Below are 70000 nucleotides of genomic sequence, written 5' to 3' on the forward strand. Positions count from 1 at the left end.
TCGCATATCACGACGCTTTGTGAACTTGTAGATCTGCTATTTTCAAATGACCCGAAATATATAGGGTTGAAGTGCTTAGTGCATGTTTTCAAATCAAAATCAAAATCTACAAAGTAACTAGTATCTAAAGTTTTCAAATAATTGTAATGGAGTAAAGAATAATTTCTGCCTCCATGAGATGTAGTGGAGTAGAACTAAAAGTACATATACGTATATTTTTATTATATATATTTTGCTCATGACTATGAAAAATATACGATTTAAAAACAGGACCATAAAAATATCACAGCATGCTGCTTAGTTCTTAAATATTGCACTTCAAGGATGTTTGCTGAGTTGCAGTGACCTGTATGTACTATGTACTGTAAGTGACAGGAATAAACTATAGTCAGGCACATGTCTGACGATGGTGCATTATCTATCAGGTTTCGTCAATGTGTCCATATACACAAACAAATGGCAAAGACTTGCTGTTGTCCGTGGCCATCGACTCCCAGGCTCTGCAAAAAAGGTCATCCCTTTCGTAAGGGCTGTTGTCATAGAAATCATGTCCCTGCATTGCTATATCAGCCAATCACAGCGGGGCCATACTTCCACACCATGGGAACTTTAGAGTCTACCACGTTTCCATGGAAACGGATGGAACAAGAGGCTGCAGGAGGTCAGGTGGGTCCCACGCAGAATGGTGTTGCAACATTTTGATTGGATGTTTGGTGTTAACTGAATACATTTTTAAATGCTTGCTAGGTTCCTTGGTTTACCTATAATCCTAGTTCACTGAGGTACTATACTGTCTCTGCATTTGATGTATAGGGCATACAGTATCCGACATACATGGCCGATTAAGGCTCCTGACATGTGTTGTTGGTTAAAACACATGCGTGGCCGGTTAAGACTCACCCATGGCTTCCGTGTGGGGATAGGGTTATCTTAGGGTTTAGGGTAGGGTGTCGGACTATTGCATGTCGGGCTGTTAGTACGTCGGACCAAAGATATGCACCCATTTATTCAGGTGTGAATATTCAGCAGCACCTTCAGTAGACATAAACAAACACAGTACACATACTACAGGTATTGAGAACATAGATATCATTTACAATGTATAGGTATTTACTATTTAGCAGATGCTCTTAATCCAGAGTGATTTACAGTAAGCAAGAACAACAGTGGCAGTGGTAATACATCAAATATGCATATAGAAATAGTCATCTAGAAACTAGAAAGATGCAATCCTGCGGAATTGCGAGTGTGGTTGCCTATCTCTATAGGAATATTGTTCAATTGGAAGAGTTGAGTTGGGTGTGTCACGGTATATCAGATGAGGGCAAAGTGCCACAAATGCCTTGGGAAGAGTTCAGAATCGCTGGCCAATCGGAGGGGAGAATGGAGAGTTGTTGCACGATTTAAACGTTAAGTATGGATACATATCTATGATTAGTTTGATTACTAATGAGGAATATCCAATATAGCAACCTCCGGTGAAAAATAGCCGATCTACAAGCTCACAGCGCTTGAATATCAGCTGTTTTTTGATTGGCTGTTTAGATTGTGAAAACAGGAGCAGGCCTAGTAAAAAGCCCTGGGGGATTCCGGCCTATGATTTACAGCCCTGTAGGTTTTAAGAGGTCATCAAAGAGAGAACACGACCGAACAGAACAGAACGGTCTGTGGTCTTTGTCATGTAACTTAATGTCTGCTGACACACAAAGGACCGACTGGACCACTTTGATACAGGCAGAATGCCTAATCATATATATCTGTATGTGTTCTCATCCAATCTGTGTGAAGGAATACACACACACACACATGTGCGCCATGTGTGTCTGGGAGCGTGTGCACGATAGGCTACGACAGACACACACGTGCGCACGCACGCACGCATGCTCGCAGGCACGCACACGCAGGCACACACACACACACACACACACACACACACACACGCACACACACACATATCCATATATCTATATAAGTGCAAATGTGCTCTCAGCATGACTGCATTGTCTCTGGTGTCTCCTGCTAGCTTTATAACCTCCACCCCCCCCCCCCCCCCCCTCTCTCTCTCTCTCTCTGCATCTCCCACCATCTCTGTCTCTCTGTCTTTCCCTCTTTCCCTGTCTCTCTCTCTATCTCCAGCCCCTTGTTTTCCCTTGACCAGATGACCGACCCCCCTCCTCTCCTCTCTCACATGCATCCATTCACATGATCCCTTTCTCTCTCTCTCTCTCTCTCTCTCTCTCTCTCTCTCTCTCTCTCTCTCTCTCTCTGCCCCCCCTGTATCTCCCATCAGGCCATCTGTCATCCCGGTGGACTGTGCAACACAGCTGGGACCGTGAGGATGTGGATGTGTGTGTGTGTGTGTGTGTGTGTGTGTGTGTGTGTGTGTGTGTGTGTGTGTGTGTGTGTGTGTGTGTGTGTGTGTGTGTGTGTGTGTCCATTAGCCAGTATTAATGGAAAGTGGAATTACTCAAGTACTTTACTTGAGGTGTTTTCTATTTGTTTTTTCCAGAGTATTTCCATTTTGTTTGTGGATATACTTCATGCTTCTACACCACTGCATCTCAGTGGAAATTATTGCAATGTATAATCCACTGCAATTATTCCACAGATGTAGAGTTTACTAAACCAAAAACCACTAAAGCCCATATGTGTTGTAGTTCGAAAATAGCCGATCTACATTCTCACAACGTCACGCTCTCACACGTTGTGTGAGCTTGTAGAATCAGATCATGCAGCTATTTTTGAAAAAGTTTGACTCAAACATTTTCACGAAAAGTGTATACTTTTACATCAATACTGGAAGGATATTTGAATGCAAATACTTTATTATTGTTATATTGTGGTATTGCTTTTAAGCAGTTTTTCTTAGTTTTCTCATGCCCCCCAATGCCCATCCGTGCTGAGTGCTTCTTCCATAAACTGCACTTGAACGACACAGCAGTAGCAGACTAGCAGCATGCAGCATCAGCAGCAGTGTGTCCATTAGTGCCGGCGGCTAACACCACCATCAGTAGACCTTTAAGAGAAGATTATAATGATAACATTATACCCCCCCCCCCTCCTCCTCCTCCTCCTCCAGGCTGGGTTATTATTGCATGATTGCCTGCTCTGTTTAAGTGCCCTACATTTCTGGAATACTGTGCTACAGTGTGTGTTTATATTGTTTAATCATAGGGCCTAAACAAGACCACAAGGACTTTTTGTTGGTGCTATCCCGAGTGTTTGACTGTACTGTAGCACTTTATAGTATATATATATGTATAGTATATACTGTATGTATAGTTTATATGTATAGTGTATTGTATAGTTTATATGTATAGTAATATGTATAGTTTCATTATATAGATATTCCACTGTTACATTCTTAGCTTATGCATGTTTCATGATAACTACTTTTTATGTATGTGATGTATTGCCATGCTTTTGTTCTTGCTTAAAATCGCTCTGGATTAAGAGCGTCTGCTAAATGCCTGAATTATAAATTGTAATCAATCCTATGTGTTTAAGTGCCCTACATTTCTAGGATACTGTGCTATGTATGTGTTTAAGTGCACTATACATTTCTGATTTCTAGGATACTGTGCTTTGTGCTCTTTCTCTGAGAACAGTTTTGGACATATGAGGTTTCCAAACCCAACAGAGTTGATAAGTTACTGACAAAGTCCACAAAACCCTTCTTGATTCGTATTTCTGTTGAAACGAGTTCCTGGAACGTTGCTGGAACATTGCTGGAAATACCCGTAGGTGATCCCTTTCCCTTCCAGTCAGTCCAGCTATTTGTAGACGACTCACAGAGTGAAATGAACCCTATAGAAAGCATGTTACCGTCCAGCTGTTGACAGACAGCTGGACGCGTTAGGAGGACGTGGGATGTCACGGCGTGTCCACATGCACAGGACGCGTGACAGGAAGCATGGCAGGAAGTCCCACAGTGATCCCGCCTGGGGAACGACGAGGAGATGAGGAGAGGAAGAGGGGGGGGGGGGTGTGTGGGGGGGGGGGGGGGGGGGGGGGGAGCGTGAGAACCAGTGATGTCACCACTATATCCTCCAGTGACCACTGAGAGAGAGAGAGAGCAGGGGGGAGGGAGTGAGGAGGGAGAGCGAAGAGCGAGCGAGCGAGCGTGCGAGCGAGCGTGCGAGAGAGGAAGAGAAAGATGGGGAGAGAGGGGGTGAAAGACTTGAGAACATAAAAGATTGTGGCTAAGTGAAAAAAAGTAAAGAGATCTTGATTAATTGAACACATGCAGGACCACAATGGAAACAAGCCTGCATGGCTTTTTAAGGTATCCTTTTAGCATTAATGTATAACTGTACCTCTGTACCTTTTTGCAGACTTTTAATAAAATATTAAATCAAACTAATTAAGAGATACCATTACTAGGTAATTGGTTCTGTATACTTAGTTGACTGTGTTGTACGGCAAAAATGACATATTTTAACAGTATAGAAAAATACACTTTTGTAATTTCACATCAGTGGATGATGAAGGGATGATATAAGGTATAAATGCAAAAGCAAGCAGACAAACCAACATCCTTTTGGCACATGAAGGCAATTTATGCTTCGTCCCACGGCACGCCATGAAAACAGCAGATCTACAAGCTCACGTGTCATCAGCACTCACTGTCAAATTAATTTTCATTCGACACATACAGTATGATGTCATCACGATGACATCACGCTCAAAGCATGTGGGTCAGTGAGGACCGTGCTAATGAGCATGAATATTCACGCTCATTAGGCAGAGGGAGGGACATCTTTTGTTTTCACCTGCATGCTCCTCTTCTCTCCTCCGCTCAACTCTCCTCTCCATACTCTCCTCTCCTCTTTTACCCTCTCCTCCTCTCTTCCCCTCTCCCCTCCCATCCTCTCCACTCCTCTCCTCCTCTCTTCCCCTCTCCTCTCTTCCCCTCTCCCCTCCTCTCCTCTCCTCTCCTCCTCTCTTCCCTCCCATCCTCTTCTCTCTTCCCCTCTCCTCTCTTCCCCTCTCCTCTCTTCCTCTCCTCTCCTCCCCTCCCCTTTGATTAGGAGAAAATGCTTGGATTCAGGCAGCATGGGCCCCTGATGGCCCGTCCGTGTGTCACTACTCACTATAGAAACTAATATTTATTTCAATAACTACATATCGTTGCTTTTTTCCCTAAATTAACGTGCTAGCTACTTGATCATACTACAGCGTTACACAAAAAGCATCAATAGTAGCAGATCCATCCGCAAGTTGTAAAGGTATTTTGAGCTTGCAGATCTGCAACTTTTTGTGAATGTGAATGTGAATCCTGAAAAGTAACAGTTTTGGACAACCTAACAGGGTTTCCACCAGACTGACCATAGATATTTAAAAAAATAGATCTATGCCACCTTGGCCGCTGCAGTTCGTTGGAGATATATATACTTTAGAGCTTATTTTTGTATTTCCTTTTCTGTAAGCAACAAGCTATATAGTATGCTTAGATGATTTCTATTTATATTAGGATAAATGTGCGTGACTGTAAAGACGAAACGGAAGTGGCGAGGAAGGTCCACTTCCACTTTATAGTTTACTCATGACAGCACTTCCGTTGCTCCAGACTGTATGATGAAAGCATTTGGAAATTGCGAGAGGCAACAGTCTGATAACGCAAGACTAGTCCTCCTTTATAACTCTATGAACTCTACGCCACGCTGCCACTCAAGTGACTTCTTGTCAATCACACCGCATCCTTTCCGGGACTTGTCTAGGACTTGTCAGACCTGAACATCCGCACTGTGGCAAGGGAGTTTAGAGAAGGAAAGGTCATGGTCACGTGACTGTGCTGCGCCATGACACTTTCATGGGAGCCAAATCTCACACCGGAAGTTACATGAATACAAAGCAGTGCATGGAGCAAGCTGGACCAGCTCATAACAAACATCATTTATGAACCATTGAGACCTGTGTCATATAACCGGTTCAGGAAGTGCACAGTACATCATTTATTTGAGCAATTTAGAGCAGCAGGTATCGTTTCTGTTCCGGGGGTATCGCTACAAAATTACAATGTATACACATCGAAAAGCAACACAGCAGACAATAATGTCTTCTGTTATTTTCCAGAAGCGATTACTTTACAAAAGATGTCAGTCATTCAGAAATATAGTGTTTGTTCATGAGCTGGTCACTGAGCTCTCATTAACTCCAGTGCATTCTGCCGAACTTTCGGGTGTAGTTTGGCTCCCATGGTGCGACAAATCTGCCGTGGGGAATCGGTGACCGTACCTCCATTTCATATATCTTGTCTGTGTCTGTGGTTCACAAGCTTCCTCTCATGCTTCCGCTCATGCTTCAGCTATGCTGGGCAAGGAATCTCGGCTAAGCTTTGTCCCCTCTCGAGAACACATGCCCCAGAGCCGGAATGTCTATGTGTCCAACAGCCCATAACCCTTGGGGTCTTACTCATTTCTTTTTGCTTTTGGACAGACAAGAAAAAAATACAATATTGTGACACGTGATGAATACAAAGCAAGTTAAAAATGTATTAGGTGTGTACAAACAAAGCATAGTTAAAATAAATCACACCCGTGTGAAGTGAGGGGTGCTCTTATTATACATCATCATACATCATCTCACGAACAACTGAATTTATGTGATTGTTTAGTCGATTTGCTCGTCTACATATGACGTAGAATCGTAGATTGTCAATGGCATTTAATGTTTGTGTTGCCACAAATTTACGTCATATTTGGCGGACATTTGACCTAATTTCTCATTTCATTGTCAATGGCAAATTGATTCCACGTGTGTGGACAAAAGCTGTAGATAGGAGGGGCTGGCGCCCCTCAAAAATAGACAATACAAGACAGACAATAACCAACCAAAATCACATTCATACCACATGGGTGCAAAGTAACACAAACACAGGGTGTCCTGAATCGCCCAGCAAGGGTGGACTCACTGCACTGCATACCATATGGGTGCAATGCCCTCATTAGCGAGTGCCTGGTTTGACTCAAAGTCAAAGTCGTACGATTTGTCACACACGTTACCGCAGTGGAATTTGTTCTCTGCATTTGACCCATCTCTTGGAGCGGCAAGCCACAGCCAAGGAGCGGTGAGCTGCAGCTGTGCCACGCGCGGGAATCATTTGATTAGTTGATTTGACCCCCCCAATGTAACCCCTTGATGCTGAGTGCCACACAGGGAGGCATTGGGTCCTGTTTTTACAGTCTTTGGTATGACGCGGCCAGGGATTGAACCCCGACCTCCCAGTTTCAGGGCAGACACTCTAATCACAAGGACACTCACTCCCATTTGCTGAATGTTTCCTGTCTCTCCATTCTTCCACTCTTGCTATCAAATAATTGCCCCCAAGAATAACTTAAGAAAGTGACAAAAGACATAGCTAAAAATGTTAACAGTTCTCAAAATGGCTGCACCCAGCAGCACGTGCAGTGACCTATTAACAACTTCCTCCTCCCAGTGTCAGGAAACCCTAACAGGACTACTTTAACTTTTCACTCAGCGGGGCATGCATCCCATGCTCAAGGCAACACAGATGTTGCTCAAATTCTGATTTGGCTGAACAGGAGTGTAGGATTTGATTAAATGTCTCATTACATCTTCATTTAAAAAACAAATGACCTCAATTACACCCCAAAACTGTATTATATAACTTTGAACATTCAGAGGATTTGGCTCACAAAAGTGCTGTGATTGTCCTGTACTTTGATGTAAAGTCCACTAATCCTGCCCCCTTTCCTCCCATTTGGGCATTCAAATCTAACTCCACTTGTACTGTAGTTTCATGGTAGGCTACTGTAGATGCTTTTTCGGGCAAGCTTTGAAAGAAACCAGGGATTCACATCCTTTTATGGCAGAGAGTAGAATACGAATTTTCCCATGTTTGAGTTTCACATTTTGGAGCTATCAGATTGTGATGAGGATAATCTGCAGAAGTGCAGACATGTGACTGTATTTAAAACTTAAATTACAATATCAGACACCAGAAGCAGAGACGTGTTTTCAATGAGTCTAGCATTCATTAGAAGGTCAATATCAGTCACCAGAAGCAGAGACGTGTTTTCAATGAGTCTAGCATTCATTAGAAGGTCAATATCAGTCACCAGAAGCAGAGACGTGTTTTCAATGAGTCTAGCGTTCATTAGAAGGACAATATCAGTCACCAGAAGCAGATATGTGCGTTTTCAATAAGTCTATCACTATCATTCAGAAGGACAATATCAGTCACCAGAAGCAGAGATGTGTGTTTTCAATGAGTCTAACATTCATTAGAAGGACAATATCAGTCACCAGAAGCAGAGACGTGTGTTTTCAATGAGTCTAACATTCATTAGGACAATATCAGTCACCAGAAGCAAGGACATGCATGTGGGTTCAAAGAGTTTGAAATTGAAAGTGCTTGTAGGAATAGCAGGGGACCGTGTCTGATTAAATGAATATCAAATATCTAAATATTGAATCATGCAACTTAATAACGGCATGGGGTGCTCACAAAAGCCAGCGTAGACCTTCCAATGAACTCAGAAGTGTTTAAAAATGTCCATGTATTCATCTCTAGTGTATAGATAGGGCCTAATGAATGGGCATTGCGGGTTGCAGTGTGGTAAGTGGTGAATGGGGCATTTATATAGCGATTTTATCCATGCTTTACATAAATTGTGCATTACATTCACCCATTCACACACACATTCATACACCGATGGCGGAGGAAACCATGCAAGGCACCAACCTGCCCATCGGAGGGAACAATTAGAGGTTCAGAGTCTTGCTCAAGGACACTTCGACACCAACTCTGAGCGGTGGATATACTGTAAGTGAATGGACGGTTCAGGGACTGAAGGCAGTGACAGATGGACTGAGAGACACACAGGGTCAGCCCCAGACAGGAACTCAGTGACCAGGGGACTTTTTAAAAATAGACACTAAAGGGGGTGCCCTGACCCCTATAATCACAGTGACCACCAGGGAATGAATGAATGCCACCACACAACACGTCTCACTGTGCATGTCACCCATTCCACACAAGCCTCCGTCTCTCTCACCATTGTACTAACTAAAATGATAATCCCAAACGACACAGCCGGGGGATGAAGTTAGGCTACTGCAATGTCGAAATACTTAAGAGTAAAAGCTCTCCGTTCACAATTAAAGTACAAATGTACAGTGGCGTCGACATGTACTCACAGTAGCAAACTCTACTCAGTCAGAATTACTAATTTCACAATCATATTATTGGTTGGATTTAAAAATTATCATGAGTTGTCGCTGTTTTTCCTTCTTCTCCTTTGTACATAATAGTGTTTGTATTTGTTGACGACATGTATTGTTATGCTACTGTATGTTGATGAATTGAATACATGATAGGACCACAATGGAAACAAGTTCCTAGGACTTCCTAGGACCCCCCCCCCTCTCTTCTTCCCTTTCCTTGTTTTCTTGTAAAACAGTGATGTGCCAATAAAGATGATTCTTATTCTTCTGATTCTGTGGGTAGCTTAATCTATAATAATTCATCGTAATGTTTCACTTAATGTGTAGGCCTATGTCTTGTAGTCTAGCTGCACATATACTAGAGCTAAATAGTAAAAAGATAGGCCTATCATATGTTCATGATTAGTTACAACTGTAGTCAGTGGATCAAAAGGTACAATATTTGCCTCTGAGATGGAGTGGAATACAAGTATAAAGTATAAAGAAATCACACCGTGTGAAGTGAGGGTCGCTCTTATCATACATACATCATCTCATTCCGGCAAATCAGAATTTGCATCCTCACCTTCGTCTTCAATGTTTGTGTTTACACAAACACTCAAAGCTGGCCATTAATTGTCAATGGCATTCAATGTCTGTGTTAGGACAATGTTTGTGTTTACAAAAACCCTCAAAACTGGACATAGGAGCCCCTCAAAAATATAAATACAGTACTTTGAATTGTACCAGTGAAAGAGAGAGTGAGTGAGTGAATGCGTGAGAATGGCTGGTATGTGATCTCCAGTCCGACCAGCCCTCCCTTCAGCAGCTGTGATGTAGTGAGAGAGTGACTGAAGTAAGTGACTCTCTCTCACGGCGTGCATGCTTAAGTTAAGCCCCGTTTATAGTTAGCCCGTACTACGGTATGACTGACTCGCACACCGAAAATAGCCGATCTACAAGCTCACAACATGTCGTGGACGTGACGCATTGTGCGCTTGTGGATCAGCAATTTTCTGCACACGACACTGTCGTGTGTGGAGGAGTAAAAATGAAGCATTACTATCCATTCATTCTTATTATCACATGTCAGGCGAATGGTTATAGTGTCGTTATAATGGTTATAGTGTGTAAACTAGTTTATGATGTTGTGGCATGTAACGATATATCGTATGTCGATATATAGCCTATATATATATATATATATATATATATAGATATAAACTGGTGACAATTTAAATCGATTCAATAAAAACATGTATCACAATCCAAGGATTTGAGATTTGTGTAAAAGGTTTCTTGCTTGCTAGTTGCTACTATTGAAAAGACGATAGTAGCCTAATAGTTGGCTTATCTACCTCAGGAATTGAAAAGAGGGTTTGAAAAATGTATTGCCCATTGAATTTGACATAAAATGGAAATGTGTCTTTGGCACACATGGTCGTTGACTATACCTGGCGATTGGCGAGCTTGTTTTTTAATCTCTGACTGAGAGATTTCCATACCAGGACTGTTAAAAGTGAGAACACTCTCAGTGAGTGACTTACAGACTATGGTCAGGGTGTATTGTAAAAGAAAAAGAAGAAAATACCACCTAGCACCTCGATCTGTCCCCGAATGAACTTAACGAGACAACGAGTCCTAGACAGGACAGGAAGCTAAATACTTCCCTGTTATGCTGCCTGGAGTATTTTAACATCCTCCATCATCACGGTTTAATCACAGTCATGTACATAGTACCAAAGTTGCAAGCTTGCGGGCTCAGAGATAATTTCCCCCACAGGTATAGCACAAATACAAAAACTGTTAACTGTGGGCGACACCATAAAGCATTACACTTGTTTACAATTGTTTTCTATCTATCTATCTATCTATCTATCTATCTATCTATATCCATCCTGCTCAGGTCAGGTGGTCATATTGAGTGCACGGGGGTAAGCAGTTAAGGGGTTAAGTGTCTTGCTCATGGATACCTCATACCTCAACACACAGCATGGGACTTGAACCTACAACCTAGGACATTCAGTTTCCCAGGTGATCTCGGTCATACCTCTAATAATACATAAAGCACATCTCCAGACAAATACTATACTATTACTACTACTACTACTACTACTAATAGCTGCAAAGTATTTTACATAAAACTGAAGACAGATCAAATCAAACAACAGCGGAACAAAAACATGACACAGTGTGCAAAAAGTACAGTGTGAAATAACAGTCTCCACAATGGACAGCAGGGCCCTTTTTTAACATAATGTTGGGATGAATGTTCACCAATTAAGTTTGTATTATTGCCAAATCAAATCCTAATTTTTTGCCCAGTCAGTCTTGCCTGGCTCCAGCCCTGAATCGCTAGCCACGTTCCCATTAAAAATATGTTCTGGGGATGAAGTGAAACGAAATGAAAATTCAGGCTGAGTGCATGGTCAAGCTAGTCAGTCAGGTCTCAAACTGCTGGGTGGAATCTGAAACAGAACCACACTGCCATCTAGAGGAGGTAAATAGGAAATGCCCGAATTGAGTGCAGCAACATTTTGCTCATTTTGAGACTTGAGGGAGGCCTACCGTATCAGAGGTGCGTATCTGCCGATCGAGTGCCGAGATGAGATACACTCTTGTATTTTGAAATCCCAGAGGACTTCGCTAAGTCCCTCGACACCCTTCCCACCCCGTCCTTGTCCGGCACGTTACTAGCAAGAGAGGAGACGTGGCATGATGGCAAGCCCAATTGGTGTCCTAAATTCTTATCCAGATGCATGGTAAATGACGGGGTTTCTCCATTTTAAAAAATCGATCGTTTCAGTAAAGAGCTTGCTCAAAATGTCTTAATGTCGAAATGTTAAACACTATGCAATAATGCAACTGCAACTTACTACCGTCCGACAGGACTTTTCATATAGTGATTACGACCGAGCCACCCATGCAAGTGATGGCAATAATACTAATGTAAATCATTGATTAGTATTATTGCCATCACCTGCGTATCAGTCGTCTAACTTTCAACACAGCCATGCAAAATAACACTGAGCCATCAGCAAGTTATAGCAACGGTTTAACTATTTGGCAACAGTCGCTTTTTAGGGTGGTAGTGTGTGTAGAATGTGTCAAACTGACATATTGAGCCAATAATAATAATAATAATAATAGTAAATAATAAAATAAGAAATCGCTATAAGATTTTGTAAATAAATACATAGGCTATTTAGCCCCCTGTCAAAAACAACTAAAATCCCTAAAACTTTGTCAAAAAACAACCTAAAACATATGAACCTTGGTTGAAAAAAACTAGAGTTGTCCTTTAATGTCCGATTTTCATAATATAAGTGTTGTTTTATAGGTTTTTAAATATTCTGAGTTGATTTCTTACACTTTGAATGTAGCCAGAATAATCTTTTCTGACTTTTGGTCATGGGGTCTTTCTTCACCCGGGGCCCCCGGACTCATCTCAGTACTCTACATTCCTCGCTCTGCTCCTGTTCCAGATCAATGTCAAATTAGATAATAATTGAAGCATTAAAAGCTTTTGGGCACTGATTACAAAAATGAGTAGTAGCTAATACCAGGGGTCTTCCACAGGGGGTCCGGGACTAGTTTCGCACCTATTCTTGCACCCATTTATGTGATTTGCAATTATTTGTGTATGTTTATACAAGTATCTTGCATTTATTGTACTTTGAAACACACACTAAACAACACAACACAACACACACACACACACACACACACACACACACACACACACACACACACACACACACACACACACACACACACACACACACACCTATCCTCTTAAAGAGCCCATGGTCAATTATGCCTACATGATGACGAAGATGAATAGATCCTGCAAAAAATGTATTATTTGCAGGATCTATTCATCTTCGTCATCATCATCTTGAATGTCCTCCCTAATAGTGTTGACACAGTCTCCACCATAGCATTTGCAGAGAGGAGTGCAAGGCCGGTTATTGTTTGAGCAGCTGCACCGTCCCTTGCAACCTGCTTTGCAAAATTGCAACCACATTTGATGAGCTGCCTTTGGAGCAGGGAGGGCAAGACACCTGACTGGAACATACCCTCCACTCTCTGAATTCCATCCAATTTGTTTGATTGGTGGAAGCTCAGGGCAATTTGTCAGGTATGACTTATCCCGCATTGTGACGTAGTTGGCACGGAGGATATGTGGTAGCAGTGCAGCACGTACGAGTTGAAGGTAGCAGTATGGGTTTAGCAAAGGCTAATTGTCCACCCAAGTCTCCTGTCCACATTTTAACTGAAGACACATAACATCACGTAACATGTCTACAAAATGCAGAGAAATATATTTGTAAAACTCAGCTTAAAATGTGTTTCCTGTCAAATTCATAAGTTCATTGTGTAAAACAACAACCTATACTTTGGTTTATTAAGCTCACATCCAGCTGGTGTAGAAAGGACCCATATTATATAGGCCTATACCCAGAGAGTTATTTTTACATGAATTGAATATTTCCAACTTCCCATACTTTTACTACTACTGTACAGTCAGTAACTAAAAATACATCGCATGGATGCACCTGGGATGGATCCTTAGGGTCGATTCATACTCCTATTTTAGAGCCGAATAAAAGTCGGTTCGGCGCTGTAGAGCCTACAATGTGACGTCATTTGAGGTTCGGGGGGGGGGGGGGGGGGGGGTACCGTCCTAAAGTCGTCTCTTCGGTGCTACTGAAAATGTTTTAAAAAATCAAGTCCTGATTTACGTCCTAGTCCCAGTAGCTACCCTCGATCAGTCCCATTAGGGCAAGACCAAGGCCACACAATCCGTTGCTCCCGAACTACTCTACCGGGACTGGGAGGATCAGCAATCTGGCGCATGGAGTAGCCTCGGTCCCCTAGGCTTACTTATCTGCGAAAAGAAAAGCCTGGTCACAACGTAAGGCAGAGAAGCTATCGGCGGATGTATCCTCCGGAACATCCGTCAAATGTATTTCCCCCGGATACGATATTTTCCCGACCAATCACAACACTTGTTTCATTCGCGGAGAATGTAAACTGATTTGTAAAGCATCAACGTCATTTCCTTGGGCAATACTTCCGCTGAAATCACGCAACTTCAGCTGATATAGTCTTTTCAGCGTAGGTCTTGCCCAGGGTGCGCATGGAGGGACTAGGCCCTGTGGGTTGACTCCTGTCCGGGCTCCTCCTACGTCTCACCAGGTCCACCAGCTCTCAGCTCTCAGGACCTGTGCGTTGCACGAGGCACTTCACTCAGGAGTGGTGGATTACAATGGCTCTCACCAAGGGTTGTTGGGCTTCCTCCTCACGGAGGACACAGGCTGGGGCGCTAACCCATACTGCTCACCCGGGTGCTGTCTACATTCCCGGCTGTCACTCATCTCTCCGGTGGTCACCAGACTATACCCGGTTGTCACATATTCCTATGAGTCACTATAAACTAATAACTATAACTTTGAATACATCGCATGGATGCACCTGGGACGTATCCTTAGTGATGTACCCCAAGGTCATCGGGGTTTCGGGTCTCTTGAACATCATACCCCTCACTCAGGTGACCTAGCCGGTGTGATCAAGTCCTGACTTACGTCCCAGTATAGCTACCCTCGATCTGTACTACATCTCAGAGGCAAATATTGTACTTTTACTCCCTTGAAATTATACTTTACGAAGATCGATTTAAGTGGGTGGACGGAACAACGTAGTACATTAAAGTACTCTCTCTCTCTCTCTCTCTCTCTCTCTCTCTCTTGTTTTTTTAGTTTGTCTAGTTATTTATTAGCTCAGCTGAGCTCAGCAGCACTCCTGCTGGCCTCAGCGGGTAAAACAGATGTTTCATCAGCAGGGGGTTGAGGGTAATTAGATCTTTCCGTTGCAGAAGGCATTTCAAGCCATGAACTTTTAATTAAATTGCACCACACCCCTGCTGTTCAACCAGCTCTGTTCAACAAACTCCGTTTTAATAACACCAAATCAATCCTTAATTTTCTTTTACTGATGTTAATACCTTCTTAACGTCTTTTTTCTTATTTTATATTTTTGAGGGGCGCCAGTTCAAAAACGCCATTGACAATGAAGGGAAAATCTTGTCCCTAACACAAACATTAAATGACAATAAAGAGAATTTAATGTTTGTTTTGACACCGTTTGTTTTACATCACCATTACGTCACCTAATCGACATGAGTTATACTTTAATATATTAGCGCCCCTCACTTCACACAGGTGTGATTTTTTAATACTACTTTCTATAAAAAAGTAGGCCTACTCAAATGATGAATTAAGTAAAAGCATCATATCGATACTGCAATGTAGAAATGCTCTGTTACAAGCAAAAGTCCGGAACTGGAAATTTATACTTGAGTAGAAATGCAAAGAAATATAATTTGCATCAAAATGTAGTACGAGTTTACTGAGGTTACGTTTAGGACCAGACCAGACCGTTCTATGCATGCCCGAGGCGACTATGTTTTGAAGCGAGCGTTCTGGTACTTCACTTCACTTCAGCTTCAACTTTTAGTTAAGCTTCAACTTTAACAGTTGCACAAAGATTTATCTCACTCAATCTCTCATTTTCTTTGCATCTCTTTGTCATAAACGTGTGGAAGCAGCATTTAGTTTTTATGCCCCACAAGGCCCACATAATATTATCTGGAAAACCAACTCCCAGAAAACTGCAGGTCTGCTGCCTCTTATTTCTGTTAAAACACAACTAGACTTTTCAGTTTGCTGCTGCCTTTGATTGAGATACTTTTCTTTTTCCTCTCTACTGTAACTGTATCTGTTATTGTCTCCACCAGGCCGAAGGCATGGGGAGTGAGTATGTTTTGCACTCCCCCCCCCCCCGTGTGTGTCCGTGCGTCCGTTCGTGTGTCCGTCCGTCCGTCTGTCTGTGTGCCACCAGGAGGCCGCTTTGTTCAAATCGGCGTCATGGTGGCGCTACAACAGGCCAAGTTGTGTCTCACACACACACACACACACACACACACACACACACACACACACAAAACATGTTTATATTACTAAACATTTTGCCAAACATCACACACACTCCTATCCTCCTAGTGGAGACCTGTTAGCCTGACTTGGCCAGCCTCATAGCGGTGTTTATGCAAGTATCTAGGGGTGGAGACAAGTATCTATTGTCACACCCATTCCTGGGCTCAGAGATGCTAAATACTATGAAATCTTAAAATGGCAAATTCTGTACTTTGGTGTTTCCAGTTAAACAAGTTTCAAATGGTGCCATGAACAATTTTTCTAATCAATAATATTGAACTATCAATTTACAGTACTTGCACTTCCGCCGTGTATAGGCTCTCTTTGCCTATAATAATGCACACCCTCGGACCAATGGCACTTAATTGGTCTGATGGTCTGATGGACTGATGAAAACATGAGCGGATAAAAGATTGAATCAAGTGCATGCAGGGTCTACGAGGAAGTTGAAAGATTATTGCTAGGCCCGGACCAGTCGGTGTAAGGATGTTATGGTATCATACAGGAATGTTGTGTTTTCTCGTCATTCATTCCACGCACGCACGCACGCACACACACACACACAGCTTTTATATAGTTGCTATCTTGTTTTTTTAAGGGTCTGTTAAGTAAACATTCCAGGGCCATTGGATTGTTAGACAATGGCATCTACTGGGGAATAAATAATGCTAAGCCGGCGCTAAGCTACTTCCAGGAAAACCACACACCGTGCAGTGGTGAAATGTAAGTACGTTTACTTAAGTACTGTACAATTTTGAGGTATTTGTACTTTACTTGAGTACAGTATTTCCAATTTCCAATACTTTTACTCCACTACATCTCAGGTCCAAATGTTGTACTTTTACTCCAATATTTGAAAACTTTAGTTACTAGTTGCTTTGTAGATTGTGATTATTATTACAAAACATTACAAACCACACAAACCACTTCAGCGCTATATACATTTTGGGGGTTTGAAAATAGCAGATCTACAAGCTCACAATGTGTCACATCGTCACGCTTGTGGGTCAGCTATTTTCAAAAGATTTTATACATTTTGAAACTTAAACTTAAAACTTAAAATACTTTCTACCTTTGGTAGGCTACTTTAAGTATCAATACTGCAGTATTGATACTTAAAACCACTAAAGCCACTAAACCACTAAGCCACTAAAACCCACGTACCAGCTACGTAGAGTCCGCTATGCGCTATCACTGCTGACCAACCCTGCTTAAGCTCACTACTGTATATGACCCAGGGCTGGACAAAATACTCAACTACTTGACTCAATAGAACATATGTACTCCCAGAGGTACATGGCAGGTCAAGTTCAGTGATTATTGATTATCAAACTGGACAAAACACGACATACTACATACATGGACAAAACACACCATACATAAACTGGCAAGGGACCACTGAACACAGATTTAAATACACAAAGGCTAACTAGACACAGATGCAACAACTACTAGTATCAACACACGATTGGCTGAGCCTGAAGCAAGCAAGCATTAGAGCAGACAGGAAACACTAGGAACATAACTACACAATTAAAGTACACAGTTCATGACAGGTGGTCCGTGGCTAATAAATCATGGGCCTTGATATGAAAAGGGTTGAAGACTTTACACACTCGAAGGAAAGAGTAGTGCTAAGGGGTGAGAGGTGAGTTTTGAGACTTGGAGAATGTGCTTCACCAGAACTGACAGCCATGGTAACCTGGAGAGGGAAGTGGGCACATTGGACATCTGCGCACCTCGATGCAAAATTGGCTAATCATGATGTGAACATGCACGGTACATCATTATCAGACTTAGTTCAGACTTAATTTTATCCTTCAACTTATCATTTATGCCCCCAAAATGACTGGATATACAGGGTGTGTAGCAATATGTAGAAATTGTAGAAATGTCAGAACTTAATGTACTTTATTTTATTTAAGACCATTTTTCTAAATATATATATATATATATATTTTTTTATAGCCAATATTTATATTACATATATATATTATTACAATAATAATATTATTATTAATATATATATTACATTGAGGTGTCCAGATGTCCAAGGTTTCTTAATGTCATGTGGGTGTGTCTGGCACACAAATAGTTAAAACATTTGGATTGGTTTTAAATAGAAATACCTTCCTCGAGTCAAGTCAAGTCTTTATACTGCCGTTTCGTTTTCTGCTGTGATTGAATTCATGCCCCGGGGATCAATTAAAAAGGTTTTATTTTATCATTTACCAAAGTCAAGTCAGGTTACGTGTTTGCGAGAGCAAAGGGCTGTAGGCCTACACTGTACACAGGCCCACATTTGACAAAGGAAAATTACACCCCGGCCTTTGTCCTTAGACCAAGGAAAGGCCAGGGAAACCGGAGAAGATGAAAAGGGAGAACCCTTGGGAAGGATGCGCCCCATCCAGGGAGGACAGGTGTGTACATCCAAACACAAAACAAACTGAGTTGAGAGCATACGTCCCACTACCAGAATCAGAATAGGGTCGACGTGGTGTCTGGTTGCTAGCGCCGAGCTTACCAGCACTCCACCTGCCTACACACTTCCACAGACAGTACTCTGTCAATGTTCTAGGCTTTGTCCCGCCCTCAATGTCTTCACATATTGTACAGTTAATATAAAACGCATTATTCAGGCACATTTTAGCCACCTCTTTTGCCCATTAGGACCACTCTATGCAATGTCCTCAAACTATAGACCTATAGACGCCTCTTCCGGCTCTGGGCGGATGCTCTCAAGAGAGGGCAAGCTTCCGCGTTGGTGCTAAGGAATGTAATGAAAGGAAGGGACTTGAGTCACGTGACTGGAGGCCGCTATGACACTCATGTCCATATATACTGTATCTATGGGCGCACTTTCGCCTCTGTGCGAGACAGGTCGCTCCAATGAACTGCAACGTCCAATGAGGCATCTATTTTTGAGGGGCGTTATACAGCTTTTGTCCCCACACGTCTCATATTTGCCATTGACAATGAAGGGAACATTTATGTCATACAGTATGTAGACGAGCAAATCGGCTAACCAATCATAAAATGTATGTGTACGTTCCGTAATGCAATTCCAAATGGTGAAAGCTGCATTTACTGGATTTACACCACGTGTCTGCTTTGAAAGGTTTAATATTTTATCATGTGAGGACTTAGCAACAACAGATATTGCCAGAGGACAATCCTAAAGCATGTCACTGCATGCAACACTATATAAATCAACTCAAAGCCCCAGGGATCCAATAACAAAAGCATTAGTTTTTAGATTTAGATCAGCGGTTCCCAAACCTTTTGAAGGGAGCAGTGTGAGTCAGTCCATTGCTCTCCCCAGGTTGGCAGAGGGAGTGTAGTCGTGCCCAGGATTACATTAGATAATTGACACTGGGTGAAAAAATGGGTTGCAAAAATGTAAGTAAAACAATGAAAATAGCCAACAGTATAATGGTATTATAGCTATAGGGCTAAAGTGGTTAAACCGATTTCAATTGATGATGCTACCCCCCTGGGGGTCCCCGGGCCTCCCTTTGAGAACCACTGCTTTAGATTATCCGAGCACTGTTTCACAAACACTGATGTTTGGGTCGCGACCCAATTTTCATCCTATAATGATATCTAGACTATCTTATTGAAAATGTTTGAACATGTTTAAACAAAATAAATAATCTCAATTTTTCATCAATTAAAAACAAAAGATCAAATAATTTGCATGAATTAATTTCTAAAAATGTTTAAGAAGTAGTGAAAATAGCAGATCAACAGATTGTGTCCCGGGAAAACGTCAAATTTTTGGGTCTCTTGAGCTAAAAAGCTTTGGAACCACATTATAGTCAGAGTGATCTAGAGTAGAGACTCAGTGTAACAATGTAACATTAAAACACCATTGATTTATTAGTCGATGTCTGTTTAACAACTTCATTTCTGAACCAGTCAAGACATGCGCTTCACTCTGGCATTCTCTCTCTCTCTGATGATATCTCTCTCTCTCTCTCTCTCTCTCTCTCTCTCTCTCTCTCTCTCTCTCTCTCTCTCTCTCCCTCTCTCTCTCTCTCTCTCATACTGTGTCATGTACTTAGAATATCTTTCTAAGCTAAGGTCATCTATAATATTGACACAGTATACAGGTAACCCCACCCCCCAGTGTCACATGACACATTATACAGCCTCTGCCGTTTAGGGTTAAGTGGTATGTATTGTAAAACCAAAATCTACAAAAAAGTAGTGGAGTAAAAGTTGGAAATTGGAAATACTCCAGTAAAGTAGGCTCTACAAATGCCTCAAAATTGCACTCAAGTACAGTACTTGAGTAAATGTACTTAGTTACTTTCCACCACTGCATACAACGCCTGAGCCCAGATGGTGCCGTGACCTTTTTGACCTGTTGGCTGTTGTTATTTCTATCCTCATCAATAATAATGAATCACCAGGACATTATTGATACCATCACCCTCATCAATAATAATGAATCACCATGTAGGACAGGTCTCCATTACAGCTTTAGAGATGTCCAACACTTAAACTTGTGTGTGTGTGTGTGTGTGTGTGTGTGTGTGTGTGTGTGTGTGTGTGTGTGTGTGTGTGTGTGTGTGTGTGTGTGTGTGTGTGAGAGAGAGATTATTTTATTTTACATTGGGCCTAGATAGATTATATGTTGATTGTTGAATTTAATTCACTTTCACCTTTGTACACAGACACACTAAAGCAAGTAGCCTACAAAAAGCAGAACAAAAAGTAGCACGAAAGTAGTGTCGTCATCACTGGCTGAACACACTGAAACACTATGCAAATGACCTGGAATGGTCCGTGCGTGAGTCCTCTGAACAAGTGCCTTTAGAGAGAGAGAGAGAGAGAGAGAGAGAGAGAGAGAGAGAGAGAGTGAGAGAGAGAGAGAGAGAGACACCGAGAGAGAGAGAGAGAGAGAGAGAGAGAGAGAGATGCGGTGAGTGAGTGCAGCAACACTGAGGAACGATTACTTAAGGGGGACGCGGAGCACTACGTAAAGAGCATGTTAAGCAGCATGCAGGTATAACGGGAATGTATGAATGAACGAATTAATGAATGAATGAATGAATGGCTGAAGCAGCAGCGGCTTCATAACAACGGGACCGTTGGAGGTGGTGGAGGTAGAGCGGTCTGCGTGTGTCCTGTCTGCCCGGCACACGGTCACTGACACACGGATCATCCACTCCAGTCTGAGGGCTACAGCTATCTACTTCCCGAATCGCACCGCCGGGACGACTCACTGACCGGAGCCCCGGACGGAGCATCGACTCCTCATGTCGGCGAGCAGAGAGGCGGAGGACCGGATCGATCGGCTGGTGAGGAGTAGCGGAGGTTTGAGCATTAAGAGACATGCCGGCCGGTTTTTGGCGTCACATCCATCGGGCAGGAGATGGAAGCAGAGCCGCTGATAATACGTCACGTCACGTAACGTTCCTCCACCGCGGTGGGACCGGTGGGACAGCCACTGCACCGGACTGTTATAAAAGCGTCGCTTAAGGACGTGACCTTGTTTTAAGTATAGTCAGGCTACGTAGGCCTACACACAACACTGTCACTGCAGACAGTGCAGAGGACTGCAGCCAGCCTGTCAGGTACGACTGGCTACATGCTGTTTAGAGATAATTTTATTATTTATAATAGGCGATTATTCTATCAATTACTTTGTTGGTTAAACTCGAGAGAGAGAAAACTGTTTTGTTCTTGTAATGTCCAGTAGTCACTGCCACTGGACATATATTGTTGTTATATTTTTGCATGCTTGTGTTGACATGGGACTCCTGTAAAAAAGAGTAAATTATAGGCTAGCAAAAAAACATAGCACCTATATATTTGTTTGTTTATTTTTTTATTGTTTTGAAATAATTAATATAAACTTAGCCTATATTATTCTACTTTAATTATTTTTGCCATTTATATATTTTTTTACCAAAAAATTATAATACATACATTTATGATTGTTTTAATTGATTCATATTTTGTTCTTTAAAATAATCAATTAAATCGATTAGTTGTATTTGTATTAACTGTTTTGCACTCCTATGCTCACAGGGAAGTGGGCTAAGCTGCATTGAAGACTATACAGGACAACTATACTGTAACTGCAGCCTACAAGACAACTACCAACAGTATACTGTACCACCGCAGCCTCAAGCATTCCTCTGAGGCAAATGCATAACCTACATAAACGGGGGCTTGATGGATTATAATGCAAAGTAGGACATGAACTCTTCAGTGGATTAAACAGCGTGAATAATTGAAGGTTGCCGTCCGTCCACGTCTCTCTCACATGATGACCCAGTTCTGACTGTATAACTGGATCACACCAAGGAGACACCTTTCAGTTGTACAGTTATTCTGTCTAACTGGATCATAGGAAACACCTTTCAGTTGTACAGTTATTTTGTCAAACGGGATCGTATCTCATGAGGAACACCTTTCAGTTGTACAGTTAACTTTCTGTAATCTGTGGAAACACCTTTCATTTGTACAGTTAACTGTTACGCACAGCGTCACACAAGAAAGTATAGTAGTAGATCTTGCAAGCTCGCTATCTTAAAAAAAAATTGAATCCTGAAAAGTATCAACAGTTTTGAACATATGAGGTTATGATGATATGTGAAGTGGCCTTTTTATGTTTTTTGCCTAAATAGGCAAATGATGCATCATTTTAAACCTTTAAGTCTGACATGCATTAGAATATAGGAGTCTCTTTCAAGATAACACGAGGGAATATATCCACATGCACAGTGAGTCCGTAAAGAGACAACGGGCGTGTCATGTGACAAGAACCACGGAATATTGACCTTTTGGAGTTTGCACACAGGGTCAAGAGATCAACAACATCCTCAACATCATACAAGTGAGACGACACTGCTCGCTCCTACATGCATTTCACCTCCCTGCTGGCTGCTGCGTGTCACTGCACCCACCAGTGCACTACATTTCATCTGACTCAGGGGATTACAGGGTCATAAATGACTCTACAGCCGTCAGCTTGTCAGTGCTCTGTGTGGTCTATAGCTGACTGCTTATGACAGGAGGCCTACGGAGGAATATTGGGCTCAAAGGTCGAAGGGAAAAGAAGCCGTCTCGCCCCGTTGTTGACATTTAATTTGACTCAGCAGAGCTGCCTATAACAGTCGATGATGCCTTATGTCCGTCCATTATATTCAGGAAGCTTAGTCTGTGACGTCTGTGACCTCTGAGCCAATAACCGCTGTGGTCGTCAGCCAAGTGCTTGTGCAAGCAATAAAACAAGAAGCACTGACTGAGTGCAGTGCGTTGCAATAACAACGACCTCATTAATAGGGGTGTTCTTGTTATAGCTGAAGGACAAGCAGCTATCTAAATACTAAGGCCTAAATACTGTACCCAATGTGCAGTGTTCATTTTGACAGCAAATTCAGACTTTAGTCTTTTGAATAACACACCGTTTAGTTAGTCCTATTTTAGTCATCTGAAATCGTTTAGTCTTAGTCTAGTCTCAGTCGACTAAATATCAAATTCTTATATTTAGTCTTAGTCATGCCAGTGTTAATCTGACAGCAAATTCAGACTTAACACCAATTAGTTCCAGTCCTATTTTAGTAATTTGAAATTGTTTAGTCTAAGTGGAGTCAAAATCCCTTTAGGCTTCCATCCATCTTCAGCCGCTTATCCGTAGTCGGGTCGCTGGGGGAACAGCTCCAGAGAGCTCCAGACTTCCCTCTCCAGAGCAACATTAGTAACATTTAGTCTTAGTCGACAAAACCAACACCACCCCCCACAATGTCCCTGTGCTGCGGCGGTCGCTCGCCGTCCCGGCCCCGGCCTCTCCTCCGCCACACTGACGTCCCGCCCCGCGTGACGGAGAGCTACATCCTGTCGGGCTACCGCTACCCGGACTACAGCCTGGCGGAGTGCCTGTGGTCGGCGTTCCGGCCCACCAACGAGACGGGCAACTTCTGGACGCACTTCCTGCCCGTGTTCGTGTTCGCGTACCACTTCGCCGAGGCGTTCACGTGGGAGGGCGCGCCGGCCGCCAGCGACCCGTTCTTCTACCCGCTGTGGAGCTACTTGGTGGGCGTGTTGATGCTGCTGATGGCGAGCAGCATGGCCCACCTGCTCAACTCCATGTCCCTGGTGGTCCGCGAGGTGTGCTTCTTCGTGGACTACGGCACCATCAGTGCCTACACCGTGGGCTCCTCGCTGGCCTACTACTACTACATCCACCCGAGGGCCGGGATAGCGGAGACGACGATCACTGCCGGCTCCAACCTGGACGAGGAGGGCCTGGGGGGGGACCCTGAGGAACCCCTCCTCCTGCAGTCGCCTTGGCCGGACTTCAGGGCGTTCTTTGATGACTTCTACATTCCGAGGTTATTATTGTTTTTTCATTTTACATTCGTTTTTAGTTTTAGTTTAGTTTAGTTTTAGTTTTGATTCGTTTTTGTTATGCAGGTTTGCTAGTATTTATTTTTTACTTATTTGTGAGAAGTGCCCCCCCTAGCTTTGTGTATACCCCATAGTGATGATTTGATTAATAATAATAATAATAATAATAATACATTTTATTTATAAGGCGCCTTTCAGGGCACTCAAGGTCGCCGTACAGATTAAAAGCAGTACAAGAACACAGTTAAAAGCAGGAAAAAAAATAAAACTAGGGCACAGCCTGCAGCAGAAGACACTAGAGGTCACACAGAGTTATAGGCCTGCCTAAACAGGTGGGTTTTGAGGTGAGTTTGGAATATAGTGATAGAGTCCATGTTTCTGATGTCAGGGGGGAGGGAGTTCCAGAGGTGAGGGGCAGAGCGGCTGAAGGCTCTTGAGCCCATGGTGGAGAGACGGGCTGGGAGGACTTTCAGGGTGAGGGAGGAGGCAGACCTGAGAGACCGGGTGGGGATGTTGACGTGGACAAGGTCAGACAGGTATGGGGGTGCGAGGTTATGGATGGCCTTGAATGTGTGGAGAAGGATTTTGAAGTCGATACGGTATTTGATGGGGAGCCAGTGGAGTTGGTGTAAAACAGGGGTGATGTGACTGATGACAGGGGTTCTGGTGACGATACGGGCAGCAGCATTCTGGACTAGTTGGAGTTTATGGAGGAGTTTGTGGGGGAGACCAAAGAGAAGGGAATTACAGTAGTCCAGGCGGGAAGTGACAAGAGACTGAACCAGGATAGCGGCACTGTGGGGAGTGAGTGAGGGGCGGAGGCGGTTGATGTTTCTGAGGTGGAAGTAGGCGGATCGGATGGTGGTGTTGATGTGGGTGTGGAATGAAAGGGTACTGTCGAGGACGACACCCAGACTCTTAAGCTGAGGGGAGGGGGAAACCGAGGAGTTGTCAATGGTGAGAGTGAAACTGGGTTGCTTGGTGAGTGTGGATTTAGAACCAATGAGGACTACCTCGGTTTTATCACTGTTGAGTTTGAGGAAATTGGAGGTGAACCAGGACTTGATTTCCTGCAAACGGGTACAGAGGGAGGAGGGTGGGAAGGTGGAAGAAGGTTTGGAGGAGACGTAGAGCTGGGCAAAGTACGCATTGAGGATAAAAAGTGTGGATAGAAAAGTGAAGACGGAAAAGTTAGGATGCAAATAGTGATTGGCCGGAATGAGATGATGTATGATCCTATATCCATCTTTTAGTGTATGTTCACAAACTTTGTCCTACACAAACATTAAATTCCCATTGACTGAATGGAACATTTTACATCATAGCAAATAGAAGTGTCCATTTTATGTCATGATGATGTACGATGATAAGAGCGCCCCTCACTTCACATTCACACAGGTGTGATTTCTGAGGGGCGCCTATATACAGCTTTTCGTCCCGTCACGTCTCACATTTGCCATTGACAATGAAAGGAGAATTTAAAATAGAAATATAGAAATATGACGTAAATCTGTGGCAACACAAACATTAAATGCCATTCCCACAATGAAAGGAAAATGTACGTCATATGTAGACGAGCAGCTCGGCTAACCAATCACATAAATTCAGTTGTCATTTCACATGATCATGGTGAAAAAATGAGTTTTTTTAAACATTGTATCATGGTTAAAACTTAAGTTGACAAATTAATTCATGAAGAAGTATAACAAGAGCGCTAGCCCCTCTTATATAGAGCTTTTCTCCCCACATGTCTCATATTTGCCATTGACAATGAAAGGAGAAATTAGGTTACCTATATGTCCGTCAAATATGACGTAAATTTGTGGCAACACAAACATTAAATGCCATTCCCACAATGAAGGGAAAATGTGTCATTTGTAGAGGAGCAAACGGGCTAACCGACCTCTCCGTCCTTTGAAACAGCTCCTGCCTGGTGGCCATCGTCTGCGTGCTGTCGTGCTGCAACACGCGCCAGCGCTGGCGGAAGCACCGCTACATGATCCGCACGCTGGTCTTCCTGCTGCCCTTCCTGGTGTCGTCCACGCCCATCTTCTACCGCCTCCTGGCGGCCAGCCCGTACCCGGCGGCCTCCACCGCCTTCGCCTCCTCCGCCTCCATGCCCGGGTTCTTCTACCGCCACTGCTTCTGGCTGGTGGCGTCGGCCGTCTTCAACATCAGCAAGGTCCCCGAGAGGCTGGCCCCGGGAAGGTACGGTATAGGACTGCAGATAGATACATGTTTTTATATCCCATCCCGCTACCAGGGAACCTCTTTTGTACCAGGGAAACAGATACATCTTCAATACAAGAAATAAATGTTCAGAATCTACAATTTACAATTTACAATGTAGGCATTTAGCAGACGCTCTTAATCCAGAGCGATTTACATTAAGCAAGAACAAAAAAGCATGGGAATACATCACATAAAAAGCATTTATCATGAAATATGCATAAGCCAAGAATGCGTAAGCTAAGACTACATACAATGCAATTATAGTGCTGTCTACATAACATGCTATAAGTCTGTATCAAATGCTATCTAAGTCTACAGAAATGCTAGGAGATAGGTAGGGTAAGTGCTATGGGCCATGATGGAGTCTGAAAAGGTGGGTTTTCAGACTACAGTTTACAGAATCTAAAGCTTGGTAGGCTGCGGATAACCAACACACATAGCCATTATGCTTATCAACAACAAATAAATATCGGCTACTGCCATCTGTTAATGTCAGTTAATTTAGCTCCTATGCCACTAAAATGAATGTGGAACGCCCTGCCAACAGCCATTTAGAAATGTGAATCCCTAGACTCCTTCAAAAGCACTCTCAAAGAGCAACTACGGGCTTTTCTGGTTCTATCCTCAAGTGCCATTGTCCTGTACTTTCGTGTGAAATGCACCCATTCTGCATACTGTGAAATAAAATGTTCAATCAATCACTCGAATCAACCAAACGCCCCCTATGTCCACGGTTCCAGGTTTGACCTGTGGGGTCACAGCCACCAGTGGTTCCACTGCTGCACCTTCCTGTCCATCCTGGACGAGCTCCACATGATCAAGTCCGAGGTCCGAGCCCTCCTACTGTCGTCCAGCCTCCTCCTCCTCCCCTCCTCCCCCCCTCCGCGGCTCCCCGGCCCCGCCCTGGCCTCCACCCTGGGCGTGATGCTCCTCCTGCAGGCGGCCATCGCCTCCATCATCGCCTGGTTCTCCTGGGGCGCCAACCGCATCTACGCCCCCCAGCAGCGCGACCTGCTGGCCAACAAGGAGCGGTGCAGCGATCATCTCAAATGCCACTGAAGTGTGAAACTGTGGTTCTTGACTCATTTCCCTGCCAAGGACGACTTAAGAAACTTTTTTTCCTTCCTTTTTTGGGTGATTTCAAATGTCAGCGAAAAGCACCATCTTGTGTAAAGACACTGGAGTTGCAATCCCACAGGAAACTGATCCACCCCTGTCTATTGTTCTGACAGAAATGGATTTATCTCTGTAAGGCATGCTGGTTTCAAACGGTAACAACTCGGGAACGTCATGTCCAAATGGAATATTAGTTTCCCCCCCATGAACACGGCACATGTGTCCGTGTCGGCGATCGACCAGGGGATAAAAAAGGAAAAAAAACTGCGAAATAAATTTGGCAGTAGATGAATTGCTGTTCATGAGCAATAAACGTAAGCCCTAACTGCTCCCCCCGCCCCCGAGCGATCCATGTGAGCACCTGAGCAGACATCTGCTGGATGAAGCTTGAACAGAATGCCCTGCTGCCCCCCCCACACACAGCTTGTTTGAACCACTGCACTAAACGACAAATCGCTCTGCGAATGCATTTTGTTTTGCATCTTTTTTATTTTGAATGAAGGTTATGCAAGCTTGTCTGAGTTAAGATTTTCACACACACACACACACACACACATACACACGCGCAAAGCCGCAAACGTGCACGCACACAGGACTAGGAGGATGAAGTGAAGCTACAGTGTGCAGCAACATTATTCTTTTATTTTTGTATTTCACGTCCGTCTTAAGGTCCTTTCACACCACACGTGTATACATTTCGCTGCACTGCGGCGTGAGCTTGTACATCAGCTATTTTGACATTCGTGCGACACCTGCTGCAGCACGACTAAAGCAGAACTTTCTATGGTTCCCACATGTTTTCTGCAGCCCTCAGGCCTCTCTTCCCCAGTGGTGGAATGTAACTAAGTACATTTACTTAAGTACTGTACTTTTATATTTTACTCCAATATTTACTCAAATATCCAATATCCAAATCTACACGGTCACAATGTGTCGCGGTGCGACGCCGACGCATTGTGAGCTTGTAGAGCTGCTATTTTCAAAAGACAGTTTGAAAACTTTAAATGGGACATTCTGCACAATTAGCACTTTTACTTTTGGTACTGTAAGTACATTTTGAAGCCAATGCTTTTGTACTTTTACTCAAGTAAATGTTGAATTCCGGACTATTAGTAAATCAAAGTCAAAACTTTTTTTCCACCACTGCTGTTCCCCGAGCCCTCCCCAGACGTTCCCTTCGTACTGCGGGGGAATTGAGGACAAGGAGGAAGAGATGAAAGGATTATATTTTGGGAAGTTCACCGCAGGGCGTTCTGTCCGCTTTCCAAGCGGCTATAATGGGACAGAGTCCACTTCACTTCCTCCTGGGAGTTACGCTTTCCTGCTATTTTCAAACATGGCTGCTGCTACGAACACAATGGTTCTCAACCATTTCAGGCCATGACCTGAAAAAATAAATACAAATAAAATAAATATTCATATTTGAACTGGGGACTCCCCCCAACGCGAGGCATTGTGAGCTTGTAGATCACACAGGTTGAGAATAATAACGTTGTCCTTTCCCTCATGGGTACGTAAGACGACACAAGGGACAGTTGTTGTTTGTTATTACACCCTGCAGAGAAAAGACACACATGTTATGCCCCCAGTAATGATATTAATGCAACGTGACTCAAATGTCACCGTGTGGCGTACAGTATGTTACATTATGGAGGAAAGTGGCAGTTTTGACGGTCTGTGGTTTGAGTCATGTTATTATCGCTTGCCTGACTCTCTCTCTCTCTCTCTCTCTCTCTCTCTCTCTCTCTCTCTCTGTGTCTCTATATATATCTCTCTCTCTCTCTGTCCGTCTCTCTCTCTCTCTCTCTCTCTGACACATACACACTTATACATCTTAAAAGGTTTCTTGGCTGTCAGCTTTTTTCAAATCTTTCTTTTTTATACTTTTTTCACATCGATGGTTGGACACCTTGTACAGTATGTCTGCACTGTTGCTTCTTTCATTATTATTGTATAAAAATACATAGTGAAAATAGCAGATCAACAAAACTGACGCGTTGTGAGCTTGTAGATCGGCTGTGCTTCACTGCCATTGTGCGTCACTCTTCTTGTACGGCATATAAGAAAGTTGAAATGTGGAGATGCGAGGTATTCTGCCCGACTTTGTTTGAGGTGGAACTTGGGCCTCGCTGTATAGCCCAAAATGACTGCTTTTCAACATGGAGTCGTTTTCGGTTAGACCGACAGATGCGGTCGTACGATGAAGTCTTATGACACACACACACTTCCCCTTTCTTTCTCATGAAACCTCGCCAGCAGGAAATGGGGCAGCCTAGTAGTTGACGCGACAGAAATAGCTCCGACCGGCTTGTCAGTTACGGTACTTATGTACCGTACTGTTACTGTACTGTAAACGCCTCGTGCACACGCACTAGCTGCACCAATCCGGAGGGTTCGTTTAACTTAAGAGGGTGCACAAAAGGACACGTAGGATCCATTTCTGTACTCTCTTAAGTGCACACACTCTAAATGAAGTGCACACTCTTCAAATGAGCTCTCCGTATTCTGCGGTGTACTGTCACTTTAAGAAGCCACGCTCGCTTTGCTTTCCTAACTTTTTAGTAATAATAGTTCAACATGTTTTTATTGTGTTCTTAATAGATGATGCTGTCTCTACTAAGTATAATGATTTGCTGCTTTCCATTTTTTAGACTTGTTTGTTCAGGGCCGCAAGCTGCTGCTTTTGTATTTTTTAACAATTCTGTCTGTGTGTGTTTTAACATAATGCAGTAGCAAAGCTTTTAATGTAAAAAAGCCATAGGGTGGTTTTGGAGATATATGTGTCAATGATAATGATAACAGTGTGTGTTATTTTTTGTGTGTCACATCGTCAGGGGGAGGGGGGGGGACTTCCTGACTAGAACTGCACTTCAATCGTTTTTTTGCGGAAGTCAAACTGTAGCCTAACGTCAAATGTGAAAGTAGAAGTGACTAAACTGGAACTGGTGAATGACCTGGGGGGGGGGTCTCCCTCCTGATTGGTCGAAATCTGCAACCCACGTATTTTCTGGGTTTTTTTTCTCGTATTGCCAGACTGTTACTTCTCACAATTTTCAAATGCTTCCGTCATACAGTCTGGAGCAACGGAAGCTCTATCATGACGAGTAAGCAATAAAGCGGAAGTGAAGCCTCCTCCCCACTTCCGTTTCGTCGTGCAAATTTATCCTAATATAAATCGAAATAATCTAAGCATAGATATATAGCTTACTGCTTAGCAGAAATAAAATATATTTTTGTGAAACAGATTACTCAGATTTCGGGAGGTGTAGTTCCAGACTATCTAGCATTTGGAGATTGTGGAATAGTTGTCTGGCGACGCTACGCGAGACTACTGCAAACATAAAGCATTGTTTAGATTAGATTAGAGCATTCATGGCCATTACTACTGTACTGTACATGTACTGTATGCATGTATAGTGGGTTATAGCAGTGTCTATGCTGGCTCCAAATATTTTGACGGACTTGGTTTCCGTCGGTGTTCCATCACAGGACGTTGTGGCCTGTTACCTCTGATGGCCAACCAGAGGGAGCGGAGCACACTGGGCCAGGGACAGTGGTGGGGAAAGTACTCACATCTTTTTTTACTTAAGTAAAAGTATCAATACTGCAATATAGAAATACTCTGTTATGAGTAAAAGTGTGCTTGAGTAAAAAGTACAGAAGTATTGGTATCAAAATATACTTAAAGTAGCCTACCAAAAGTAGAAAGTAGCCTACTTATTGTGCAGAATGTCCCATTTCAAGTTTTCAAATGTAAAAAAAAACCTAAACTCACAGTACTTAAGTAAATGTACTTAGTTACCTTAGTTACACCCTACCAGTGTGTTACTACTAGTAATTGGTTTAAAAAGCAGGTGGCTTGCGCACATCCAGTTCCTGGCTGGTGCTGGACTAAGGTAAACACAGTGAAGAGTCCGCACACAGGTTTGCTCCAATGGTAATCACCTGAAGGCAGGCGATTCATCACCTGATGAAGGCCGCCCGCGGCCGTAAGTGTTACTTACTTATGGTGTTTTAAATGAAAGAAAACACCATTGGAGCAAACCTGTGTGCGGACTTTCTTCTCTTCACTACTAGTAATCTGCCTTTGGTTTCATCCGTTCCCATGATGCCGTCTATTAGCTTGCAGAGGTAAAGCAGAGCAGTCGAGTCGAGTCCAAACTGAAATGTGGGTTCATTCCAGATGTGTGTCAATTATGAAACTGTAAATGATGAAACTTTGTGTGTGTGAAAAGTGTGTGTGGATGGAGAACACCACGTCTTGTGTCATCATCCAATACGTAAGAGAGAGGGAGTTTTTAGAAGGACCATGTTAAGTTGTTTGTGATTCATGAGCACTGAAGTCTGACGTCATTTACCTGACCTGGGACCCGGGTCGTGTTTTTTCCCACCCATTCACAATCCGCATAAACTTTTCTTTCTTTTGTGTTTTTGTTTTCCGACAGCAAGAAATCACTAATGTTACTGACGCTATTTTATTTGCCACAAATAGATTGTATCAATATCAAATATGAGTGACCGGGACAATTGTGTTTACTTTTGGACCGCGACGAGTCTGACGATTCTAAGATGACCCAATGTTATTCTCCATGGAGAAATGACTTCCCCAGGGGATGAGCGAGTGACGTCAGGACTTCAGTACTCTATAATGGTGCACTTTAAAGCTACTATAGTCCCTCATACGGACTTTGCAGTATACTGTATTATTCCTTCAACGAGCTTCTGTACTTGAAGATGTTGTGAAAGCCTTACGTCTGTCTGAAGCCGTTGAAGCACACGTCAAAGCGCTGTTGTGAATGTGAGCATTAGCCTACTGCACATTGTATAGTCACCCCAATCAGAAGAGTTGGTTGGGCTCCTATAGCCACGTACTGTATACTCAGGGTTGATTGAAAAAGAAAAGCCACTAATATATTATTTACACATTTATCTATTTTAAATTAATGCGTTAATCAACGACTAGCCGATGATGATGCTAACGTTATTCCGTCCTAATCCACACACTGTCACGATTATGAACTTAAGTTGACGATTTAATTGCCACGCACATAATTGCGATTAACGATTTAATTGTGTTTTTTGCATTGAACATTGGAACGTTACAGTTTGTATTTAAGGCTTCGTAATCACAAATTGCACAGGGCAGATATGACATGTAACTTAAATACACAAACAAATCACTAACACATTTAATAATTTAGATCAGCTATTTCTTTTAACATGGAAACAATTGAAGATCATGCAAAAACAATTGTGATTATCTCAAATAATTATTAGGCGATTATAATTTATGTAATAATTGTGACAGCCCTATCCACACTGATGCTGAGGAGTTGTGATGTATGATGTATCCCATGCTGTATGAAATTAGATCTACAATACATGAGATGATTTGAAAATGAAATAAAGGACGTGTGGAAATCCATCATTGTCGTTTTGTTTTGTAGTCGTTTGTAGTTTTAAAATTGTGAGGTCCAAATGGTCCTCACAACGCGCGCACGCACGCACGCACGCACACACACACACACACACACACACACACACTTGGAGAGGCTTTAAGTGCGCATGCCGGTAGGCCAGTAAGGAGGGAGTTACAATAGTCAAGTTTTGACATGACTGATGTCTGGATAAGGAGCTGGACTGACTCTCCTGGGTGAGGAAGGGTCTAATTTGTCGAATGTTATAGACAACCGTCTATAAACACAACACGAGATATCTGTCTAAACACCTGAACGTGCATGGCCAGAGCGCTCTGTCTTCTGGAATGTGATAAAACTATCCATACAAAAACACATACAATACAAATGCAATACAATGACAAGTAAACATGGTAGGGAACAGAACAACCATGCAGTGAGAAGTGAAATCAGTGATAAATAGAGCTGATAATTACTTATCATTTACAGATTTGAGTTGTTTTTAGCCACGTCTTAAGGTTGAATTTGAAGGTCAAATAGTTATTTCTGTAGGAGACTGTTCCAGTGATGGGATTCTCTAACAGAGAAGACTGTTTTACAAAACACACTGTACACTAAGTACAATAAGTGAGACACAACGTTTCGGCCGCACTTTGCAGTCCCCACTGGGACTGGTAGTTGCTCTGTGAAAACATCCTGGAAATAAAAATGTCTGGGTTTCCGAGGCTACTGTCCCTTCGATCTATGAACTGTTTCAGTGGTGGAGGTAAGTCCTTTTAAAATCTTAAAAGTGAGACAAGTATCTGCAAAATATTGAAAGCAGTCAAATTAAATAAATTGTACTTTTGAACTATATGTCAATGGTGGTAACAGTTGGGCTTTTGGTCAACCCATAGCCATATTCATATAGCTATGTAGGTATTTGCCATACAAATTGAGGCATGACAGTTTTTATCAGTCATAGAAAGTAAAAATAATAATAATAAATACAATTGAACGGAAATTCTAATGTATAGCCTAATCACTTTGTGGTGTATTATGAATCATATAGCATATTAATAAGTACATGGTTATTCATAATTGTATACTTCTCATGTTTGAAAAAGTATGTTTAACAGATGGCCAAAGAGTGAAGGCTATCTGCAGGTTCATCTCAAAGATAGGGTCTGCGACCACAGGCCTTGGCTTACAGCAGCTGTTACAAATTAAAATACCTAGGCTATTGTTTTACTGTGCAGGGATGCTTTCAAAATAGACCACCTGGGGCTATCCTGGTTGATCAGAGCCATCTTTATGACAGGAGGCTCAGATAGGCACACTGCACACTGTCTCTCACACACAAATTCTCCATTTATTTAGCTATGCATTTTATTAGTACTACAGTTGGGGGTCTTTGACTTAGCCGTTTCCCCTGACACACACACACACACACACACACACACACACACACACACACACACACACACACACACACACACACACACACACACACACACACACACACACACACACACACACACACACACACACACACACAGATATTTAGATTAGATCTGTTGGAGCTAGAGGTGAAAACTAAGAGAAACTGGTGACCACCAGGCGCTCAGCCTTAATTTGCTATACTATGGAAAGATGACTTTGTTATGCTGGTAACCTGATGTAACTATATCGAAGATGCCTTTGTTTGAATAAATGATGGACTTTGCCTGGAATCGTAACTCATTTTGTGCTACATTAGGAAATTAAGGGCAAGTAGAACAAATGCCTCTGAGACCTTAGTGTTAACCCTGTGTGTGTGTGTGTGTGTGTGTGTGTGTGTGTGTGTGTGTGTGTGCACTGACTGCTGGTCTGCTTTGAATGATTCAAATGCAGGGCTAGGCAATGGCATGGATTGACTCCTCCCACCCAGCTGTGCTTCTCCCAGCCTGTGTGTGAGTGTGAGCTTAGCTGCATGACTAGGCGAGGGAAGTCAACCTTTTTGTGGTGGCTAGATCACTCACACACAGCACTCCAGGCATGTTTTGTTTCCATTCAAATCTCCCTGGCTTTTTAGAGATTAATTCATACCTCACTGCACACATCTCTCTCTCACACACACACACACACACACACACACACACACACACACACACACACACACACGCCTATCCTACAGTACACACAACCCCTCAGTGTAGTGATGCTAGGTTCCCTAGACTAATGCTAGGTTCCTTAGACTGATGCTAGGTTCTTTTAGACTGGTGCTTAGACTGAGGTTCTTGGTTTTATGGCTCTACACTGTCTCTAAGTTTACCTTGCTTACTGTAAAGCCCCTCTGGATTAAGAGCGGGTGCTAAATGCCTACGTTGTAAATTGTAAGCAAATGTTAATATGTTAATAATGACTTTCACACACACAGCAGAGGATGGGTTCAGCGAGGACACTTTAATTAAGCCCTAATCCCCCGCCGACGGGGGCAGCGGCTGTCCACCTCATGAACAGCTCTCAGCGGGTAAATGGGGATGGTCAAGGTCTCAGGTTCCAACTCCGATATTTTAGATTTTCCCTCCTGGACCCCCCTGGGGTTTAAGGGGTTTTAACAGTACTAATCGAGCCGGGGATCGAACCGGGAACCACAACCGATGTCTTGGTGGACACACCGATATCATCCACCAGACAATAACCAGTGGTGTAAAGTAACTAAGTACAATTACTTAAGTACTGTACTTGAGTACAATTTTGAGGTATTTGTAATTTACTTCAGTATTTCCAATTTCCAATACGTTTACTTGTACTCCACTACATCTCGGACAAATATTGTACTTTTACTCCACTACAATTATTTGAAAACTTTAGTTAGTTCAGCTTGGTATTCTCCATATGCAGACCGCGGCCATCTTACCATATAAGTTAATGGCAAGGTGCTACCTAGGTGTAACTTCCAAAGACAGCCCATTCATCCAAACAGAAAAGTCCTATCTGATTGTATTAAACAACATCAAACTCACCAACATTGCAGCTGTATGGAAAGCTTGAATTATCCTCTTTCTATCCTCAAAGTGTTTGTTTCATAAAAATCCACTGTACAGTATATTGTATACATGTTATGAGCTACTTTGTGTCCTTGCAGGTGATTCTTTTTCTAAGTGCTGGAGTTTGGAAGCGCTCGTTAGATATCACTGAACGGCCACCTGTTTTGAATTAGCACATAATGCAAGAGGCAGCAGGACATTGCTTTACTGAAAACTATGATGGAAACATGGCCCCGGTCTGCAAATGGGCAATTCTCCATATTCAGACCGCAGCCATCTTGCCAGCAAGGTGATACCTAGGTGATACTTACCATAGACAGCCCATTCATCCAAACAGAAAAGTCCCCTCTAATTCTATTAAACAACGTCAAAATCACAAACATTGCAGCTGTAGGGAAAGCTTGAATTATCCTCTTTCAATCTGTAGTGTTTTTCATAAAAATCCACCGTAGACATTTTATGAGCTACTTCCTGTCAACTAATGCTAGTTGACTATCACTCAACGCCCATGTGTACCACCTGTTTTGAATGTGCACATAATGCAGGAGGCAGCAGGAGGTTGCTTTACTGATAACGAGCACTTCCATACTCTGATACTTAGAAAATAATCATCTGCAAGGATTTTCTCGACAGGAAGTAGCTCATAAAATGTCTACGGTGGATTTTTATTAAACAAAAACTTTACAGATTGAAAGAGGATAATTCAAGCTTTCCCTACAGCTGCAATGTTGGTGATTTTGACATTGTTTAAAATAATTAAAGAGGACTTTTCTGTTTGGATGAATGGGCTCTCTATGGGAAGTGTCCATGGTATCACCTAGGTATCACCTTGCTGGCAAGATGGCTGCGGTCTGAATATGGCAAATTGAGTCCCCAGGATGACTACGGCAGGTGTGTAATTAATCAACAAGAAAACTATTCAAAAAATCATCTTTTATTATATTTGTCAGTATTCTATGGCTTAAAACTCTGTACTCCAACATATATCTCTCTCTCTAATTCAAAGACACACACATCGGTCAGGTTTATGAACATTCCTTAAAATTCACACGTTAAGGCAAGTCAATAACATTAAAACATGAATGATAATGACCAAAGACAGACTGACAAACCGAGTAACATTTCCAATCACAAACGAGAACAGAATCATGTTTAGAATCAGACAGAACTACAACATTTGGTCTACATATCGCAGAATGCCATCCAAACAAATCCACAGGCATTCATGTAATCAGGGTTCCCACACATTTTTACAATTTGCCCTTCGCTAAACCCCACCCCAAAAGCGATTGTCCAATGCCAAACGTTGCTATGCTAGGCTAGCTTTCGTCACCTCATAGCTCTGTCAGTGTTATTTTGCATGGCTGTGTTGTTGAACACATGCACAGCTTAACGTCTGGAAAGTTACACGACTTAACATGCATCTCAATGGGTGAGAAGGAAAGCTTGACAAGTCTCCTCTCTTACTAACCGTTATTAACGTGCCTATTGGACAAGGACGGGTTGGGGAGCCGGGGAGGGATTTAGCAAAGGGCTAATTAACATTCATTCAGCACAATAATGAGTCTCTTACAGTATCCCAGGGCATAGGATCATGCTGCAGCAGTACGTTGTGAGCTTGCAGATCTGTTATTCTTGTCATGTACTGGTATATTAAGCTGCAATCACGCTGTCCCTTTGGCGAATAACGACTTATACTACATATTTTGTATAATGTTATACAATTGTATTGTTTTATTAGCAAAATCAATAGCCAACAATTTTTTCCAGGACTGGAAAATGTTTTTCTTTCTAATTTCAAAATATTTTCAGGAATTTCATGACTGTGGGAACCCTGTGTATTATTGTACTCACCAAGCACAATGGCAGAACTCAAGCAACAAGGAATGTGCTAAAGCGTGAACAATGTCGCCACCTAGGGGCGAATCATGTGATGTGCAAAGGGCCGCATAAAGCCCTGAGGGACTACGGCCAATAGTTTAAGTGGTTAATCATTTACTAGTCGATGATGTACAGCAACCATATTTCCAACTCACGTGAGCTTGTTAGATTAGCCAACTGCCTCATATTTGTTGCTTATAATGATTAAAGCGGTTAACCGTCAGTGTTATCACGATGATGTGCAAATAGTTTTATTGCAGAAACGTTCAAATAGAAATGCTTGCGTTAACTTTAACACAACGCAGCGCAACTTCCACCATTAGAAATGATGTGCTACCAAGTCTGCTACTGTATACGTACATAAGCTAAACACACAAAGCAGCATTCTCAGAAAAAGTAAAGAAAACGAAATACTGTAACTAATAATGCTTGAACGTAAGAATTATTCATGGATGGGACGATTCCTCCATTTGCAGTTATAACTCAACAAAAGATTGCACGTAAATAATTTTAGAACTGTAGTTCTGTCAAATCGACGACGACAAAAGACAATTCTACCCCCACCCCCCCACCCCCACCCTCAAAAAAAAAGAAAAAAGGCTTCCTGTGCGTGTTTGTTCAGCAGCGTGATTTTTTTGAACTCTGTACTTTTAACCACTTTTAACCCCAGCATACCTACTGTATTCTGGGGGGAAACGTTTGATGAAAGATCTAGCCAATCTAGCTTGTAGATCGGCAATGTTTCAGCAAAGATATTTAAAAGAGAATTTTAGATTAGCTGTTTTCTTACGTTAATCATTGTTATATCCTAGAACAGGTGGTAAAGGTAAAATATTAAATAAAAACATCCAGAGCACAGCGCAGCTGGGTCTTAGGCTAGATCGCTCGGAAATTTGATATTTTTTCCTACACATATCTTTCATAATGACCAAAGAGGGCTTTGCAAGGGGCTTCTGTAAACAAGTCGAAATACCTACCCGTACAGTCTGAGCTGCGCTCCGCTCTGAATGTGGTTGGGCCTTTTCTCCCGCCTCTACTACTCAGATTACGGTAAGAAAAGCACCCGGTCCGGGATTCTCCTTTAACCGCGTACTAGAGCGGAAAGAGAACAGGCTCTAGCATGGAGCCCTGTGGAACTTCGTGAGGTTAATTCTCGGACATCTTGCGGATCATGTAGTTGAGGATTCCTCCGTGGTGGAAGTAGGTGAGCTCCACGTCCGTGTCATACCTCATCCTCACCTGGAACGTCTTGCCCGTGTCCAGCTGGGGGAGAAGAAGCACAACCAGAACCAGGTTTAAAAGCGTAAAGAAGTGGGTGATACACCCCCGGACTTTGGTAACCTAAGATCTAAAAAGTCTGGTGGAGCATACCTTTTTTTGTGGCTTTCGCCTTTATGTTATATATACAGTAGGCTGACAGGAGAGATGGGGGGGGGGGGGGTAACATGCAGTAAAGGCCGTCGGGATCGGGAGTCGAACCCGTGGCACACTGCCAGACTGGATTACCAGCCAAGGTGCCTGGACCGCTGAGCCACGGCCCAGGCCAGTGTATCGACAAGCATCCTGGGCGTGAGCGTAGCATAGTGTACCTTAACATCGACCAGCATCCTGGGCGTGAGCGTCTCAGGCATGATCACATCGTAGCGCTCTCGTCCCGTCAGGCCCAGGCTGTCTGCCGTGTCCCCCTGCAGGTACTCCAGAGGAATGACGCCCATGCCCACCAGGTTGCTGCGATGGATGCGCTCGTAGCTCTCTGCCAGAACCGCCTTGACACCCTGAAACCAGACAACATACACCGCCTTGATACCCTGAACTACAACAAAACACAATGCTTGTATTGGCAGTTTAAGAAAATGTCACCATTCAAAAAAAATCACACCCGTGTAACTGAGTGGTCCCCCCCCCCCCCCCCCCCACCTCTCTCTCATTAGCAGGCAACAGTGCAGCACGATCCCTCTCTCTGTTCTGGCACAACAGCGCCCCTACTGGTACTCATTATACATGCTCATTAACACATACATAGGTGAACACATAGGTGAACAGTACATAGGCGGAGACGGACATTGCTGTTCCTTGGAGTGGTTGCACCAGTCAAAAAGAAAAACGCTAACGTGGATTATACCGAAGAAAAGCTGAAGCATTGCGGTTCACTTTGAGACAAAGTTAGAAGCAATACATAAATAGGACAAGAATCCAATGTAGTCAGGAGTGACCTTTAAAACACTGTTTGCCATTTGTATGGGTCACGACTGGAGTAAAAATCCCATTTTCTTTTCCTATAAACAATATTAAAAATATTTTTATATTTTATACATTTTAAAACACTGTACAAGATGTGCCATTAAACTACTTGTTGGAATGCACAGTAAAATCCTAAGTGTATAGAGTACAATATACAAATGGAACCATTATGGGTCCAGTTGTGAGTTAAACAAACACTCACCAGCAGTAAAGGACCCTTTAGGAGGTGACACTCACTAGCAGGAAGGGACTGTTTAGGAGGTGAAGGGACTGTTTAGGAGGTAACACTCACCAGCAGGAAGGGACCTTTAGCGGCCCAGTCCCTGGAACTGCCCGACCCGTACTCCTTCCCCGCCAGGATGAGGAGAGCATGGCCAGCCTGTTGGTACCTCTCTGCTGCATCGAACACATCCATCTGAAACCACAGAGACACCAGTTAGTTGTACCATTGAACACATCCATCTGTAACCAGAGTAACACCCTTTAGTTGTACTCCTATCTGGTACCTCTCTGCTGCATAGAACACATCCATCTATAGAGAGAGACACTAGTTAGTTGTACCTCTGCTGCATCGAACATATCCTTCTGTATAAAGGAGAGACACCAGTTAGTTGTACACATCCATCTGTATAGAAGAGAGAGACACCAGTTAGTTGTACCACTTTTTTACTATCGAACACATCCATCTGTATACACAGTATAACCACACTGTGTCACTGCGAGCTTGACTATTTCTGGAACATGACACTGGCACACAAGACAACTGGTTAAATCAGAAAGAAGAGGGGACTCACCGTTTCGTCAGTCGGGAGGTACAAAGTGCGCGGCGCCTGCTTGTTGAGGAACTTGTTGAAGAGGCGGATGTTGGCGAAGGTTCCACGGGCCATGACGGCGTCGTTGCCTCGCCGAGAGCCGTACGAGTTGAAGTCGCGCGGTGTCAAACTGTGAGAGAGAACACAAGAGGAGGACAGGTCGCATTGAGACCAGACATGATGGACGCACCTCCGTAATCTGTGGTCTTTTGACCGATATCATCTCTGTTAGGTGGAAACCTCATCAAATCAAAAGCATCAAAAGGAGCAGATCTACAAGCTCAAAACGTGTCACTTCTCACCACGTCTCAAGCTTGTAGATCTGCTACTTCTTATGGTTTTGTAGTAGTAGGGCGTATTAGGGCGTTAATTCACAAAAAAAAAGTGGGGCTGTTATATACTCAACCCTCTCCCAGGGAGTAGCGTGCTGCGGGACTGTTATACTCACCCCCTGCTAGTGAGGTAGCGGGACTGTTATAATACTCACCCCCTGGATGTGAGGTAGCGTGCTGCAGGACTGTTATAATACTCACCCTCTGGATGTGAGGTAGCGTGCTGCGGGGCTGTTGCGAGCGATGTTCCCGGCAGGAGAGATGTGGTCCGTTGTGACAGAGTCGCTGAAGTTCAGCAGCACGTACGCGCCCTCGATGGACCGGGGCGGCTGCAGTTCCCTGGTCTGACGGAGGGGAGAATGGAACACCACACAGCGCAATATGCAGTCATTAGGGACAGTGTTGGAAATTAACGTATTACTTAATATTATTGCATTTTTCCAGTAACTAGAAATATCAGGGGTTGACTCTAAGGTCTCAGAGGCACAGGTCATGTTCTACTTGCCCAAAGGTCATGCCCACTTGTCCAAAAAGTAAATCGTCCATCATAAAGTGATTATAAATTTGAATTACCGTTCAATGGTAACTTTTTTTTGGTTTAGTTTGTTTTACTTTGTCATACCTCAATTTGTATAGTATGGCAAATACCTACATAGCTATGAATATGGCTAGGGGTTCACACTGGCTATTTTATATCACTGCACTCGGACTTATGGTGTGTTGCCAGCTTAAATCAATATTGCAGAAAAATAGGTGAAGAGGTCGCACACACCAAGAACAACAGGTTTATTTCTGTACATCAGGACAAACATTTCGGCTATCCAGCCTTCATCAGTGTCAACATTGACACAGGGACTCAGTGACACAAAGTTTTAGGACCACTGACATAGAAACATAGGTTTTGCAGAAAGGTGTCAGGAATTTGAAGACAATTGTAAAATCTGGCGTCATGTCTTAATGAGTTATTTACCAGTCCGTCAAAGAAGGGCGGAGACTTGATGTAGGTGGAGGCGGGGTCCCAGGTGTACAGCTTGTCAGACGGAGCGTCGAGCGCGTTCCAGCGCTCGTTCACACTCTGAAAGAAAGAACCCAACACATTCATGACCATGACAGAGGGAGAGTTCCAGAACACATTCATGACCATGACAGAGAGAGAGTTCCAGCACTCATTGACGTTCTGTCAAGAGGAGAAGAAAGAAATCAGTACTCAGCCCCCATCATAAGAAATAAATTAGTACTCGCCCCCTATCGTAAGAAATAAATGAGTACTCGTCCCCCCATCATAAGAAATAAATTAGTACTCACCCCCAACATAAGAAATAAATTAGTACTCGCCACCCATCGTAAGAAATAAATTAGTACTCGCCCCCCAATGGCCCCCATCGTAAGAAAGAAATCAGTACTCGCCCCCCACCATAAGAACGAGGCCTCTAACCTCAATGCTAGAGCATGTTTTGCTAATGATTTTAGTAATAGTTCAGTAACAAAATATGCTTTAACATTGAACCCACAAGGCAGGAGGAAGAGAGGAAGGCACAGAGCCACCTGGAGAAGAACCACAGAGCAGGGGATGAAGGCGCAGCAGGGGCTGTTATGGAAACAACTGGAGCGGAGAGGATGGCCTATTATATGTTCCTCGGGGAATTTAAAGGCCTAAGTAAGTAAGTCTAACCTCGATCTTCTCATAGACCTCTTTAAACATGGAGGGGATGACAAACTCTCTCTCCACGGCCTGGATCTCCTCTCTGGTCGGCCAGATGTCTCGAAGGAAGATCTCCTTTCCCTCGGCGTTCACAGCTACAGAAGACAAATCACAGAGAACGGATACTAGACATCGTCACAGCTACAGAAGACAGAGCACAGAACGGATACTAGACATCGTCACAGCTACAGAAGACAGAGCACAGAACGGATACTAGACATCGTCACAGCTACAGAAGACAGAGCACAGAGAACTGATACTAGACATCGTCACAGCTACAGAAGACAGAGCACAGAACTGATACTAGACATCGTCACAGCTACAAAAGACAGAGCACAGAACTGATACTAGACATCGTCACAGCTACAGAAGACAGAGCACAGAACTGATACTAGACATCGTCACAGCTACAGAAGACAAAGCACAGAGAACAGATACTAGACATCGTCACAGCTACAGAAGACAGAGCACAGAACGGATACTAGACATCGTCACAGCTACAGAAGACAAAGCACAGAGAACGAATACTAGACATCGTCACAGCTACAGAAGACAGAGCACAGAACTGATACTAGACATCGTCACAGCTACAAAAGACAGAGCACAGAACGGATACTAGACATCGTCACAGCTACAGAAGACAAAGCACAGAGAACAGATACTAGACATCGTCACAGCTACAGAAGACAAATCACAGAGAACGAATACTAGACATCGTCACAGCTACAAAAGACAGAGCACAGAACGGATACTAGACATTGTCACAGCTACAAAAGACAGAGCACAGAAAACAGATACTAGACATCAGCAGGACGAAAAACAAGGACCATCCGGAATCACTTCCGAAAACATCTAAACGTCAAATCCAAACCAAACGGACAAAAAAAAGCTGCCAGAAGAAGCAATTTTTACCAATGAATTTCCAAATTATTTCCAGAATATTTAACAAAATGTCCAGGCCTATATGTAACAATCATTCAGCTTGATAATGAGTCTCTCACTCCTATGTGCAATGCCCAAAGACAGGCAACAATAAAGCATTGAATATAGAATGCTATAATTCCATTCCAAATGTTGTGCCAAATGTTGTGCTACATCACTATGCTAGGGCATAGGATCACTCTGCAGCATGTTGAGAGCTTGTAGATCTGTTATTTTTGTCACATACCCGGTACACATTACGCTGCAATCACGCAATAAGTGAAAACTAACTTGTTACATATTTAGGGTAATATTATACATGGTTTGAATTTTTTTTTCATGAACTAAATCAATCAAACAGAATTTATTTATTTTTCAATTTCAAAATATTTCCAAGAATATCATGAATAAATAAAAAGCTTGTCTTTTTTCAGGAAATGGAAGAAAGAAGCGGTTCTTTTTGGCGGTGTTGTGGAAGGACTAGTTACCGATGGGCTCCGTCTCGAAGTCGATCCTCACGGTCCCGGCGATGGCGTAGGCAATGACGAGGGGCGGCGAGGCCAGGTAATTGGCTCTGGTGTTTGGGTGGACACGCCCCTCAAAGTTCCTGTTCCCCGACAGGATCCCTGCGGCCACCAAATCTCCCTGGAACAAAAAGCAACCAAACCAGCATAATGTATTTCAATGTTTATACTCTGGCTAACAGAGGTTCACTCTAATCTAGGGCATCTCCCAAAATAATCATATTTGAATTGTGGACCTCCTAAAATAATCATATTTGAACAGGGGATATCAGATCATAGCGCAGCACCGAGTGCCACACTACAAGCCTGTAGATCTGCTATTTTTGAAAAATCTTGGAATATATATTCGTTCACAGTGAACGTTTATTTTTTTTAATGTTTTTTTGTGGCTTTCGCCTTTATTTTATATTTTTTATGGAGGGACAGACAGTAGGCTGACAGGAAATGGGGAGAGAGATGGGGGGAAGACAAGTAAAGGCTCGGGATCGGGAGTCGAACCCGCGGCACACTGCCAGACTGGATTACCTGCCAACTGCCAAGGTGCTTGGACCATTGAGCCATGGCCCGTTTTTTAACTTTTAATTTGCTCCTGGGGGGGTCCCTGGAACAACACATTTTTAGATGGGGGTCGGCGGCCAATTACATATAATTCTTTGGGTCCTTGACATGAAACTGATATAGAAACATAGGTTTTTCAGAAAACTGCCAGGATTTAGAAGACATTTTGTAGAATCAGGTTCTCAGGTATTAAAACTCATTCAGTGCCACCTGGTGGACACCAGTTTTGGCCCTTGTTGCCACCGAAGCCCATTATAAATAAATGAAAGAAAATGTAATTCTATTGTGCATGTAATGTGCATATCATCACCTGCACACCAGATTAGAGGAATTTTCGAAATATGGATGAAGTTAAAAAGAAAAGCGCCATTGGCACTCTTGGCCACCAGGGGGAGGCGTCCAAAGGCATCATGTGGCACTGAGACAGTTTTAATGGTTTAAAATAAGCCCTATAGCAGCTACAGCAAGTGAAATGTTGTTACCTGGGTAATGGCCTCGACTACAGGCTCTGGGAGTGGTCCACTGTTTCCAATACAGGTCATGCATCCGTAGCCCACAACCTCAAATCTAATGGGACACAACCAGGATAATGTTTATTACCATGTATACACGTTACATGTATACATGTATACACAGCATGGGTCTGCCCGGAACCGAATACCCGAGAGCTGAACCGAGCCGTTTCGGGCCCAAAATATAGACTTGTCCTTCGGGCAGGGGCGGTTCCATTCCAAATTGCCACCGGTCTCGGTCGGGGCATCTGAAATGCATCCCGAAAGGACCCGTGAGGATCCGAGCTTTAAATATATATATTCAACTTTTAAAATAGTTTAAAAAATAAACATATGCGTACGTTGTAATTATTACACTATATAATCCATATTGTCTCTCACATTCGCTCCACAGCGATTTGGAATGGAACGCATCCCCATCTCGAGATGGGTGTGTCCGACTCTGAAACACACAGCGCGCACACGCACACACACCGGCTATTAATGCAATCATGGTGGCCCTCTTGAGTGATGTGAAATGCAAACTACAAATCAAACAGTATAGTGAGCAAGCCCCAAGAGGAAAAATATGTTTTCAGTCAGTTTTTTTTTACGGCTGTGGAGTGGCTTAGAATGTTTCTCCACTCCGTTCGGTTCGGTTCAAATATCCTCGGTTCAGTTTCGGACCGGGTCCAAATTTTATGGACCCGTGCTACCCTCTAATACACGTAGTACATTTCATTAAAATAATACAAATATACCAGCACACGACTGGGATAATGTTTACCATGTATACATGTTCAGTACATTACATTAACTCATGCATTGTTCAGCCATGAAATACACCAAACCATGACGAAATAATGTTAGGGCTTAAGTGTTTTGCTTAGGGTCATTTTTTGACACGAATACCGAGCGAGCCAGAGGGAAAACTGGTGAGCTTTCGGATTACCAGGCTCTGCTCACTAAGCAGTCAGCCGGTCATAAACAATATAGAAGTAGCTTAAATCACACTCATGTCGACTGTGAGAGGAACTAGTGAACATAAGAAGTGCTATTATTATAGTGGACTACATTTACCCAGGAGGAAATACAGTACAGAGGGTTTGGTTTGAACTAATGTTCAAGTAATGGGGGGTGGGGGATTTATGAAAACACAAAAAGTTTGAATATGCCTGAAAGCAACAAAATACATACAGTCCACGAGTCCCTCTGAGCAGTTTGACCACAATATTTATTAAATTATTTGCCCAGCCTTACTAATGCTGGGGTTGCCATGGCAATCATTTGTCTCATTCGAGCCATGGTGGCCAGAGCCTTTTCTGGCGGGCACTACACTCCCTCGGGTTGTCCGCGACGCACGTGTCGAAATGAAGTCGCTGGGGCAAACGGTTTGCAAGTTACGTGGATTGCAGACTTACGTATGTACAGTATGTACAGAGATTGGGTGCATTTTTGTAAAATAAAGTCGGTATGTTCCCCAGCCTTCCTTACCAAAGCTGAAAGAGGTAGTCCATGACTCCTCTCTCCTTACTCACCCCAGCTGAAAGAGGTAGTCCATGACTCTCTCCTTACTCACCCCAGCTGAAAGAGGTAGTCCATGACTCCTCTCTCCTTACTCACCCCAGCTGAAAGAGGTAGTCCATGACTCTCTCCTTACTCACCCCAGCTGAAAGAGGTAGTCCATGACTCCTCTCTCCTTACTCACCCCAGCTGAAAGAGGTAGTCCATCACTCCGCTCTCCTTCAGGTAGTAGGTGACCACCCCGCTGCCTGGAGACAGGCTGGTCTTGATGTACGGCTTCACACTCAGACCGTGCTCTATGGCTTTCTTGGCCAGCAGCCCTGACAAGAAAACAAATGGAACATCATCTGTGTTCCATTGCATGACGGCATGCAGTGGCATCATTTCAGCAAAAGCTAAAGGTATTGCAAGTTCACAACGCATGCACGCACAGTCGTGCTCAGGTGTCATGCCCGAACTTTGTGGTCCCAATCACGGGATTAATACAATTTTGAATCCGATCCCGCAGGAATCGGGAATCCCAAAAATATTTCAGCCTCTATTGGTTACGTACCGGCCCCCAGCATGACAGAGGGGTTGCTGGTGTGTTACATACATGCTAAGAATTATGTTTTGGTAGCCATTCAGCCAACCAGTTGAAGACATTGCAGATTGATACAAAAGCCATACCAGCCCTGATTTAAAAAATAATTTCGTATTTTAAAAAACGCCAGAGGGTTAACTTTTTCTTTCATGAAATACCTGCGATTTCTGGCCGATTGAACATGCATCCTATTGCCAGTTTAGCCAGTTCAAATACTCTAACTCTATACTATAAGCTAAGCTTGTATAGGTGGCCTATTTTCGGTGCATGACGTGACATTCTATATATGGGATCCAAATGACTGAAATCAGTCGACTGTGGCGACTGAGAACCTGAATCCATGAGTACGTACCGGCCCCCAGCATCACAGAGGGGTTGCTGGTGTTGGTGCAGCTGGTGATGGCGGCGATGACAACGGAGCCGTGTGACAGCGTGTACTCGGTGTCGTTGAAGTGGAAGGGCACCGCGGCACTGTGGCGCTCCGCCGACACCTGGAAGCCCTTGAACCCTTGCTGAAATCACCCATCATAGACACAAACACGGGACAGGTCAGTGAATAGGCTCCATGCACAGTACACAGAATAACGTCCTTAAGGGATGGGAATTATCGATGAATTCATTGATAAGTTTTGATGCGATTATACCCAGTTACATTTAAAAAAGAATAAGTCAATTTCTTTATAACCAAGATATTCGATTAAAAAAAACATTGTTTTTAATGAGATGTAGTCACTACGCCCGAAAATGTCCCCTGTATACAACTATACATCTAGCTTAGCTTGTAGCCACTGCCTGCAGGGACTGCCCAGCACAGCTGTTGTTCATGTTTTGATTAGGTGTGCAGTGATGCTCCTTTGAAGCACGGTACAGATCTATTTCAACCAATCAGATTTCTTCCTCGAAACTACCTGTGGTATAATAGACCTATAGTTAGTTACCTTTGCTGCCAGGCACGACTCAAAGTCCGTCTTCATGTCGGACACAGCGATCCTGTCCTGGGGTCTCTTGGGTCCGCTGCAGCACGGCACCACGGAGGTCAGGTCCAACTCAAACACCTGACGGGGGACGGACAGAGACACGTCACTGTGCTGCAACCCTGACAAGCACTTGGAATTTACATTAGTTTGACTCGGCACAGATACATATTTTCACAATGTTTGCCTCCTTCTTATGTAAAATTTGACAATTTGGTATTAAAGGGTCTTAAAAGTCGTTCAATTGTAACATTAGAAATGTGCAGATACCCTGTATACACTTGTGTTCTACAAGCTCAGTTTGGCAATTTTCGCCAAATGTTTGTCTATTAATAATCCAGAAAAAGCACATTAGGGCTATTTCATACTTAGTTACATATAAAATGTACACATGTATCTCATAGAACATGTCCATAACAGGGCCACAGGGATGAAAGTGGTTGAGCAGGTTTTGAGGTGACGATAAGGAAGTTAGTTAAAAAGCTCCTTTTGCACGCCTACTCCAAGACACAGGAGCAGGCAGTCGATGCATGACCACACAGGAAACTATAAACGTCAGGTTAATAACTTTTGTGACGCCAACACAGTGTGCGAGACATCTCTCTTTTGTCTGTTGTACTGACCCGTGTGAAGTCTGGGTCTTGTGTGACGGAGGTGTAGTCTCGGTACATTCCCACTGCTTTCAGGTACTTGACGATGTAGGCCAGCTTCTCTGGATCTCTCCCTGGGAGGAAAACAACCACGTCATTACTATAGGCCTGTCATGACCCCCGCAGATAATAATAATAATGCAGGTGGTAATTCATTGATTTAATCAATTCTTGTTTTACTACTACTACTACTACTACTGTAATGGATTGCTTGGATCGGAGCGTTAGATCGGTCATTTTCGCTGCAGTCCGATCCGATCCGATCTACGTTTTTGGGCTGAAATCGGGCCGAAGATCGGATCACAGCATCCTACAGGCTAATTAAGGACGGAACTCACCGGTCTGCTCCAGGTACCCGACACTGACGTCGTCCACAGGGAAGAACGCTGCCGTGGCTCCGTACTCGGGACACATGTTGGCAATGGTGGCTCTGTCTGCGATGGACAGCTGGGCCACGCCGGGCCCATAGAACTCCACGAACTGACCCACCACACCCACCTGACGCAGGTGCTGCACACATACAGTAAGTAGTACAGTACAAGATGAAAGGACTTGACGTCTAGTTTTTCTTATTATTTTAACCAGCCAATGAACCCCAGAAGTCATTTCAGGGTTTTCATCAATTACGTTAGATCGCGGTCTTTGTCAATGTATGAATGGCTCTAGGTTGCTATGAAAACGGACTGACCTCATGCTTCCTTCAAAGCATGAGGAGTCAGGCTGGCCAGAGGGAGGCAGTATAGAGACCAGGATTACTGCATGTTTTTTGTGAGGGTACCTATCCTAGGGGACACTTGATACACGTATGCGAGACAAGACAGTACGGTGTAGTCCGGTTACCTTGGTAACGGTGAGGACGATGTCCGTGGAGGTGATGAACTTGTTGGGGGTCCCGTACAGCTTGTATCCCACCACCTCAGGGAGAACCATGCTGATTGGCTGGCCCAGCATCACCGCCTCCGCCTCGATCCCGCCCACACCTGGGACAAATGGAGGGTTTCTTTGGTGAAGAAAATTAACACTATATTGATTCTAGGCTTAATATAATTGATATAAATATTTTTGTACATCTCTATGGGGAAAAATGAATGGCCAATTTTTAAGTGGAACCAGAAAACCACGCCTATTGCTATGCCCTATATAGCAATTCATTGTACACACATCGCACGCACGCGCACGCACACGCACGCACGCACACGCACGCACGCATATACATTTATGGGACTGTAAGGACGAAACGGAAGTGGGGAGGAGGCTTCACTTCAGCTTTATCGTTACTCATGATAGAGCTTCCGTTCTCCAGACTGTATTTCAAATGCTGTACGGAAGCATTTGAAAATTGCGAGAGGCAACAGTCTGGCAATGCGAGACTATCACTCACCCCATCCCAGCACTCCCAGGCCGTCTATCATGGTGGTGTGGGAGTCGGTGCCCACCAGGCTGTCGGGGTAGTAGAGCCCGTCCTGGTCAAATACCACCCTGGCCAGATACTCCAGGTTCACCTGGTGGACAATCCCCGAGCCGGGGGGGATGATACGCATGTTCCTGAACGCCTTGGAACCCCACTGGAGAACACAATGACAAACATTCAATATGTTTTAGTTTTTTAAATCACGCATTTAGCAGACGCTCTTAATCCAGAGCGATTTACAGCAAAGCAAGAACACACGGTAACACATCAAATACATAGAAATAGTCATCAAGAATCATAAGCAAGTAGAATATCTGTACAATGAATATATAAGTATACACTATAGAGTGCTACTGTATGTCTACATATTACCGTAATGCGCAGAATTCCTTTCAAGGAAGAGCAACTTGGAACAATCTACCCACTAACATAACATCCTTTTCTTCTTTTAAGGTTCAACTAGGCGTATGGCTTGACTCTGAACTCTCATTCAAATGTCACATTGTTTGGAAAATAAACTATAGTGCTGGTGTTCTCTACCGTAACAGGAAATGCTTCACATTTACAGTCAGAAAGAAACTGGTTCTCCACTTCTCCAACTCATATTACCCATCATGGACTATGCTGATGTTGTTTACCAGACTGCACCTAAAAATAACCTTCTTCCACTCAATACTGTTTACAACCGTTTATGCAGATTCATCCTTGGCTGTCCAAATATGACTCACCATTGCACAATGTATGAAACTCTTAACTTGCCATCTCCCTCCGTGCTGTAACTGTAACCAGCAGCACTGGTTACAGTTCATTTTTAAATGCATTTATTTTAATTATCCACAATACATGGTGCATTACACCTCTAGACATCAGCTGAGACATTGTTCACAGGTCTACTTTAATGTTCCAACAGTGTCTACCTCCGAGTAGAGTACAGTAATAGATCTAGAGACGCATTGTTTCCCATATGTGCTTTGTATTTTGTGTGTTGTTTTGTGTGTTTTTATCTTTTGTGTGTATTATTATTATGTCTTTTTTTTCCTCTCTTGTTTGTACCCCATTAGTAATGTTTGTATATTTAGTTTTGCTGGCTTTTGGTGACTATAGACGGATGGGAACTAGCATTCTTGCTAAATCAGGTGTATCAATAAAAAAAAGAACTTGAATTTACACTATATAAAGCATTTATCCTAAATAAATGTAGCACACTATATGACTTAATTAACCAATAATATACTCCATTGACCGGAGTCCCCCAGTGGTCTAGTAGGCCACCTCTCCTTTTCTCCGTCAACACCCTCCCTCATCCAGAAATGAAAATAGCCGATCCAGATCTTTTCAACAAATGCTCGTTGCCTTTCTAGGACACTAAGGTTCTTTCTTGTGGTTAATGTTTAACCCTTTGTGTGCCCACACAACACTTTCAAAAAGGGTGCCCACGTTTTACATTCATTTTTTTGCCTTTCTTTTTTTCTTTTGCAAAGACGCCCACAGACGTCTTGGGCACTACATATGGGACGTTTCCCAGGACGTCTGTGGAAGAACTGAAACCTCTCTTTGTTTCAAAATGTTTCAAATACGCTTTACGCTATACTAACCTTTAAGAACTGAAACCTCTCTTTGTTTCTGTCAAACTCCAGGTCCTGGTTCTTCTGGAGGCTGTCAGTCCTGAAAGACAAACAGACAAACAAATAGTTTGTGTTACAGAAAGTCAGGTTTGTCTGGAACTTCACCTCCCAGATGAGGTTTTTCACAATATCGTATCCAAAAAGTAAAGGTGACACCTACAGATGTTTGAGGGTTCGCCGGGAAGTACAATGTTTACTACGGGGTGAAACAACCGTTTAAATGGCTTATATAGTCATGTTTTCCCATTGTAGCCGAAACGGGAGCAGTACTGGGACCTGCCGTGGTTGGATGGTTCTTCCGGGTTGAATGAGAAAACATGGCACAGGCTGACTAAATAAGCGATACAAACGTTTTTCTTTTCTTCTCCAAACTCCCCGCTACGTTAAAAACTCTCCCGCTCCCACTCCACTCGTATGCTCTGTGCAAGACTACTGCTGGTTGTAAACAAGAGTTAAGGCAATTTTTCTATTTGCACTGTAGCCATTTGGTCATTAGATAAGAGCATTGTGACAAGTTGTGAGCTTGTAGATCAGCTATTTTCGCTATGTCTCGTGCAACGACGTAGCACAAAGAGCCAAAAGCCTCACTTCCTGTTGAAGTCCACCTGGATGGAATGGTCGATGACCAGGTCAGCAGGACACACAGGGTTAATCTTCTCTGGGTCTCCGCCAAGCTTCATCACCGCGTCACGCATGGCAGCGAAGTCCACCACCGCAGGCACACCCCTAGTGGAGAGGAGGAGGAAAACATCATCTGTTTGTACATGAAGACAGACACATCCAAGCATATTTCAAACCCCTTTTAGGTGCATTGGTACAGGTACAGCACGTCATTAACATTAAAAGACGATAGCCGATCTACAAACTCACAACGTATAATTTGTGAGCTTGTAGATCGATTAGTATTTCCCCACAAAGTTCACCCCACAAAAAATGGGACACTGGGATTCTAGGACACTAGGACCATGCCAGTGAAACGTCGATAATAATTGTATTTGTATATTTTACATTTTTTAATGAGCATGGGTGCGTGCGTGGGTGTGTGCGTGTGTGCCAAGCGTACGTGAAGTCCTGCAGGATGACCCTGGCGGGCCTGAAGGGCACCTCCACGCTCCGGGTCTGCGTGGTCTTCCAGTCCAGGATGCTCTCCACGTCCGAGCTCTTCACCAGGAACTCGTCGCAGTTCCTGACCGCCGACTCCAGGAGCACGCGGATGGAGAAGGGGAGACGCTCTGAGGACGGACAGACAATTATACTAAGAGATGAGCTGACGGTATAGGGCTGTACAGGGCGCCGCCCTGGTAGTGATGAAGATGCATGTCCCCACAGCCAGTCACAGTTTTCGCACCTTGCTAACCTCACTAACAAAACAGGAATGACCGACCTTGGATGCATATCAATGGTGGCGGACTGGTGGTCCTGCTAAGTAGCCTACTCTAGGTGTAAGTAATCGAATTAGCCACAGTTAAATTGTAAATCGCAATTATTTGTGTGACAATTAATCTTAACTTAGAATGTGTAATCGTGACAGGCCTAGAGAGACAATCATTGTTCATTTATAATTATGAAGATTGAATATAGTTTCTGTTGAGCACGAACCTCCTACCTCCAAATTGTACATTTTTATTTTTATTTTCAAAACCGGGAGATGAAATCTTCCATTACTACATCGCCAGCGTAAGTCTGATCTCTCTTTAGAAGTGTTAAAATTCTAACCAAGATGCATGATAAAGTCAGAAATTAGGACAGCGTGGCCTGGGCCGTGGCTCAACGGTCCAGGCACCTTGGCTGGTAATCCAGTCTGGCAGTGTTCCGCGGGTTCGATCCCGGCCTTTAATGCATGTCACCCCCCCCCCATCTCTCTCCCCATTTCCCGTCAGCCTACTGTCTGTCCCTCCATAAAACATTTTTTTTTTAAAGAGAAAATATTGAGGTTTGTCAGGTCGTAAACCAGGAAGTAATGGCTGCATGCGCAGCAAAACAGGCCCGGGAGGGGTTGAGCAAGGCGTTGCGGCCGCTGTAAAAAAATTGATTTTAGCGATGACGTTATATATCATTAACATCCCAGGTTATTACCATATCTGGGATCTCCGAGTTTGGTCAGGTTGTAGAAGCGCCGGTCCGGGGCGTCGGGGTCCAGGGGCTCTGCGATGTGCTCAAACGGGTTGGTGGTCATTATCCTGGAGCTGCTCTACAGTCTACACCTCGATGCACTGGACTGGACACAGCTCTGACAGACACACGGACCAGAAGAAATCTATAAAAGAAGAAAATAATGATGAGTCTGTGGAAATGTTTAACACAATGTCAATGTGTGCTTCCCCTAGAAGCCAGAACGTGGCGCCAGTGCCAAAGAAATCCGCGGTCACTTCCTGCCCGCCCCGGAAGTGATAGCCCTCAAATTTTGAGCCAAATTTTCATTCCAGGCTATGCATCGACGCACTGTGGTTTCACTTTCTTAATCTTAGCGTGATCAAAGGTCGTAGTTTGTCTCATTTTGAGGAGAAAAATAACTATTAAGCGTGCATGCAAGTGAATTTAGTTAACAGAACATATTTTACGTTTTATGAGTGAGATACCATACTGCAAATCTAATCAAATCCAACTGTTTGGAATGAGCTCTAATAAAAATCAGATCACTGCCTTCCTTGGGTCAATTCATGTTAATGATTTCCAACGGTTTTGTTCAAGATTAATAATAAAACATTTTGTTTATATTGCACTTTACATTTGAAACAAACCTCAAAGTGCTGCAGCACAGAATAAAAGCATTTGCAGGAAACAACAAGCAGTAAAAACCTAAAAAGCAAACCTAAATGGTGTGTTAAACAGGAAAGTGTCAAAGGTCTCTCTCTGACGACGACGACGACAATACGTGCCAGTCCAGATAACAGCTGACATGAATCTGTAACAAATCCTCCTCTCATTGTGCAACTGTTACAGTAGCATTGAGGACAGACTGCCTGCCTCACCCACACACCCTAAGGACAAAAAGAATACCCTACTACGCAAACCACAGTTTGTCTAAGCTGTGGGAAGTTATAATGAAGAAGGTCCGACAGTATGAAAGACAAATAAATACAACTGTTCTCTTCAACTTGAAACTGCAGTAATCAAGCTCATAATGAATTGTTGCGACAATTAAATAATTGAGTCATGCGGACGCCGGACGGTGCGGACCTAATAGCTTCTTAGTTTTGTACCTCATTTGCCAGGTCCCATGCTGTCCTAGAAAGCAGTTCAACAGTAACACGCACGTACGCACGTGAGCACGTACGCACCACAAAGAGCTCTGGTTGGTGGTCTGGTGGGGGCGGTGTGGGCCTCTCTAGGAAGGAACTGACTTTGATAAAGTGCTGAGTGATCATTACATAATCTAACTCCAAGTGTGCATACATAATGCATACTAGCATTCAGACCACTGTGACTGCACTCTATTGCATCTTTAGTAGGGGTGGGTGATATGGAAAAGAATAATAATCACGATTCTTTTTCAAGCAGTATCACGATCCAAGGTATCACGATTTGTTGTTTTTGAGCGGTGCCTAGACGCTCCAATACGCAGCTGTGTGTGTGTCCGTCCCTGTGTATGTATGTCCATTTCAGCACAGACTGCTACAGTAGTGCTCTGTGACCTGGGGTGGCAATGTTGGGTGGCTAGCGCTGTGTGACCTGGGGTTTGCAGTACAGTTCAGTACAGTACCTATAACAAATCAGCATAGTTGCACCGCTCAGTTCACACATGTGTGATTTTGATGGTTATTTGACAAGTTACTGAACAGTACAACCACATACAAGGTAACACAAACTAAAAGACTATGTAGTAAGTTGTAACACACCATTACACTACTGGAGCGGTGCCCATTGGGCACTGGCATACTTGGAAATGATGCAAGTTGGCAGAGGCTTTTGTGTCAAAATCACCCGTGATTTGTGTGCTAGGGTTAATGAGTGATCAGAAATAGCTCATGTATGAGTGATCAGAAAGCACTTTGCATCTCCTCACCATGTCACTCTCACTGTGTAAAAGGTGAACTGATAAGAGAGGTTAGGAGACGCCACTTTCACCTGAAATGTCCACACGCTGTAGGACGGAATATTATATTATTATTATATGGCTGTCGGGCATAAACCTCATATCCAATATATATTTTCTTTTATTATTTTTGGGGGGGGGGGTTGTAATTGAATGCCCTACTTGATCATGCTTCCCAAAGTGGGTGCCGTGGACCTGGTGGCACCCTAGGGTGCCGTGACACAAGTCCAGGGGTGCATCCAGTGGTGGAAACAGTACTCAAAATCTCAAATTGTTTGTAAAAGTATCAATAGTGTACCTACCCTAAGGGACACGGGGGAGAACATGCCTATAGGGTATGGGCGCTGATGACGCGGAGGAGAGAAGTAAGTGAACACGCTCCCAGCGCCCACAGAGTCCCCAGCGACATAAATGTATGGGTTCTATAAGTAAGTAGGCTTAGCTAAGTAACAATGTAATTCAGGTGGTGCCATGGATGAAAAGGTTATTTAGGCTACAGGGGTGACCCGAGACAAAAGTTTGAGAACCTAACTATACTCCTTGAGGGGGTTCCAGGGGGTCCCCCAGCTAAATGAGTTAATACATGTACAGCATTAACCATTTTATACCTAACCATATGGCATTCTTATTCATATAAAGTAAATTACTATGTAATAATACATACACACACACACACACACACACACACACACACACACACACACACACACACACACACACACACACACACACACAGCTATCGCCATTGACATTTCAATCAAGATATCACAGATATTTTGAAGCCTATATTATATGGTCTCAAACGCAATAAAAAGCACAATCAATGGTCTGAGATGCTATTACAATAAATATGTGATCAATGTGCAAACGTATAAAGATTAATGAATTAAAGCCCGACCATAAACAAACAGCTACACTAATAAACAAACAACAAAACAGAGATTAAATTAAAAACAAAACCACCAGATTTATTTAATAATCTGTTTTACGGCGGTTGTGGACGCTTTCCGACCAGAGCAGATCTACAAGCACACATAGCTGTGCTTGTAGATCCTCTTGTAGATCCGCTCTGCTCTCGTCGGAAAGACAGTGACAGTTGAGTTGAGGGCTAGAAGCTCCAGTAAAATCGCTTGTTTTCCGTTGTTCTTAGCCTTTAATGATGTGACACCGAACGTGCACTTACCTTGGCTGGCGCAGTAAATAAAGCCGTCTGTGTGCGTCTCTGTCCGTGCGCTTGTGCGTCTGTGTGTGTGTCTAAATGTTAATGTGACCCAGAGATGATCACTACTGACTGCAGATTGCAGACTACAAAACACACTGCTGCTACTCTCTTCCTGGTTCACCGTGACGTCACGCAACGACGTCACTGTGCACGTGATGTGTGTGGGGATTTTCAAAATATAAGCACCAAGAGAGAGACGGACATGCCACACACACACAGACACAGAGTCACACACACACCATCTAAATTACAACCTGCACATAACATTCATTGAATCATTGCCAACCCCTGATTTCCATTCCAATACAACACTACAGCGCTACCCAGTGTTCAACTAAAAAGCACCACACACACGTGACACGTCACAACGATCACAACACACACGTCTCGTCTCGTCTGCAGAGTAGGCTGTTAGCAATTAACAGGACAGCAGCAGCAGAACTGCAGTTTTCCCTCTTTCTCATGACATCATTAATGGTAATAATGGTAAGTATTAGCACAGCTCTGTCAGCCTAACCAACCCTGGTTAAGTTACGTTTATTCTCGTATTCTTCCGTGACGTCGTCGTCCATTGATTATTAATTCATCATGCGTATTGCGTGCGTGTGTTTGAAAACAGTGAAGAGGTCTGACCGGCTGCAATTCAATAAATTCTTAATTAATTCACAAGTATGAATAGGCTACATTAGCCTGCATTATAACTCTGCTCGTTCAGACTGACATTATAATAACGCCTGCATGCTTGTACATATCCACATAGCAACACGTCAATTTCACACTTTGTTTTTCTCTGGAAAACGTTAGGAACATTCTTCATGAAATGCGGCTCCTCCTCTTCCAATAAGACGTTTTATTTCCAGTTTCATTGTATTAATTAGCAATGCCAATGAAGTGTCTGACTCCCTAAACTTAACCAACCCATAACCTCAGTAAAACTATACCTAAACCAAACCCTAACCCTACAGTTAAACTGTGTTGCCTAGAACTGGAGGTCTGAAAGAAATCTGTAACATTATGAAGTAGGCCTACATCCCAGTGACATCACAAAGATGTATAGGCAGCTACTTCATAATGTTACAGATTTTTTCTGACCACAACTTCAAGGTATATTAATGACTTTTAAAATGTTGAAAATGAGTGGTATTCGTATTCCCCTAGTGAATCGAGCATCTATTAATTTAAAATACGTGCCTAAATTTGGACAAAGTGCATATAGGCCACCCACGTCCAATTTCAGTTATAGTGGAATAGAATAACAATAATAAAAAGCCAATAATATTGGATATTGCTTTTAAAATAATAATAAAAATATGTATACGTTTTAGTTATGTTGTGATTTTTTGGCCATTTCTATTCATATATCTCTTTTGAAGTGCACACACACACACACACACACACACACACACACACACACACACACACACTCCATCTCCCAGCTCTTTAATAAACATTCTCAGGTCGGTTACCTCTGTATGTCTGTCTATCTGTCATAAGAAGAAGAAGAAGAAAATAGAAAATTCATTAAAACTGGTGCTGTGAGGGACCAGTCCACTGCACCACCAGGTAAAACATATTTCTTCTTCATTCATCCATTTGCAAAGTGCAAAACAAACAAAGCAATGATAGTCAGGGAAGAGAAATAAAAATACATCGTAGACATTTAGGAGGAAAAGTACTTCATCGGTTGATTGATGTTTGCAAGGAGAGGCACAGGGAAGTACAGTAGACTACAATACAAGGTCTGCTAAAATTATTTTTCCAAGAAAGCCTTTTTTTAGTTACCGTATACCTCCTTTTAAAATGACAATGTCTTGTTTTTCCCCACTGTAAACATGACCTGTAGACTTCAAACGCTGTCTGATAACACACAGTTATATTTCATTTTTTTCCACAGATGTTTACTGTCGCTCTTTAATTACGCTTCGAGCCCAAACTGGAGAGTGCAAAATGAAACCAAATGGACCCATAAAGGGTCTATTTGGTTTTATGTTACGCTCTTAATGATGATGTCACAGTGCTCTGCTCTATTGAAGGTAAATAATGCCAAAGGTGTGAGTGAGCGAGTGAGTGAGTGAGTGAATGCACTGACACTTTGATGTTAGAACTGTGAAGTGTTTGTCTTGAGGTTTTTACGCTCCGATCACCCCCCCGGTGTGTGTGTGTGTGTGGGGGGGCCCACACACACACACACACACACGCACACGCACACACGTGCATGTGCACACACACCCCACTACAGAAACAATACCACCTCCCGCCAGCCCCTCTCTCTCTCTCTCTCTCTCTCTCTCTCTATCTGTGGGTGGAGTTTGCCAAGAAGAAACCAAGAGTGTGCCAGAAGGACAGTTGCAGTTGAAAGCCCACACAGACGAGAGAGAGAGATATAGAGAGGGAAGCCCCCTGCGAGAGAGCCAGACATTACCAGATCAGGTAAGGACATGTCTACTCTACTCTACACACATGTATGTCTACATTTGTAGAAAAATAACCAGGGCCCGAGCCAGGGGAACATTCCTTCTTGGTGGACAAATAGAGACGCTTGTTTGCATGACATGTCTTCATTGATTAATTTGGATGCACTCTCTCTCCCTCTCTCTCTGTCTATGTTCACATGGCTTTCCTTGTCTGTCATCTGTCTGTCTCTGTTATCTGTCTCACTCTGTCTCTGTGTGTCCGTCTGTCTGTCTCTCTCTCTCTCTCTCTCTGTCATGCGGTCTTCAGACATGCCGTTAGGACAAGGTACAGTTTTCAGGAGAACTACCGGTAGTCACTTCAACAAACAGTAGACCTAAGTGATGGGGGGGGGGGGGGGGGGGGCTGGCTAACGTGAGCAGCAGTCGCGATGTGCACTGTGTCATCTTCTCTCAGTGACCCAAGACTGGACGTACAGTACGTACATTCAATTGTTGAAGAATAATAATAAGAAAAGCACCTTGGGGAAATGTCTTAGTATAACATGCATGATAGATAGAATGGTGCTCAACTCTGCCCTGTTAATTAAGAAGGCAGTCTCTTGCGTATTCCATCTCGTAATAGAGGGTATGCACTATATGCACATGCATAAAGTGAGTGGCAAAGTGAGTGTAACGTTGTGTAATGCAATCAGATAGGAGTTTTTGGTTTGCATGTTTGGGCTGCCAATCAGATAGGACTTTTCTGTTTGGGTGTATGGGCTGTCAATCAGATAGAACTTTTCTGTTTGGGTGTATGAGCTGTCAATCAGATAGGACTTTTCTGTTTGGGTGTATGGGCTGTCAATCAGATAGGACTTTTCTGTTTTGATGGATGGGTTGTCAATCAGATAGGACTTTTCTGTTTGGATGTATGGAATGTCAATCTGATGGGACTTTTCTGTTTGGATTTTTGGGCTGTCAATGCCAGAAAGTAGTTTTTTTGTCACTAAGTAGACGTTCTCGCATAACTTCTGAGTACGATGGAGACGCCACCCTCTATAGGGGGCACACTTTAGAGTAGGGGTTGTCAAACTTTGTAATTTCAAGGACCCCCATAACTCTGAGAGTGTATGGAACCAAATGTACCCGCAAGGGTCCATTTGTTTTCCATTGTGTACACTCTGAGTTACAGACCTGTAAGGGTCCATTTGGTTCCATGTGTACACTCTCGCATGCAGTTGCAGAACTGTAGGGACATTTTTTTTCCATTACACTCTCAGAGTTACAGACATGTGGGTCCATTTGTTTTTTATTGTGTACACTCTCGGAGTTATACAGACCTGTAAGGGTTCATTTTTCCCATTGTGTACACTCTCAGAGTTATACAGGCACCTGTATAAGGGTCCATTTGGGAACCCCCCCGAGAGTGCCTACATGGGCGCCACTTTGAGAGCCACTTCACTTCCTAATTAGCCTAGCCGGACATACAGTCTCTAAAGCTTAGAGACTCTCGCATACTGTAGACCGAACAGTGCTGAACAGATTGGATGTCAGCCAAAAGGTATGGTTGGTCATGTCCCCCCTTTTCTTTTAGAGAAAATTGCCAGCTGCAGAGGACCCTGTCATTATTGCAGATGAGAAGACTTGTTGCCGTGTAGAATGGACGTTCAAAAACAGACAGCTGTGAGGCCGAACCCAGCACTCTGTTATAATAATGGAGGGAGGCGCGTCACCGCTCGCATTCCACACCCGCACCCACCGCCAAAACCTCAAAGCCTCTGCGGTGTGTCGTCTTAACACCGGCCGGATTAACAGAACATGTACTTTAAACTCTTACCTTCAAAATACTTGTGGAGGGGGGGGGGGGGAGAGGTCTGATGTAAGCCTCTGTTAGTATGGCTTTTGATTGATTGACTGATTTTAGTCAAAAATGTAAACATGTGGTACTGTAAGCCATTAATATGAGTGTGTTGTGTGGAAACAATAAAAAAAGTCCCCCAGTTTCTGTTTAGCCTAGAACTGGAGGTCTAGACTTAGTGATTAGTGACATCACATCGGTGTACTCTTTGGCCTGCAGAGTACACCTTTGTGATGCCACTGAGCACATGACCACAAGTTCTAGACCTCCAGTTCTAGGCTAAAAAGAAAGGGGGGGGGGACTTTTGTATTATTATTTCCACACAACAACTCTCTGATCAAGCGCATCAGTCCCAACCATAGGGACTCCGAATCCCCCGTACCTAAACAGCAGATCCAAAACAGCAGCAAGCAGGATAAGCAGTGAAAACTTCCAGTTTAAATAGCCGGTATGAAGGTGGAATGAGTGTGTGATTGGATGACTGAATCATGTGAATGAGAATGTGATGCAATGAACGGCCGCCGGCAACGGCACTGAGTTTCCTGACCGACATTGCATTGCGCACGTGTCTGTGACAGGCTTGACAGGCGCTCATGACTTGTAGAATATGACAGTAGCAGGTCTTTTTGTTTAGTGTGTGTCTCTATTCTGGAGAGAACATTTTGGCGTCGATCTACAACCTCACCCAACGAGACATACTGTGAGCTTGTTGAAGTGCTTAAAATGCCACTTTTGTCCACTTTTGTGCGTTTTTTCTACACCAGTTACATGCTGTATTTGTTTTAGTGGTTTAATCAACTGTGTGTGTGTGTGTGTGTGTGTGTGTGTGCGCGTGTGCGTGCGTGCATGTGTGCATGCGTGTAACTGTGCATGCGTGCGTGCGTGCGGTGTACATTTACTTATAAGTACTCTACTTAAATACAATTTTGAGGTATTTGTATTATATACTTCTACTCTCCACTACATTTATTTGTAAACTTTAGTTACTAGTTGCTTTGTAGATTAAACTCAAGTACAGTACAGTACAGCATTTTTTCCAGCACTGGATGATTGTTGTTCCTCTCTGGACGCACACGTGCGCACACGCACGCACGCACGCATGCGCGCGCACACACACACACACACACACACACACACACACACACTACAGGAATGTAAATGCAGTTAGTCATTAGAGAACGCTCCGCTGTTGGTGCGGAACAGATGGGAACCTTCATCCGGAATTTCACTATAGGAACACGCACGGTGTGTGTGTGTGTGTGTGTGTGTGTGTGAGTGTGTGATGACTAAGCATGATGACTCCGACCCTTACCCCTAAACATAAGAGTCTAATCCATAACCTGAGTGGTTTCCAAATCGTCCTCACAAACAATGGGCCCTATTTTCATCAGTGCTTAACCCCTTATTCCTCTTTTCCTTTTTTACTATTTTGAAAAACATTTTTGAGTAGTTCAAATAGCCAATCTACAAGCTCACAACGTGTCGATGTAGATCGGCTAATTGTTTTTCAAAATAGTAAAAATAAATGGCAAAGAAGGGGATGAGCGAGAGACGTCAGGACTCAGGCACTCTTATGAAGAAGATTTTTACAGGATTGTTAATTATTGTCAACAAGTTCAGTCAACTGAGCAGTTGAAACACAACATACTTAATTAGTTCTCTGAGAGATGTTATGGATTTCAGAAGTGTGTGTGTGTGTGTGTGTGTGTGTGTGTGTGTGTGTGTGTGTGTGTGTGTGTGTGTGTGTGTGTGTGTGTGTGTGTGTGTGTGTGTGTGTGTGTGTGTGGGTGTGGGTGTGTTTGTGTGCGCGCTCGCGCGGAGGGGATTCACTCATCTCACCACGATCTCATCCAGACTTTGTTTTTCTAGGTGATAAGAAGCATGCCTCCCCTCCCCTCCCCTCTCGTCTTCCCTCTCCCGTCTCCCCTCTCCCCCAGCTTACAGAGGCCTGGGTGCACAAACAGGAAGCCTGCGGGTTAAGGTGGATATAGGGCTTGTTGACATTGTATTGGGAAGGTTGAATTGAAGCTCTCTGACAAACAGGAAGAGAAGACCTTAAGCTCTGATTTCCCAACGTCGGGTCTGTGGCGTGGACCATATGCACCAGGATGGGGACGTCCAAAACATGGACTCTTATGTATGTAAGTGTGAGCGCAAATATAAAAACATAGATGCCTCATTGGCATGTAATATAGTACATGGCATGTAATCCAGACCAGTACACCCAGACCTCCAGACCTAGGCGACCTAAAAGCTATTTTCAGCATGCATTTTGCAACCAGGCATAAAAAATGACTTTATTTGTCCTTTAGTTCTACTGGGTCTCTTCTCCACTATCCCTAACATTTTAGTCTAGTTTTTATTTGTTGACTCAATTGTCAGTATATTTAGTCATAGTTTCAGTCCTCATAGCTTACTGTAATTCTTTATTTAGTTTTTATTCAGTTTTCATCAGTGAAAAAAGGTAGTTGATTAACATTTTTCGTCATAGTCTAAGACAAGTCGACAAAATCAACAATAGCTAGCTGGTGGTCCCCGGAACCGATGTTGCGAAACATTGCTCACCTCACACCACCGGAGAGGTGGACATAGAGAGAGGAGAGGACCTCTATCATCATATATCATATAACCATTTCACGTCAAGGACCCCCAAATTGACACTAATTAGCCCACGGAATTTGAAGAGATATTTGCTCGTGTTTAAAAGGCGCTGGATGTGATCTTCTTCTGGCTATGCTACGGTGACGTCATGGCCCTTAACTCTCTCACGCCCGGGGTGGCCCGGAACCCATGATGAGCAGCATTAGTAGGTGTGAATGAATAGGCTTCTTGCTTTTCTGATGCCGGTGTGATTGTGAACACTTTTGCATAAGTACCATTCTGAGGTACTGTTATCTGTGAGGACAGTAAAGTCTTGGCTGCTGTTTGGAAATCCAGAATTAGTGTAAAACACAGTTTTCAGTGTTTAGTTGAGGACTCGCATCTTAGGCCACACAGGTTTGATCTCCTACTAGTGTGATTAGATCTACTCTTAACTCTGGTGCATGGGAGGACTTTGTTAACACTCTCAGTGTTCCTTCCAATTATTGGTTGTATTCACATGGCAGCTGTTTCCCATTTTTGGCACGGGTATATGCAAAGCTACGGTCTACCTAGAGGTGGTTCACATGACGCTTGTACTTTACGATCGTCATGGCGAAACTTCAGCCTGTTTTTTGGGACTGCTACATTTACAGAGCAAACGTGTACATAAACGTTCTAACGTTTTATTAAAAAGCATTTTTATCCGAACAGTTTTTTTCCGCCATATGCTTTCAACGTAACACGCGTTACGTGCCCCTATTGGCTGGGGATGTGTGTTGCACTCTGAAACACTGGGTGCGTTCGATATAGGCACACTGACCACACTGCCAATACAAACTAATAGGCGAGTGTGTTCCCGGTGCACAACTGTGAATTTTCCAAAAGCACCCGGTTGCAACTGTAGCTGCAATGACACACGTGTCATTGCAGCTACAGTTGCAGCGACAAATGTTGGGAGTCCAGCGGCCAAATACATTACAATTTTGGGAGGTCATGGTTTGAGCACCACTGACATAGAAACATACTTTTTTCAGAAAACATTATTTTTTTAATTGTAGAATTGAACTTGAACGCTTTTCAAAACAATGTTCCAAAGTGCTTCACATAGCAAGGTTAAAAATAAAATAAAAAAGAAATAAAATAAATAATAATAATAAAAATAGCATTATTTACATATGAATATTCTCCTAACTACCAGATTAGGAAAACCACTTGGTGTATAGGTAGGTCTTTAAATGTGATTTAAACACAGGCACAGAGGGTGCTAACCCTCGGGTCCTCGGGTCTTAAATGTAACAGTCAACATACTCTCAGGACAGTCGTGGACCAGGGAGGATGGGTGGGTGGTGGCCGGCCCAAAGCCCTGTTTTTTTGCTCCGCTCCTTGAACATGATCTCACTACCAGCCCCACAAACACAAGCATTGTTCGGCAGCTATAGGGGGGCATGCCGTGACTCGCTCCCTGAACCCGGACCCTGATTATAAGGTGCGTTTCTCTTCCAGGCTGCTTTCTGGGAGGTTTCGTTGTACTGTTTGTTAATAGACGAGTGTGTCAGGAATTTGCTTCTCCTCCACAGCACAGATTATGTACTGGAAGTGACTGCGACTCCTATTTTGTAGTATTTTTTTGTGTCTCATTGACACATTTATGGACATCTGTTCCATCATTTTATGATCGACAGTAAATACCTGTTCTTCCCTTAACTCACACATTGAGTTAACCACTTATTATACAACAAAGAATAAAGTAGTGCTTAAGTCTTAAGCACTATTTTATTATTCATTGTATGATATTGTAGCGCAGCGAAAATAGACCATCTACAAGCTCTCACAATGTAGATGTGCTATTCTAGTTATTTTCATGTCATCACTCCTCCTTGGAGGCGAGCTGTCAAGAAGATGGTCTTCTGTCTCTGTCTGTCTGTCTGTCTGTCTGTCTGTCTGTGTGTGTGTGTGTCCTTATCTCACAAACCTCTTAGCGATCAGCGCCAAATGTCTGTGTGCACATTGCCAGTAATAAGCCACAGAATTACCGTACCTCAACTATTTATGTGTATTTATATTATAATGTTTTTGCCCATTATGTTTTATACTTTTTTGAAATATTTAACTTTAATTTCATAATGGGCTGAAACCATGCTCAAATGTTGAGTCATATTATAAATGTCATAGTGCAGTGGTTCTCAGCGTTGTCAGGCACAAAAGGAATTGTGAGCGTGTATATTGGCAATTTTCAGCGAAGATATTTAATGCAGCGCAAAAAAACGTTTAACGGCAACGGGTCCACCAAGTATACTGTATATTGGGTTTAAGTGATTAATATTGCATTACACAGTCCTCACACAGAGGAGGCCCCTGGGGGCCAAACAGCAGAGTGATCCATGCCGTGTGCAAACACTCATGTGGAATCATGTGGAAAACGAGCAGGTGGATCGTGGAGCTTTGACATGTCACACCTTTGTGTCACTGCCTCTGGCCTGGGCGAACAGGCCACGTCTGTGTTAAAAAGAAAACAAAAAATAACTTGACAACTTTTTTCTCCTTCCTTGCATCCTGTCCCTGACCCTTGCGGTCACGGGGAAGTATGATGGAGGCATTTTATGATGACATGAGAAGGCCACCCCGAGGCTCTCAAGTCAATAAGCATACACGCGCGATGTGTGTGCCTCAGTTTGTGTGTGTGTGTGTGTGTGTGTGTGTGTGTGCGCGCACGGAGGAGGGGGTATACCTGAGACAGGCGTGGTGGAGGTTGTTGAGGGTTCTTGTAATTACCACGTCGTTAGAAACAAAACAACTCGACAGCTTGAGTTATTAACTCGCGCTGTAGCTGGGTCAGTGCAGTCTGCTCTGATTGGTGCTGTATAGCTCAGTGGCTTTCAAGTGGCTTTTCATATTAAGGTCCATTATTTATTGGGCATTTGAGCCATGGATCATCATGGATCACCATGTGACATTTTGCCTCTCAGACCCCAAACTAATGCTGCATTCACATGGAATCAGGCAAGCGGTCGACGGCAAACCGGACTTTTAGTGGACGGGAGCAGGACGGTAAACGGAACAGGACTTCACGGCATCAATGTTAAAATATTTAATCTTTTTACGTTCCGTGCCGTCCTGTAGGTTTCGCCGTTTGCCGTCTACCGCTTGCCTGATTCCATGTGAACGCAGCATAAAGAATATTCTGCTGTCCTAGGATAAGATTTTGTCCACAATTCCATGCTGTATTTTTTTCACCCCTGTGTCAATCGTCTAATGTGATCCTGGGCTCTACACACCCTCCACCAACCTAGTCCCCATATATGGGGGACATGGGGAGAGTAACGGACTTGAACTCATGCTTCCTTCATGCCTAAGTGTCCAAGTTGCTCCTTTACACCTGACAGGGGGGAGTTTCCCCTGGTTGGACGTAGCGCGTGGAATCGAATTCCATGCTGTATTGATGTTGGTAGGAGAGATGGTGCTGTTTGCGTCACGATTCAAAGTGCAATTAATCGCAATTTAAATTGTCACCAGTTTGAATGGATTTTAATCGATTTACGTTATTATCATTACATGCTTGTGTTTGTGCGTGTTTGTATTGTTGCTAGCATTAGTGCTTCATTGGCCAGGTGGTCTTGTACTTTAAGTGGTTTTAACCACTTAAAACCCCTATATCCGTATTGTGGGAAAAAGCTTTAGTTGAAAATAGCACAATACCTTGTGAGCTTGTCGATCTGCTATTTTCTGCAGCAAAAAAGTCTTAGAAGAACATCATTTCTAACAAATTGTGTCACAATGTCGTCCTCAGCTCCTTTCCCGTCCCTCACCATGTGACACCGTGACACTGACCATCTGCAGCATGAGACCAGACCAGCGAAACCACACCACTGCAGCCTACTGGAAACCAGACCAGCGAAACCACACCACTGTAGCCTAGTGGAGACCAGACCAGCGAAACCACACCACTGTAGCCTAGTGGAGACCAGACCAGCGAAACCACACCACTGTAGCCTAGTGGAGACCAGACCAGCGAAACCACACCACTGTAGCCTAGTGGAGACCAGACCAGATTGAAACCCTAACCCATGTAGCCTAGTGGAGAACAGACCAGAGTGAAACCATACCCCTGCTCTCGTACATGTAGAGGGACAGTGAGGATGATGATCTCCCATTGTCTAATGTCAGTCTGCAGATGGATTCCCATGCTCGTACTGGCTCTGGCTGCTGCCGGCACGTCGCAGGGCTCAGAGGTGAGTAGTAGGGATGGGCAAAAAAATAATCGATTCACTTAAATACCACGATTTTTAATGCCACAAGTATTGAAGTAATGACTCAAGCAAAGTAAAATTAGTCTACAATAATTACTGGAGTATGGCACTTACACCCGCCTTCTAATGAGAGCGCAAAATCTGTCTTTTTTATGTTATGTTTTTATGTTTTATGTTTTTATAATAAGAATTTAATTGAAATGTCAAACATATTGAATGAAAATGCTTGTCCAAAAATAAATGGCTGATGTCGCTCTGAGCTCATTAAACAAATATAACTCAAAAGTAAAAAATGTAAGTAAGCAAGCAAATTGGTTTCCTTCACAAATACACTTCAGTAATAGTGAATACAGTAGTAGGTTGCATTATAACGACTCTTACAAGTGAAATGTATTCAATAAAATTACAGTTATAATTAAATGTAACTGAGTAAGTAATTAGTAATCCTTCCCCTCCCGTGACATGGTTCCATGGTAGCAAATGTAACTGAGTACATGTAAATGTAATGTAAAGTAAATGTGTTAACTAGTAATCCACCCCCTCCCATGGCAGGGGTCTCTGGTGAGCGTGAACAGAGGGCTGAGAGTGAAGCGCGGCCAGACAGCCTATCTCCAGGAGGGGGCGCTGCAGTTCAACATCCCCCGGCAGAAGGACGCCTGCAAGGTGGAAGTGGTGCTGAACGAACCAATCACACAGCGGGTGGGCACCCTGAGCCCTCAGGTAATGAACCAATCACACACCCGGTGGGCACCCTGAGCCCTCAGGTAATGAACCAATCACACACCCGGTGGGCACCCTGAGCCCTCAGGTAATGAACCAATCACACACCCGGTGGGCACCCTGAGCCCTCAGGTAATGAATGAATGAACCCAGGGCCATCCATAGATATAAAAACCTATATCGATGCCTCATTGGCCGCTGCAGTTCATTGGAGCGACTGCCACTCAAGTATAACTACCGGTCAATCACTGCGCGTCTTTTCCAGGACCTGTCAGAGCCGAGCCTTCTAACGCATTTAGGCCTATATGTCCATTCAGCAGGTGCACTCTCCACTATTAAAATGAAACTCACTGAATGTTCAACCGATTTTGGTTTAATAGGGACCTGTTTAAACTGCAGTAAAGAC

The 70000-nt window shown here is 43.4% G+C and overlaps 3 protein-coding genes across 3 annotated transcripts in view; 2 read left to right on the forward strand and 1 right to left on the reverse strand.

The window, feature by feature from the left end:
• Nucleotides 1-21126: 21126 nt before the first annotated feature.
• On the forward strand, nt 21127-27969 carry paqr9 (progestin and adipoQ receptor family member 9). Its single transcript, XM_080791983.1, has 4 exons — nt 21127-21748; nt 22206-24514; nt 26454-26738; nt 27503-27969. Exons 2-4 carry the CDS (start codon nt 23925-23927, stop codon nt 27819-27821), a joined length of 1194 nt encoding a protein of 397 aa, XP_080648109.1. The 5' UTR covers nt 21127-21748; nt 22206-23924; the 3' UTR covers nt 27822-27969.
• A 9255-nt stretch (nt 27970-37224) lies between these two features.
• Nucleotides 37225-57885, reverse strand: aco1 (aconitase 1, soluble). The gene is made up of 21 exons (XM_080792649.1): nt 57755-57885; nt 54612-54792; nt 53599-53767; nt 53124-53261; nt 52506-52575; nt 50881-51064; nt 50340-50479; nt 49838-50009; nt 49473-49573; nt 48814-48930; nt 48228-48387; nt 47477-47612; nt 45760-45844; nt 44684-44840; nt 43245-43369; nt 42543-42647; nt 41774-41916; nt 41223-41370; nt 40721-40843; nt 39777-39962; nt 37225-39450 (listed from the first exon to the last, which is right to left on the reverse strand). Exons 2-21 carry the CDS (start codon nt 54709-54711, stop codon nt 39334-39336), a joined length of 2676 nt encoding a protein of 891 aa, XP_080648775.1. The 5' UTR covers nt 54712-54792; nt 57755-57885; the 3' UTR covers nt 37225-39333.
• A 10603-nt stretch (nt 57886-68488) lies between these two features.
• Nucleotides 68489-70000, forward strand: part of frem1a (Fras1 related extracellular matrix 1a) — a 40694-nt gene continuing 39182 nt past the window's right edge. The window contains exons 1-2 of the mRNA XM_080791731.1: nt 68489-68856; nt 69427-69594. Of these exons, the coding sequence (XP_080647857.1) occupies nt 68764-68856; nt 69427-69594 (261 nt within the window). The 5' untranslated portion in view covers nt 68489-68763. The remainder of the gene's footprint in view (nt 68857-69426; nt 69595-70000) is intronic.

Source organism: Protomyctophum bolini (genome assembly GCF_963924005.1).
Source record: "Protomyctophum bolini genome assembly, chromosome: 20".
Taxonomy (NCBI): Eukaryota; Metazoa; Chordata; class Actinopteri; order Myctophiformes; family Myctophidae; genus Protomyctophum; species Protomyctophum bolini.

What these genes read in the sequence shown, in the direction of transcription:
- aco1 (XM_080792649.1), bottom strand. Translation starts at nt 54,711, where the DNA reads ATGACCACCAACCCGTTTGAGCACATCGCAGAGCCCCTGGACCCCGAC. An exon ending in GTCATCCTGCAGGACTTCAC is followed by an intron (nt 53,262 to 53,598) that starts GTACGCTTGGCA and finishes CCTCTCCACTAG; the next exon opens with GGGTGTGCCTGCGGTGGTGG. An exon ending in AGAGGTTTCAGTTCTTAAAG is followed by an intron (nt 51,065 to 52,505) that starts GTTAGTATAGCG and finishes TGTGTTCTCCAG; the next exon opens with TGGGGTTCCAAGGCGTTCAG.
- paqr9 (XM_080791983.1), top strand. Translation starts at nt 23,925, where the DNA reads ATGTCCCTGTGCTGCGGCGGTCGCTCGCCGTCCCGGCCCCGGCCTCTC. An exon ending in GATGACTTCTACATTCCGAG is followed by an intron (nt 24,515 to 26,453) that starts GTTATTATTGTT and finishes CCTTTGAAACAG; the next exon opens with CTCCTGCCTGGTGGCCATCG. An exon ending in GAGAGGCTGGCCCCGGGAAG is followed by an intron (nt 26,739 to 27,502) that starts GTACGGTATAGG and finishes CCACGGTTCCAG; the next exon opens with GTTTGACCTGTGGGGTCACA.